Raw genomic sequence first — 72,089 nt, 5'->3', positions numbered from 1 at the left:
CAAGCGAAATAAAAGTGCTAAACCAACTTTCGAAGCAAAAAGAGAACCAGGTGATAAAAGTATTTATCAGAGAAACACTTTTAGTTGAAGTTTGAAATATGTGATTGCTAAAATGGCTACATTTGGTACTATGACTTCTTTGGTTGTTGAAATAACTGAGCGTGCACGACCAAAATTCATGAATCATCCCTTCATCTCTATGGAAAATGATCTGAAAATTGCATTTTCATCAGTGCCCTATGGATTATTGCATATTGAAGACATTAGGGTTTACATGCACTATCCCATTGAGGAATTGGGAAGCTCTAATATGCTGAATCTTTACAACAATCAACTATTTGATAAGAGTTTGATATTGAAACCAGAATTTCAAGGATTGGAAGACAAGGGTTTCACATAGTTTATTAGGTTTTTGATGTTCTATGAATAGAAATGGATTCGGTACATATTAAGTAGAATGCACAACAAATTCATATGGTTGGATAAGACCCACAAGATCACCAAGACAATTATTCAAGTTGTAATAGGATTATGTCCATCGAGAGAGATGCCATATTTGAAGGCTATAAAGAATGACATTGTTACTAATGTAATTGGGTTGAAAAAATGGGCAATGCCAATAAATGACATCCTCAAGCATGACATTAGGTTTTCATCAATGGTCATTGGTTATAAGATTTACTATTTCAGCAGAGAAAGTTTTGTCTCTAATATTTCTATATATGTTGCCTATGAAATGATGGGAGAGAATAAGAAATATGATCTTTGTGATTTTCTCCAAAGTGAGATTATTAAGAATCTGAAGAAGACAAAGGGAAATAAGAAGCATCTGTTCAAATACGGAACCTTGATTCTATGCATATTCTTCTACTTCATGAGTGACACCTTCTAGGAGTTGGGCAAGTGTAGTGGGTATTTGATAGACCAGTAGGTGTGCAAATCTAAGAATACCTATACAATTCCATTGACTCTAAGGTCTAGAATAAGAATTTATGGGGATATTTCAAGAATCTCTAGAAGGAATTGCAAGAGAGTGAAAAGATCTGTAAGTCTATAGTAGAAAAATATCAAGACAAAATTTGTTTTATGGTAGATACTGATCAGTGTTTGATGGAAGCAGTAGAGCCCCAGATGGTATGGATTATGCCTATGGGTTATGAAGTTGAAGAATAGATTTTGGAATTATATGCACAACATCTATTGAGTAAATCGGTGGACCATAATGAGGAGAGGTTTGGAACATACAAAGAGAAGAGCTTAAAATTGCATCAATAGTTCAAGAAACTGGTGATCCAAAAGAATGTGATGAAGGAGGTAGAGGCTCTTGTAGAGAGCATGGGGATATCAAAGGAAGCTGTCCAAAAAGAAAGAGAGGAGAATATCCTTTCTGAGGAGAAAACTATTAAGGTGGATAAGGAGACTAAACCAGAAGCACCTAAGCCTAATCCAAGGAAAACTAGAAGCACAACTCCCTCCTTTGGTCTTAAAAAACCTACAAGCAAGCCCAATTCATCAGTCAAGCCAGTCAGTGGTAGTGAGAAGAGGAAATAGGTCAAGTTTGTGACTATAGATGATAAAGAAACTGAGTCAGATGAAGCTATAAAGGAGGTGAAGGCTAAAGATGCTAAAGCCACCAAAGTTACCAAAGAGAAACCATCCAGTGGAGCCAAATATGGTAAGAAATCTAAGCCATCTAAAATTGATGAGGCATTAAAGAAAGGAAAAATTGAACTTAAACCTCTTATGTCTTTGAATGAGATTGTTAATGAGGTTGTGAAGAATGGCAACTTAAAGCCATTATCAGAATGGTATAAAATTTTTAATGAATTTGGAAAAAGAACTTTAGAACAAGCAATTGTACAATAATTGAATGTATATAGTAAAGCTCTGATTGAATTAATGACAGTCATACCCAAGAGCTTGTATGAAATTTTGGATGCTAGGAGACAAAAGATAAATAAGGAAGACGAGAGATTGAAGGAATATGTATTAGTCAACTTATGTTGTTATTTCTAAGGAAGAGATAGAAAGATTACTTAAGTTAGCAAAGAATGAGTTTAGGAGTAAGTACAGAGTAAATAAAAATATGTTTGGAAAAATTGATGAGGTTGTAAAAGATAGAGGAAATTTTGACAAAAGTTTTGTTGGAGAACCGGTATGAAGTTAATCAGGTAAAAGGGCAAGAAGATACTAATCTAGAAGAGTAAAATATGCCATCACAAGCTAAGAAAACAATGGATGATACTTTTGTTCCAGAAGTTCAGACAATTGAGCACGTAGAAGTTAATGTGCAATAAGAAGTTAGAGATGAAGATGCAATTGACAAGGGTGAAGAGGATGAAGGTAAGGACAAGGTTAAGAATCCTCCGGTTGATGCAGTTAACCCTCCATTTCTTGAGAAGGAAGCAAATATTGAGAAGAATGTTGAAAAGGACAAGGTGGAGGTTGTAGTATCAAAAATTGCATAGCCCTTTGCAATTTCACCTATGCTTTTGTGATCGCTTTAGTGTCCATTCCTCTAGCATTTAGGTAGGCTCATTTCAGCCCTTGCAACAACCTTTTCCCTCTCAGGATGCTTAGGACATCTTTTGATAGCTATCCTTCAGTTTCTTTTTCATATTAGCCACATGTTTCTCTTCCCCCTTGTCATTTTTGAGCGTGATTCATTTGGTCAATAACGCACCACATGGACGTTAGCATGTTGCACATTAGTCTCACAACATCTGGACATTTAAATGTTTGTTTTGAGTGTGCCTTTCCACTTTTAACTTGTAAATGTTAGTGAAAACAACTCAAAATATTTGAAACGGCTCGCCAGCCTTCTTTGCCCTCCTCTACTCTCATTTTAAATCCATCTTTTCTCTCCATTCAAGATCTCTAGATTTTGGATATGTTATCTCTTGTTCTCTTGTCTCTCATAGATTTCTCTTTCTCTCTGTTGATATTGATACAACAGTCTTTAGTTTTCTACAACACTCTCAAACTCTCACAATAATATTTTGCAACTCCTGGTAATATCTTTCTATCATTCTATCTATCCTGTCTTTGAGCATCTTGGGATTTATCACATCCCTTATCTATTTGATCATTTTATCATTCTAGCTATTTATCTTTTGATCTGTCTATCTATCTAGGTTGTCTGTACAGGTGGAAACACCAAAATGGGGGTCTTGCTGATGTAGACTCCAAAAACACAACCCCCAACATTTTCCCTCTTGCTTGTGTGCAGGTTCATGATCGAAGAAAGGAGATTATCTTTATGGAGGCTTCAATCATGGATTGGATTTAAGCTTCCTTCAGCTTTCATTTACCTTTTCTTAACTATTAGTATTCTATCCCTTTTATTTTATTTATCACAATATTATTAAATTAGTTATATTATTGTATTTGTGTCCACTGTACAATCTCTCCACTCTATCCGTATAGGATGATAGCACACTGCATTGGTGCCCCAACTTTATGAATTTGTACCTAAAGACAGAGGCTTCACAAAGTTGTCTAGTTTTTTTGTTCCTATCCCTTGGCTCACCCTTAGTGCTAGTTTGAGTAAGGTAGTGGCAGATAGATTTGTTCTCTAGGATTTATCATCTTAGAGGTAACAAATTTCCTCCTCTTCATTTTGGTAAACCCAACATGAATGCCTAATGTGTTGGTATTATGGATGTGTTGCATTAGTTTTGTCGTTGATGTCAACACTTATCTACACTTAGCCTTCTAGAGATCTTTGGTTATGTTGAACCGGCACATTATGTTCACTGACAAGTTCAGTGACTTATGCATTGTCACCGATATATTGTTCACCGACACTAAGGATGACTTGTTATCATCTGGAGATCACTTTTTTATGCCGAAGATATGGTTTGGACACTTGATTTTGGTATTCTAGTTATTGGTCTAATCGGGTTGACATATTTGTTGTTATCGACAAATTGGTCTAGGTATGGACCGACACACATTATGGAGATGATTTAATCAATTGGTATTGTTGTAATTACATTGAGCCAACATGATGCATCACATCTTGAATTATTTGTAAATGATTTAATTATAATATTCTTAGTGAGCCGACCCACACATTAGGTCCTAGGTTTTGGTATATATGTAAGATCTCATTTGTGAGATAAAGATATGTAGAGAAAAAAGAAGGTATATGGTTATGGTATTGTAACATGGTATGTGCGAATATTGAAGATTATATGAGCAGACCATAGAGAAGGTTCAAGGAAGGTTTGAAGGTGATTATCAAAGCTTAACCGGTACTAAATCCAGCATTGGAGATGCTACTTTGATCAATATATCATTATTGGATTTAATCATCCAATTGTAGTCAGTGTGACTCCTATTTTGTGATTGAGCAGTGAGCTCTAGGCGGTTGGACTTTCTGCATGTGTAGACCCCATTTGTACACATATACTAACTATAGTAGAATCATCTGATTGTGGGTAAGGTTTCCCATTGTGGTTTTTCCCCTTACAGGGCTTCCACCTACAAATCTTTGTGTTATGTGTTGTGGATGTTGTTTCTCTTTCTGTTTCATGCATTAAGTTTCACCGGTATTAATATTAACTATTAATCTGCTAACTGACATTAAGTTTGGTTTACCAGTATTATGTATCAAGTTTAACTAAGTTATATTTGGGTTGAAATTAATAGACAACTAATTCACCCCCCCCCCTCTCAATTGCCTCTAGGTCCTAACAATTGGTATCAAAGCGAAGTCCTCTTTTTGCAGAAGTTTAACAACTTGAGGAGAATCTATGGCAACTAACCTTTTCAGGAAGGATAGTCTGAAACTTGATGGAACTAACTATGGTATATGGAATATCAGAATGGAGACACATCTGAATTGCATTGGGAGATACATATGGGATGTTACATGAAATAGCTATGTTGATCCTACACCGAGTCAACCTAATCCACCTACATTGGGTAAGGATCAAGAGAATGATTGCAAAGAAAGAGAAGCACTTTTGAGCACCTTGTTAGATTAGTAAATCATGGGATTATTAGACCGATCTACTGTTAAAGCTATTTGGGATAAATTGGAGACATTGAATGAAGGAGATACCACTATCAAAATTGCAAAACTGGAATGCTTTCGGGTCAAGTATGAAAATTTGAAAATGGAAGAAGATGAAAGAATTTTTGCTTTTATGGAAAGGGTTAATGAAATTGTTTTGGAAATACAATATTGTGGAGGTTCCTTAAGTGAAGATAAAATTGTTTCTAAATTTTTGAGAGCATTGGCACCGACATACAAAATTAAAGTAATTTCTATTAATGAGTTGTGAACTATGCCTAATACATCAATATCTAGAGCTACCTTGGTTGGAAAACTTTCAACATTTGAGCTTGAGGAATTTGGTCCTGTTGCTACAATTAAGACAAATTTAGCCTTCAAAGAATCATCATCTGCATCATCATCTTCATCATTTAATACATCTGATTGGAAAACACTTTATAAAAGAGAACTTGAAGACATCAGGAGGGAAAATGAAGAACTAGAAGAACTTGAAGCACTATTTGCAAGGAAAATGCCTAAAGGTCCTTTTGGAAGTAAGTATGCAGATAAAGCACCATTTAAATGTTTTAACTACAATAAAGTTGGTCATATGGCATCTAAATATCCTGATAGATATCCAAGATTGAGAGAAGAAGCTAAAAGAACATATAAGCCTAACCCTGAATATTAGAGATACAAATTTAAGAAAAATAGAGACAAATCATGTTACTATGCTAATGAACGAGTTACTGATGATTCTGATGAAGAACATGAAGACAATGGATGGGATTTGTTGCAATAACATAAAATCAACTGGAACCTACTGTTCCACTAGTAGAGTAGGCCCTGGTAGCTAAAATTGAAGAAAAGGATGAATGGATTATAGATTCTAGATGTTCACATCATATGACTAGTGATAAAAGTAAATTCTTATCTTTTCAGGAGTACAATGGAGGTCTAGTAAGATTTGGAGATGACAAAGCTTGTTTGATCAAAGGAAAAGGCACTATACCTTTTGATGGTAAGCACAACACTGAAAATGTTTATTATGTTGAAGGTTTGAAGCATGATCTTTTGAGTGTTGGTCAATTAGTTGAAAAGGGATTTCAGTTACAATTCAGGAACGGTAAATGCAAAATCATGAACAAAACTGGTTTGGAAATTGCAACAGATAATCAGACTAGAGGTAATATCTTTCATTTGAATAACAATGAAAAGACATGCTTGATTGCACACATTGATGAAAGTTGATTATGGCACAAAAGACTCTGTCATGTGAATTTTGATTGCATTATAAATATTAGTTCATCTAAGGCAGTAAGGGATTTACCTAAGATTGTAAAACCTCATAATCCGGTATGTAAGGAATGTCAAATGGGAAAGCAAGTTAGAACAACCTTTAAGAGTATTTATGAGAAAACCAATAATGTTCTTGATTTAATTCATATTGATTTGTGTGGTCCGGCAAGAGCAAGAAGTCTACAGGGAGATAGATACTTTATGCTAATCATTGATGATTATCTTATAATGTGTTGGGTTACTTTTCTCAAGGAGAAATCAGAAGATTTTGGGAAATTCAAATTATTCAAGGCACTTGTAGAGAATGAAACTGGTAAGAAAATCAAATGTTTAAGATTAGATCAAGGAGGTGAATTTACATCTAAGGAGTTCAATACATTTTGTAAAGTGAATGAAATTAGAAGACAACTATCAGCACCTTGGACACCTCAAAAAAATGAAGTTGTGGAAAGCAAGAATATAACTATTCTGGATGCAGCTAGAAGCATGATATCAAAAGAAAATATACATCATGTGTATTGGAGAGAAGAAGTGAATACAATGGTTTACACTTTCAACAGAGTTCACATCAAAGGTGAAACTGGTAAGACACCCTATGAATTATGGTTTGGTAATATTCCTACTCTTAAGTACTTCAGAATATTTGGAAGCAAATGTTACATTAGGAGAGATGAGTATATTGGTAAATTTGATCCTAGAAGTGATGAAGGTATATTTCTTGGTTATTCATCTAAGAGCAAAGCATATAGATGTTTTAATAAAAGATTACAGAAAATCATTGAGAGTGCAAATGTGAAGATAGATGAAAAATTTAGAGGAAATTAAGGGTCTATGGATTTTGAATTGACAGTTGAGATAATCACAAATGAACCTTTATAGAGTGCACCGGTATTGAATGTTGATCCAGTCACACCGGCATCATCAAAGAATTCCATAGTGACTCAAGAACAATAGCAAGTGAACACACCCAACACTAGTACATTTGGGCCTAATTTCTGATGGCTAATTATCGGATTTGCGATGACACAACCTTGGACTTCTGACCAAATTTACTGTCAAAAACTCATCGTCGGGCTTCTCGATGATGCCATTTGTGTTGATAGTCCAACGGTGTTATGAACTCCTCCGACGGCGGCTATATTTGCACCCCTAGCCACAAATTTCGGTGGATTTTTGTCGGATTTCCAATGGATGGTATGTTTTCTCCTCGATGAATGTCCGACACGGGAGTGACGTCGGATATACAACATCCTTGTTGGATGTTTCATTAGTTGTCATCAGAATTCTGATGGTGAGAGATGATGTGGGTCAAACGGCTTTGCCATCGATGAATGAAAGCATTGAACGAGTTCTACTTTTAAAAATTGCATAAAACATTTATTATTTATTTGATTCAGTGTTATTTGCAAAAAATGATTATCAATGATGTTTCCTTTCTCCAAGAATTGTCTCGGATCTTTCCGTCAGATAATATGTAACATTGAATGACTAAATATTTTCTTTACAAATGCTTATTTTATTTAATTATTATCTAAGAATGAATTAAAATTTATATTTGTACGGAAGCAGAACATACAAGCTGAAGAGTCATGTGCAAGAAAATTTCATAAAAGAAAGCAAGCATGTATTATCTTGAATAACATGGAAACAAGCTCATCAACTGCCTAGAAGAGAGCAATTGGAGAAAAGCAGAGGAAAGTGTTAAAGGGTGATAAATAGATAGAGAGTATGCAATACAAACAAACAATGTCTAGAGTGTCTGATGTGACATCTCTAATTTATGTCTGGAGGGACTAACTGGTTCTGGAGTTCCTGCGAAACCTATTTGGCCACGCTTGGAGGAAATAAATGTGTTCATGCAAGGAGCACCTTTTTTATATAATGAGAATGATGCTTTTTCACTGAAGGATATTTGGAAGTCAATATCCAAAAATTTCTATAGTGTGGAACCAGAGTTGGTGGACTCGAAGTAATTTTCAGCTTTTAGAAGACCAAGAGGTTATGTACACAATCTCCCAATAGAAGGGTGATTTCAAGCATTACATCTCCCCCCCATGACTATTCAGGAAGCACTTCCTTAGATAAAGGACTATTGGACTCCATGGGATCAAAGAAAAAAATTGAAGCATAGACTCTAGATGATGTGGTGGTGTCCTTTGTGAAGAACTCTGCACTATAATTGAAAATTCATGAGGGAAACTGCAAGATAGTGAAGAGAAATACAATCTTGAAAAGTGGGAATAATGGATCTTGGTTTGGGTGGGGCCAAGTTAGGTGGCTCCTCTAGAGGTTGACGAGATAGAAATCATATTAAGATTTGAAAAAGATCACACTCATGGAACTTCACGTGCGACTGATCGATTGCGATGTATGGGTAATGTAATCCAAATAGATACAGTTGCAAACCATTTATCTATCTTGATTAAAGACTTTTATCCTAATGGCATTAAATGAAAGTTCTTTCTCTTCTATTTGGTATTGGTAGAGAAGAGGTTGCTTTGCATCGACCTGACTTGCCAATAGGTGGTAGGTTAGGTCGATAGGTGGCAGGTCAGGTTGATGCAAAGCAACCTCTTCTCCACCAATACCAGATAGAAGAGAAAGTACTTTAATTTAATACCATCAGGATAAAAGGATTTAATCAAGATAGATAAATGGTATGCAACCGTATCTATTTCGAATGCATTACCCAAACATAGCAATTGATCAGTCGCACATGAAGTTCCATGAGTGTGATCTTTTTCAAATCCTTATATGATTTCTATCTTGTCAACCTCTAGAAGGTTAAGGTCATTGGTGGGCTATGGGCATGGGTGGAAATATAGGAATTTAGAGAGCACAAAGGAATGAAGGTTAAGGTCATTGGTTGGCATGGGCATTGGAGAAGGGGCACACAACATGTGTCCAACTTGGGGTATAGTGTACACTCGGGAGTGTCCTGGCTAGGGTTGTGTTTATTTCATGCCTTGAAGGCATGTGGGGTTCTATGTAAGAACCGTATTTATTTCATGTCGTGAAGGCATGTGGGGTTCTGTGTAAGAACCATGTTTATTTCATGTCATGAAGGCATGTGGGGTTCTATGTAAGAACTGTGTTTATTTCATGTCGTGAAGGCATGTGGGGTTCTATGTAAGAACCTATCCTCCTGGAGTGCTTACTTGCCATAAAAGATCCTAGACCTATGACTATTCCTTTGAATTCTAGATAATATGGTTGGTTTTGTGTAAGAATCGGTTTCCTCTGTGGCGTGCCATAGCCATAAAGGACCCAAGGCCACTGAATCTTCTTGGAGTGAGAATGACTATTCCAGGTGCTCAAGATTAAGATAAGTATTGGAAAACCTTGATTGTATAAGATATTGAGAATTCTTTATATATGATTGCCAATAATATGGTTGAATTAAGTGGCTATGTTATTCCATTTATTATGTTATTAATTTACTTTATAATTATTATCATTACATATAATTTAATGATATTTACCTTTAATTAATGAACTTCAAATTAAAATTTAATCTATTAATTCCGCTGCAAACAATTAATTATGTTTAGTTGAAAAGTGGCATTACATTTGGTTAAAGACCAATTATAGGTTCATGATTAGATAAAGGAGATTATCTTGTTGGAGGCTTCAATCGTGGATTGGATTTAAGCTTCCTTTAACCTTCCTTTACCTTCTTTTAACTGTTAGCATTCTATCCCTTTTATTTTATTTATAATAACATTGTTAATTTAGTTATATTATTGCATTTGCATTTGTTATATAGTCTCTGCACTCTGTCCCTATAGGATGATAGCGCATTGTGATGGTGTCCCATCTCTGCGCATTCATCCAAAAGATAGAGGCTTCATAGATTTGTCTAGAGATCTTCTCTATGACATAATCATCTAGTTCTATTGTTCCTATCTTCTGGATCACCCTTAGCGCCAGTTTGAGTGAGGTAGCAGTAGATAGATTTTTCTCTAGGATTTGTCATCTTAGAGGTAACAAATTTACTCCTATACAAAGATTAAGGTTGAAGTTAAGATTGAGGCAAAATACATTGTAGAGGCAAAATACATTGTAGATACAATGAAGGGAAAGAAAGTCATCGATGATCAAGAGTTTATTCAACATCCGATTAACCTCGCTTCTCTGTCTCCAATCTAAAAGCTTCAATTAGCATCATTCACTCAACCAAAGGCCAATGAGGATCTTCTAAAGTCTCATACTGAGGATAGTATGCTGCTAACCCTAGCAACCGATATTTTGGAAAACTTGATATGCTCATTTCAAAAGGATACTTCAAACACTCCATCCAGGCAGTTAAAAAGTTTAATCAATTTTGTAAATACACATTTTGAGTCCTTTGAGAAGTTTGTTGAGGAGAACATCTGAAATGAATTCAATGCAAAGAGGCTCCAAGATTTGAAAAAGATGATTACCAAAGACAAAGTCACTTTAGATGTTTGTGTAAAGAGTATGCAAGATGCATTGTCTGAAGGTGGCAACTTGTACAAATCATGCTTATCACAATCCAAGTTCATTGCAGATATTGAGAATAAGCAGGAAGGTACATGATGATGAGATAGAACAAATATCTCAGTCAGTTGATCCTTTGTCAGTATTATTGAGCAGTCATGAAAATCAAGTAATATCACTGCTTGAAAATCAGAAGTCTGAGCCATGACCAAGAGAAAATAATTGGTAGATTTGGAGAATTTAGGAGTCTCAATATTCCTAAGTTGGATACAATGTTGAGTGCTCTTAGAGATACTCAAGATGCTCTGGAAAACAATGATACAAAAGATCTTAAGACAACAAAAGACAAAGCTTACCTTTTTAGTAGTTTGATAACAATTTTGGAGAGCTTGAAGAAGGGTTGGGACATTCACTTGGATACAGTAAATAATTCCTATGCAGACATCTTCAAATTTTTGTGAGTATGTAAGGATTGTGTGTACATATGTGTATAACAATTTTGGCTTGAATTTTTGGTTTTTGGGACCCTACCTTTGCCATTGATGTCAAAGGGAAAGTGTATAGCAGTGAAAATGTTGATCTTAGGGGGAGTATTGATTTTTGGAGTCTGACAGTCAGATTTTTGGTTGCTATGTATATATTTTGGTTTTGGTTTGACATTTAGTCATTTTTCACTAAGTGTTGCAATGAATGCCAAAGGGGGAGATTGTTGGAAAGAGACATTGTATTGTTGTTTGGATGTTATCATTGATGGCAACTTGAGTTAGATATCCAATATCCGGTTCATGATTCATTCATTTCGAAAGAGAGTCTGAGGTCTGATGAGCTTTGATAAAATAGAATAGGTCATTCGATAATGTACAGTATTTTGGTTGGAAAATCATTTGTGTTGGATATTTTTTGTTGTGGATCTCGAAGAAGCATTATGGATGTGTAATATGTCTTATTTCAAGTTTATGGCATCTAGTGTTGAGTTTGGTGTGAGTTGGAAGATCTAGTAGACAAGTTTCTCATTAGAACAATGTTCATCAGCGGTAATGTGTGGATATTCATTGCGCAGATCTTGTAGATCAATTTTGGTGATTGTTTGTGTGCTTGAGTATGTTAAGAAGACATATGTGAAGTGTGTGGAAAATTTATTTTGGTCCACATGGTTATTTTTGGATCGGATCGAGCCAACTTGGGTAGCACGTTTTATTTACATGTTATGTATTTTTGGGCTAACATGAAATAAATCTAATTTGATGTTGCAGATATATAAAAGCATATGCTTTGATAATTTTGTAAATTGGTATTTATGTGTGAAGTATGTATGAGTGATTGTGTGAAGTTTCAAGTGCGTGATTAGAAGATTTCAGCTTCAGAATACAACAAAATATCATAATAGAGTAGTGTTGCAGAGAAGAGTATTTTGTGCTTAACCAAAACTATTTTTGGCATTTGTAGATGTTGTTTTTCAGTTTAGACATTCCAATTATTATTTGTAATCTTTTGTAAGGTAGTGAGCCTTCCGGGGTCATAGCTCTTATTATAATTTGAGCAGCGAGCTCTAAGAAGTGTTCTTGAATGCATGCACATTGCTCTCACGTAATATTATTATACTTCTCACAAGGTATATTAATATTGTGGGTCTCAATTCTACCGTGGTTTTTCCCTTAACTTGGTTTCCACATAAAAATATTGGTGCTATGATGTTGTGGTTATTTTCTTTGTGCTTTTGCACTCCACTTTTGTTCATTTATATTAAGTGGTTAAAAGGACAGATTAAGAATGTTAAAAATTCTAGAACACTGATTCACCCCCCCAACTCTCAATTTTCCTTGATTCCAACAAACATCATATAGAACCCTAACTTCAAATAAAATTAAACACTAAACTACAAATTGAATCCTTAACTATTAAGCTAATCAAATTCTATAATTAATTGAACCCTAACCCTAAAGCAAATCATACCATAAACATAAAATAAAATTTAAGCCAAAACCTAAACCTAACTAAACAAATAACCAAATCAAACCCTAAATCTAACACTTAACGTATAAAACCCTATTACTAAACCAAATGAAAAAGTAACATTAACACAATGATGAACCCTAACTTGAAACAAAATTAAACACTAAACTAAATTGAACCCTAACCCTGACTATACCAAATCAAACCCTAATCCTAAATTGAAACATTCGCTAACCTTAACACTAAATTAATTTGAACCCAATAATTGATCCTTAACCCTAACTACACCAAAATAAAACCTAACCCTAAATGAATTCATTTACTAACTCTTATAATAAACCTAATAAAAATTAACAAAAACAAAAATTAAGCAAAATTACTTTGTGACAAGGGCCTAAATAAAATTAACTCAAACCAAAATAAACTAAACCGAATCAAACCTATCCCTAAATTGAATCATAAACTAACTCTTACGATTAACCTAATCTTGATTATAACTTTAAACCAAATCAAGCCCTAAGCCTAATTGAAAACCAAATTGAACCCTATTCGTTATTGAATTAGGCCTACTATTTTGAACCAAATCAAATCCTAACCCTAATAGTAAACCAAAATGACCTCTAATCCTTATTGAATTAGGCCTACCATTTTGATCCCAATCCTAACTATAATTATAAATATAGAATTGAACCAAATGGAATCCTAAATCTAAGACTATACAAATCCAAAACCTATAACTATACAACAATATATAATTTGAAATTAATTTATACCATGTCTTCCAATTCATGTTGCGACTGCTACTAGCTTATATATATTTAATAATATATATAGAATACTTGCTGAGAGATATCATTCTCGAGGCACCTATTGCACTTTAATGTTTATAAATCAATAAAAAAAAAGGTGGCTCTAGAAGGATATCACTCTACTTATTCTATGTATATTATCAAATATATATAAGCTAGTATAATTTTTGAAATATTTTTTGTTCTCAAGTAGACTAGTTTAAAGTTTCATTAATTCAAAACTAAAATCACTACCATGAAATTTAATGTTGCTGTAATGCTAGCATAATATTGTAGGAATTAGATTAAGTTTAATTCAAGGTTATGTTGATGTTTTGATTTCTTTACTATTTACAAATTGTTCTCTTTGATTGAGATTTCAAAAGTAATTTTAGATTTAATTTTAATTTTGATTTTATTATCATATACATATTAAAAAAACGTAACTGTGGATTCGTGTGATCTAAAGCTTATCAATATGTTTGACTCGTAATTTAAAAAAAAAAAGAAGAAAAAGTTAAGAAAGTTTAAAACAATTAATGTTAATAAATTTTTGCCTAGAGTTTAGAAAATTTAATTGTCATTTTCATTTTTTAATTTTTTTATATTAATCAAAGTGGAATTACAAATAATAGTAGCTACCAGAAGTAGCTAAAGTAGAATACTTCACAATACAAATTGAATACAATAATCCAAAAAGGAGCAACAATAATAACAAGCAATTAATAGAGAAAGGCATCAAATTACACAAGCTAATATAAGGAATTACATAGCTTGAAAATTTTATAAAATTTCCATTTCATAGTTGTTCTAAAGTTCTTCACTTTGCTCTTGAATTTGACAAAGTTGAGTCATATATAACACATTTCTCTTGGCAATCTATGGGATCTATGCAAACAAGAAAGCCACCTGAAAATAATTTCTTGAGAACATGGTAGAACACATGACTTTCAAAATATGTCTTAAAATAACTTGTCTAAAATAATCATCAATGATATCATTATGCATACTAAAGCCAAGAAGAGCTTCTTTGTAGTTCATCTTGCTATGAAAAGTATCATTTTATTTTGAAGACAACATTCTATTTTTTTTCACTAATGGAAAATCCCAAAATATGTACCTCATACTTTCAATGCAAAAACAAAAGGGGTGGGTTTTTGGTTGAAATTTAATGAATCTTAATCTATTTCCAACATGTAGCTTATGATGTATAATTTTCTAAGCCAACAATTGAGTCTCATCATCAGTTTTGGATTGTCATATTTGTGCACTCACTTTGGTGCACTTTCTAGCACTAAATTTACATTTGTGAGGAATAATCCTTGAGGAAGGTAGTGAATGTAGATAGATTTTCTTAAGTGGAAAATTCTAGAAATGCAAAGTAGCAAGCCATTTCTAATCTTTAAAAAAATTGTAGTCTCTTAGAGTACAAATTTTAAAGGATGTATAAGAAATTCTCTATACTCCATATTCAACCTAAACCAATCTTTAATATTTAGCCATGAAACTTGTTCAACAACATTAAAGTACCAAATTTACTCAAATTAACAAATAGATTTCTTATATAAATGATAAGAATGCTTAGGAAAATAAATATCCAGTAGTTGATTATGGTAATTGACAAGTTTGCTCCACCAAATTGATGATAAGGCAAACCTAAAACCATGTTGAAGGAAAAAGCATTTCCATTGAAGAAATTGACAATCTTGTTGAGAAGCCTTCTAAATGCATTGTAAGAGAAAGGAGGCCTTGATTTTAAAAAAGGACCAATGATAATTTTATCAAACCACTTGATAGCTTACAATTTCTTAATAGTAAGAGCATGAAAATTTGGTTATAGACTAGTATTTTTTGAAAGCGCATAGTGGTGAAAACTTGATTTTTATTGATTCAAGCATTATGTGTTTAAATAGGCAATACAAAACTAAACCTGTTACATAACTACATCACATAAACCATCTAAGTAGTTGTTTATTGGTTTAACCTAAAAGTAAACCTTCTAAATAATGTAATACATCAACATTCCCTCCATATTACATTACTTCGAACAAGAGTCGAACATTGAAAGGGTTTTGAACCCAACCCTTCTGGACACTTTGATGAAGCACCTTCACCAATTTTCCTTGCTCACCCAAGAAACACCAAACTGGATGCATTAGTGGATCTCTTGACTATAGGACTTGCAACTATTTGCACAACATTAAACAAAACATAAAAGGTTCCCACCCTCTATGCACAATGAGACGCATTTCCTCTAAAATTCCACATCTCTTTCGAGTGTTCCTAATGCATCCTTTAGTGTTACACATGAGACATGTTTTCTCTTAAAGTCCACATCTCCTTCCAAGTCTGTCTAACGCCTTATCAAGTGTTGTGGAAACAATCCCTCCTCTATTGCACAAATCACCAACCAAAAGTCTGTACATGAGACACCTTTCCTTCAAAAGTTTGCATCCACTTTGAGTCTATCCAATGTTTCCTCAAGTTCTCTACAAATCACCGATCAAATATGAATCACAAGAAAACTTGTCCCCCATTTCTCCTTGAAGGGACAAACATTATGTCAAGCCCCCTCTTTTCTTCAAGGACACACATGTGAAAGGATACTTCTCATTTTGTGAATCATCTCTAAGTGAGAAGCTAGCTTGGGATGATAAAAATCCTCCTGCATCCATTGCGTCTAACCTTTGATTTGATTTTTTGCACTTAATTTACCAAATATGGTATATGAGTCTTTGAATATTTGAAACCCCTATTACACATAGCATAAATGACCACAAAAATAAAAAATAATATTTGTGATATGTATGACTATGATCAAAAGAAATATAGTGAGAATCAAATTTGAATAATAATAATATACTCTTACAATGAAATCCTTATAATAGAAATGAAAAATAAATCTCTTCACCTTTAAAGTGACTACACTCTTATTTCTCCAAAAATATTCAAACAAATTGAAAGCTTTATAATCATGAAAAACATTATAACTCCTTATACCTCCTTAATAGACCCATAAAAAAATAACATACATCAATATTCTTGTGTAGAAGAAACTCATACATACCTCTAGAAATGTATCTCCCAATTTACATGTGCCTTATACCAATGAGTCACGCGACTCTTATCAACACTATTAATTTTAAATACTTTAGAAAATAAGGCATTCATAAATAATTAATTTATGATTTACACTATATAATAATAATACATGTAGCAAGTTCCTCCACACGAGTATCTAAAGTCTCATTTTTCCACGAGTCTCTATTTTAATCATTTATTCATACTAGAAAAATTCAATGTTGATCCATTGTGCCATAAATTTATTATGGTAGGTGGATAGTTATTATAGGGTGTGATAAAAAATTATGTGACCAATGTAGATACCTAAAATTGACCATTCACATTTGATCAATTTGTCCATCTTATTTGTCTATCCTTATCATCCCGTTAATTAAATAATTTATAATTTTTTAATTAATTATTGATTTGTAAAGGTGAAAAATGGATTTTCACAAGTTTATGCATGTAAAAAAGGAACTAGACCTATTTATCACACATTAAATTAAAGGAGAGGGTGAAGCTACTTGCCCAGTCATAAATATGATTGAAAAGAACTGAGCACAAGAGAGATTCATATCTCCTTTATTTGAGTTGAAAATGAGCTATGAAAAGATGTAAATTAAATTCTAGATCTAACCTGATAAAGACATAAAAATTGGTCACATAAATTAACATGAATAGGTAGTTTCAGATTTGATATGAAACCATAAACATAGATCTAGAATAAGGAAATTGAGGAGAACCCGTGTCTAGAATCTGGATCTGGAAGTGTGAGACAAGGATGTTTTGGGCCACCTTGTCCTCAAAATATCAGATGCAAACGAAAAATATTTTTTCAAGATTAGAATATAGTCAAATGATCTCCTAAATACTTACCAAAAATTTGTTGAACAAAGGTGTGTATGGCAACCTTGTCCTCTGATTTTTGCTCCTACAAAAGATGGATCTAATTGTCTAATGTCTACTCGACATGATCATGCAATTGTAGCTTTTGAACCTATAACCTACAAAAAAAAAGAAGATAAATTGTGTTGTTGATATGGGTTTGGCTAGGTCAAACCTTGGGTTTGGAATTGACCTTATAATTGAAATTGAAATTGAAATGAAATGGAAGTGCAAGGTATGCCTTTTAAGAGAAGAGGCTAGATCTAAATTGAAATGTAATACCTTGATGAATCTTACCTTGAAGTCTTCATGCAAAGGTTGATGTTATCATGTAGGAATGAAATATTTCTTCATAATGTCTTGATGATGGATGCCATCTCAAATTCTTGAAAACCAAATACTTGACCTCTCCTTCATTGCCTTGATAATGCTTAATTGTTTTCTCACTTGAAATGAATCTTTCTCTTGAGAAATTGAATTGGAGAGATGTAAGATGGATATTGATGGATGTTAAAATAAGGGGTAAGGACTGATTTTATACATATCCTCATCAAACATGTTTGAATTTTCAAGATAGGCCAACATAAGAAGGAAACTCCTGCTCAAATTTTACGATTGTTGTTAGGTCCAAAATTGAGCCCCTATAAGTAGGACAAGGGAAAAAGGACAAAGGTATCGATGAAATCCTTGTCCAAGGACAAGGGAATCTAGGATGTCCTTGTCCAACCTATCAAGGATAAATTTAAGACCATTGAACTATATGACCATGAAGATTGAGATTTAAAGTTGGTGCGAGTAGAATCAAACATGGTCAAAAGCACAAAAGGTCTGAATCCTAAAGTGAGGCTTAAGTGAGGATGAAATTGTATAGGGATACAATTTATGATGATACACGATTATTCTTCCATTTTCCTAGTATACTTTCCTAGGTGAATTACTTTAATTAATTTATCAATCTAGATATATATTAGCCTACTTTATCATTTAAATTAAATAAATCCCCTTGTTTATTCAATTTAATTCATTTTAGCCTTTTCCTCCAAATAAAAATGAAATTGATTTTAATTTTATACTCATTATCTCTCCAAATATTAATTTCTCCTGACTTTCCCACTTGCATCCTAATCACTTTTCACATATACCCATTTAGCCTCCCCTAATCATTTGCACATTCCTAATAATGTGATTAGGAGGGGGGTCAACCTTTGTCATAGAGGATGAACACCCAAGAGGACAAAAATGACACAGAGGATACCAGAAAAGATGGTAGTGAAATGGAAACGGATGAGTTTGGAGGTGAGGAAAGTTGGAAAGATGAGGACGTGGGAGCAGAGGAAGATGAAGCTGAGGACGTGTCCGACCAAGATAGTCCAATTCATAGTGCTAGCTTAGGAAATGTCAATGGCCAACCTATGGTGGAGAAGGATGAGAAGGTTAATGAGGAAAAATAAATGGATTCTGAGAGGGAGAAGAATAAGGAACCCGAGAAGGAAACGACTAAGTAAGGATAAGGAGGGTGTTGGAGAAGGGTTATTCCTGGATAACCTCAAAAACCTTACCGAGGCTAGATTGGGTTTTGATAGATGGACATATGAATTTTTGAAGAATATGGAAAAAAATGGTAAGTAGATGGATGAGAAAAGGAAGGAAGATGATAGGAACCAGAAGAAATGAAAGGACATGGAGGAAAAAGCTAAGAAGATGGAAGCTCAAATTGACTATCTAGAAGAAGGTAAAGTGGCAATGAAAAACCTGCTGGGAATAATTCCAAACATCTTGACTGTTGTTACAAAGAACCTAGAGGAAATCTCTAAGGTCCTTGAAAGTTCTAGCTCTCCCAAACCGGTGGTGGACCTCGACATTGATGAAGATGCTATCGAGACTAGGATCGGGGATTCTACTCTTGATGGAGAAGCAAAGAGAACTAGGGTGAGCTTGAAGAAAGTTGTTGTGGTGTCTGCTAAGGAAATCCCTAATCTTAGGGATAATATCGAAGAGTTGTATGGGATTAGCAGTAACTTGGCTAATGTCCAAAAAAACATAAAATAGTTCCTTTTCAGTGCTTTTTCTGGTTTGGCTGGTTGTTGCTAGTTTTTTGGGGCTTTTCTGCTAGTTTTTTCTAGTTGCTATGCTATTTTTTCTTATGTATGTTCCTTTTAGTTTCTTAATGCTATTCTCTTGTAAGGACATTTCGTAAAAGGGTTTCGGGGCCCCTTCAAAACCTGCTTTTACCTTAATCAAAAATGTTTGTCGTAAATGATCTCCAAACTTTCCTAATTACCCTTGAAGGATACCAACTTTAGGGAAGGTAACGACATCTGTCCCTTCCCACTTGTCTCCTCTAAGGAATTTAAAATTCATTTATTCTCATTTCCCATGTACTTGGAGTATTGGGAAAAGAAATGCCTTTATGACAAGATCTTTCCTATACTCCATGTGTACCTTTTCCCAGCCACTTGTCCTCACCTCCTCTCTCAAGTTTCCACCTGGCAACCTCTCACACATTGTGAGATTAAGTCACCCCCCACCATAAATATTCATTTGCCAATCTCAACCATCCATTTTTTTATGATAAATCATATTTATCCAACCCTTAGCCTTTTTCACCTCTATCTCACTCCTTTTTTACTTAAGATCCATTATGTTGTCGATTTTTTTAGTGAGCACACATTGGAATTAAACATCTTGGGAAGTCATTGCAACAATAGGTTTAACATAGATTAATTTCATTAAATTTTATGCTTTTTTTTGACATATTTTACCTTATCTTGAAAGTTTGTTGGATTTTTGTGTTCATTTGATTTTATTGCTAAATCATTCACATTTGGAGCATAAATTTCATCAGACACAAACATGATAGTAGAACACTCATCTAACAGTAAAAATTGTTATCAACAAGGTTGCACCCTAGATAAGCTATTAACTTAGCCACATGTTAACACATGGGATGACACAAAGAGATACATCAATCATGATATTGCATATAGAAAAAAATTAAGGATTTGTATAAAATCACAAAGACACATCAATCATGAGGTTGCACATAGAAAAATGATACATTGAGAAGGAAAATACCTCTATCATGATATTGCATATAGAAAAAAAGTAAGGATTTGTATAAAAATCACAAAGACACATCAATCATGAGGTTTCACATAGAAAGATGATACATTGAAAAGGAAAATAGCTCTATTTCTTTGATAAAGTATTGTAATGGAAATAGATATATGACAATGTCTTAGAAAGTGAAAAATACATCCTACTTCAGTCACAAATGACTGTTAAGAGTTACAAAATAATATCTCTATTGAAAGAGATTTTAAATAGTTACCACTACTAAAAGAGATTCTAAATAGCTACTATATTAGTAAAGAAAAAGTAATAGCTAAGAGGAAATCCACCCTAGGTGTACTCTTCTATTGTCCAACAACTTCTTATGATTAAGCCACATGTTCAAAGAAAAATTGACCAGTGTTTCTTGGCTGGATCAGTAATTTTTCTTCTCTTGGCATTAGAAAAGGTCTTTATCTTCACTTGATTGTTGAAGATTCTTTTGTGTGGCACGGAGTCATAATGAAGATTGAATTTTCTCCCTTTAAAACTACCATGATAACTCCTATATCTATTCTCCACTTGCCTATTACTTAGCCAAATTTCTATGACTATTTCTTCCCTTCTTTAACTCCACCAAGCTCTATAATATAGTGTTTATTGATGAGGTAGTTTGACTTCTTCAACTAAAGAAATTGAAAAAATTCATTAAGGATCTAAAAACTAAATCCACCATCATTCCTCTTAATTGTTTGTTATTTGAATATAGAACCATGCTTCCTATTGTTGGCATTCTTGATGTTTATGTTGTGATTGCCATTGATGGACACACACTTGCATTGAGATCTCCTTTATATGTATGAGCTAGAGCACAACCAGTATTTGTTCCAACCGGTATGTTGTATAATAGTCTTTAGACTATTGGCGTTTTGTAGAATGTGTTTCCCGGTCTGAAGCGACATGTTGACCCCAAGCGGTTCGTGGATCCCAAGTAGTACAAGGGATTAATGGGGCAAAACACATTTTTACCAGTCTTCATTTTTGACAAACCGGCAACTGACATTTTGCTTGAACCGGTATGTTGTATGAACCGGTAATACTCTATGATGAGTTACCAACCGACATTTTTGTGATGAGTTACCATCCACCGGTTGTTTGATGGTGCCGACACTTTAACGGTTCTTTTTGTGTCGTGGTACCAAGTATGTCTAGGTTCATTGAACCTAGGAAATTGTTATGTAATCCTATTGGACCGACATGAAATCAGATTCCTTTATAAAGACATCATGTCTAGGGTTTTAGGTTGTTGGTGTGGTTGTAGCAAAAGTTTATGTTGTTGATAGGGTTTAAGGTGGTTGAGGAGTTGGAGAGAATATGAATGTGTAGAAGACTGAAGTAATGCTAGAGTGCATTAGGAATGAGCTATCAAGGATCTAACCGAGCAGTCTGTGCTATTAGCTAGATCAAACACTTGTTGATTACTCACATCTTTGACAAGTCTGTAGCCCTTAACCGGGTAGGCCCAAAAGCCTTTTGTAAATCCTCTAACAAGGTGGTTCACATCTATGGATCTAAAATCCTCTAGCAAGGTAGTCTTTAATCAGACTTATCTCCTAATAGAGATTGAGATTCTTTACAGGATCTATTTTGGTAAAGAACATTGTAAGACCTTAATCAGTCTAACCTTAATTGGTTTGGTTTCTATTATGCAGGTAGTTACTTGTGAGTTCCATCTCACCGTAGTTTTTCCCATTTGGGTTTCCATGTCAAAATCTCTTGTGTTATGGTGTTTGTGCTTCTATGGGTGAATGCATTATTTGCTATTTGGTTTGCATGTGTGCTAACCGGTTTGTCTGCTAAACTGTTTTACCGGTTTACTGTTTGTCTTGCAAAGTGTTTAAGTGCAAATATTTTTGGCATACTAATTCACCTCCACCTCTTAGTATTCATCACCTATTTATGGTAAAAATGGAAACAACAATATTGAAAGACTTAATAGATTCAACCACAAAACCCTAGCCTAACAACAACAAAGATCCACCATAACATATGAAGATTACCTAAGACAATGCAAATAAAATGAAATAAAAAAGATTATACCATCACATGTCCAATAGGGTTTGGATCTCCATTCTTCCTATCTCCATTGATCTTTCTTGATATATTTTCTCTCAGATTTTATGTGTGCACAAGAGCTCAACAAAGAACGAAAATGTGGTTGCAAGTAGGCTTGATCGCATATGAAAGTTCGAATGCTAGAATTCTTGAAGAGCTTGATAATGAAGGAAGCATCTCCTTATATAGAAGACACTTTAGGAAATGGAGGGATAAGATTAAGAGGTGTAAAAGATAAATGGTCGGCTAAGATTAGAGGGTAGGTAAAAGAAATAAGAAAATAAGGAGAGGGAAGGTAGTGTAGGAATTAAGAGATGAATGGTATGTGTCATGGGTAGAAAAAGTTAATGAATTAATTAAATAAATAAAGATTTAATTAATTAATAGAGGAAGTGGAATTAATTAAATAAATAAAAGTATTTATTTAATTTAGGGGAAGGATAATTTAAATAAATAAAATTATTTATTTAAATGAGAAATAAGGCTAAAAGCGGATAAACGAATTAATTAAATAAATAAATATTCATTTAATTAATAGAAGAATTAGGCTAAAATAATTAAATAAATAAAAATATTTATTTAATTAGACAGGACAATTTTAGGTGTCTACATTTTGCCCCTCTTTGAGACAATGCAACTTGTCGCGTTGTTTCAAAGAAGATAAGATGAACTAATACAAAGTTGCCCCGATATGGGATTGATATGCCCCCTCGAGAGATTGGATGAAAATGTCTAAAAATATCACAGGCAATCTCTCGATAAGAAAGAAAGGCTAGAAAGGACTGACAAGATAGGATAGAGTGACAGAGTCACGGGATAAAGAAGACTGACTCAGGAGACTATGACTAGAGTAGTCTATAAGATAGACTACGAGGGAAAACATCCTCATTTTCATCCACACACCTAAGAGATCAGAGTGTAGAGAGAGAAAAGAGCAGTCAACAATGATGGCATTGGTGCATAGATTCGATCGTGTTCACCGATATCAGAGGCCAATAGATGTAGGAGAGCCAGTGAGTACCACAAAACCTTCTTGTACTTTGTTGCATTAATTGTTGTCATAAATGCATGTTGGGTAGGGAAATAAATGTGCATTAGGTATGTCTATAAAAATTTCAAGCGGGTCAAAAGACAAGGAAGGCGCATCTACATTGGTAATAGGCACGTTTGGGTAGGTTAGGCACATTTGTGTTTGTGCCAAGAGCATCTATGATTTCAGTAGCATCTATGTCAGATGCGAGTGCATCTTTAAAATATGCAAGCGTGTTTGTGTCATGAATGCAATTTATGTCTTCAAGATCGAATCGACAGTTCTGTGATATATGTTGTCGATTGGATAAGCTGCTGAGAGGATACACTCAAGCATGTCCTCTAGGGAAGACTAGGATAACAGATAGGGCTGGGATTGACAACTCTGTGATAGAACATACGTTGCCAATCAAGAAACTACTCAAGAGGATACACTCAAGCAGAGACCCTAGAATAGGATAGATTGAGGCACTTTGTGATGAACAAGGAGTACCAAAAAAATTGATAATTTTGTGATAGGAAATACGTTGCCAATTGGATAAGCTACTCAAGAGGATACACTCAAGTAGGTGCCCTAAAAGATAGGATAAAAGCAACACTTTGTGATGAAGAGGGAATGCTACTAGGATAGAGTGCAATATGATAGATATAAGCACTAGGATAAAAAGAAACACTTTGTGATGAACAAGGAGTACCACTAGGATAGAGTGTCATATGATAAATATAAGCACTAGGATAAAAAGCAACACTTTGTGATGAATAGGGAGAACCACTAGGATTGACACAGTTGATTTTCTTGACTACAGGAGGACTTACCTATGCTGGAGTCATAGGAGAGATTCCCTTTGACTCAGAGTTTGCAAGTAGAGCTGACATTCAAGGATAGAGCAACAGTTGAGGATATGGGCCTGCGATACATTATGTATGTGCCTGAGTTTCGGGCGAACATGGGATTGCTGACTGCATTAGCTGAGAGATGGCACTCAGACATGTACATTTCATTTGCCGATAGGTGAGATGACAGTCACCTTGGAGGATGTATATAGGATACTAAGGATACAGATCATTGGGGATTTGGTTCCTTATGATCAAGATGGAGATAGGGATGCACTAAGACAAGTGTTTCAGGATCTTGGACTAGAGATGAGGGTTGTACATGTGGCGTGGGACACCATGACAGTGACATGATTGGCACTACCGATTGTGTTGGTAGGAGTTATTAGTGGGTTCCTATGTCCAGATAGGGCAACACAAGGGTTGGTTGTGGGATGGGGGAGAAAACTAGAGACATTGGTAATAGAGCACACCAAGTTTGCATGGGGGCCGTGTCTGCTGGCACATGTGTACTATGAGAAACATCAGTTTGTGTATCATGGATCAGCAGGATTGGGATGTGGAGTGACATTACTGCAGGTGTGGTCATATGAGCTTTTGTCGGTTACACATCCAATACACTTTAGAGGCAAGGGACATGGGCGCAACTATGTACATCTTTATGATATGATTACTTCTCAGCCATAGATTGGGAGGCTAGAGTATTGGCGTAGGGTGATTGATGAGATAGATAGTGTAGTATGGAGGCCTTACCGGGATTGTGAGGAGTGGGAGGATGATGTAGTGGAGCTTCCATATGTATTCAGTTGCAGGTATCTGATATGGAGGACACCATATGTGATTGAGTGATAGTTGATTGACAGAGTATGCATGCAGTTTGGTAGGATATAGCGGATGCCATGAGGTTCTGGGATGTATGCACGGACAGTGAGGGATCAGGTGCATTTAGGGCCATTGCTTTCTTGTGATCAGGCTGTGACACAGCTTCTAGTGATGGTTCCCATGCCTTGGGACATATGGGCAGATGTGGAGGATGCACGTATGGATGCAGAGTATAGTGCATATTGGTCAGAGCATCCATTTCCATGGTTGACGGATCCAGGGGAGCCAATAGACGGAGACGGTGGAGGTGATGGTGATGATAGTGGGGATGTGGAGGTAGAGGCCGATGGTGGAGGCAGGGCGCAATGGTAGAGAGGAGTGTGTCTCAGAGGAGAGAGGGTGGAGAGGAGAGACAGATGCATGTAGTGAGGGGTAGAGGTGGATTTCCGTTACAGGTGCTAGCAACACAGGTTCCTAGGCAGGTACAGGGATAGGGATAGGGACAGGAGCAGCCATAGGGACAAGGTGAGGGAAGAGAGGAGGAAGATGAGATACTATCCTTGATGGAGATCTATCAGGGATAGGAAGATGAGATCCATGATCTAGAGAGGGATATGGCTAGGCTCAGGAGACAGTTGAGGGACACTGAGTGGGAGAGGGATCAAGCTATTCAGTGCTATACAGAGGCTAAAACAACACTAAGGGCAAGGAGATAGGTAGTAGAGGATACAGGGGCTAGATATGCCTATGTTCTCTGGGTAGGGGAGGAGATAGCCTACTAGAGAGACCTGTACTATGGAGTGGTGCCACCAGATCAGTGGGCTAGGAGCTTTGGGAGACCATCACAGACAACGACGACCACTGGAGGGAAAGACAAGAGACAAACATCTAGTGGTGGGGTCATGGGTCCTTCACCACCACCAGATAGAGAAGGCAAGAGAGATGATACCGGGGTGGGTCCTTCTAGGGCTCAGACTCCATTGAGACCAACTGGCTCTGAGGGAGGGAGTTCATCATAGCCTTAGAGGGCTCCCTATGTATCAGTTTTGTACCATTTTGTATGATGACACCTTCGGGTGATTGTAGCCATATGTATTTTGACATCATTGTATCATGACACTTATGATTTTGATATATATATGAGATGATTCAACTTTGTGGCAGCTATATGCATGTGTACCTATGTGATGTGTGTTTCTCTATGATGCATGTTTCTATATGATGTTTATTATATGGATGCAAATATGTACATGATGAAATGCAATATTTTTGTCTTTTATGTTTTATATGTTATGCAAATGCAAATGTGAATGTATGAAATGCAGATGAATATGATAATGCAAATAACTATTTACATGATGAGAATGTAAAATGGGCTAACATGTGTTGTGTGCAGGATGTGATGCAATTGTGATGTCTACATGTATGTATGAAATGGGATGCTAATATGTGGTAATGCAGGTGTAGACTACATGAAATACAAATGTTTTTGGCATGTCATTATACTCAGTCATGTGATAGTGGGCTACACGGACTCAAGAAGGATGACAAAAATCAATCAAGAAAGGGAGATGGAAAATGGAAGATATGGAAGTGAAAGAGCTTCTTTTGCTTTATCATCATTGAGCTTTATTATGGCAAATAGGTTATGACAATCCAGATATAAGTTTGACCCAGAAAGTCATTGTACCCATTTGCATGGAGATCAGACAGTCACAAAAAAAGAATGCCCCAGTTCATACTAGACTCACAATGTCCTCATATCCTTGGACAAGTCAAAGCATTACTAAAAAAAATCCACAGACAACAAAGAAAAATAGGTGACGATACCCCATCCTCGCCTTTCTAGTCAAAGACATCCTGGAGATAAAATCTCTAGTCAGAGACATCCCAGAAAAGCTAAAAGACATGTCACCAAAAGATAAAATCAAAAGAAAACCAAGACTCGACACCAATATTCATTGTAGTCCTCAAGTTTAGTGTCTCTTATCACTTTTATAAGTTGTTTTGATTGTGGTCACACTATTTACTTTCACAAAAGGATAGATAGCACTGAACCATAATGTTGTATGAGTCTGTTGTTGTTAGGTCCCAGAGGTAACTGAGAGGGGGGGGGGGTGAATCAGTTGTCCAATAAATACAAACCAAAACTAACTTAACCAAACTTAATGCTTAATGTTGGTAAACCAAACTTTAATTCTGGTAGACAGTTTTATCAATTAATTGCAGTACCGGTAAAGTTTAATGCATGAAACAAAAAGGCAATAACATCCAACATCCACAACACATAAGACAAATATTTGTACTTGGAAACCCTATAAGGGGAAAAACCACTGTGGGAAACCTTACCCACAATCAGATGATACTACTGCAAATAGTATGTGTGTACAATATGCAGTCCGCACATGCAGAAAGGCCAACTACCTAGAGCTCACTTCTCAATCACAAAATGGGAGTCACACTGACTACAATTGGATGGTTAAATCTAATGATAATGTATTGCTCAAAATAGCATCTTCATATCCTGGATTCAGTACCAATTAAGCTCTGATTTGCCTTCTTCAAACCTTCCTTCAATCTTGAATGATATCTGCATGTATAGCTCTGGTTATATTCACATATACCTTATTATATTCCTCTTCCTCTATCCTTATTACAATCTCACAAATGAGATCTTACATTTATACCAAAACATAAGACCAAATGAGTATGTTGGCTCACTAAAAGATATTACAATAAAATCAATTACAAATGAATCAATATGTGATGCATCATGTCGGCTCAATACATTTAAAACAATGACAAATCATCTTCATGACGTGTCGTGCTGATTTGGAATAGATATGCTTGCCGGTCCATAACCTAGACCTATTTTCTGGTAACAACAAATATGAAAACCCGATTAGATTGATGAAAAAATCACCAAAACAAAGTGTCCAAACAATGTCTTCAACATAACCAAATGATCTCCAAGTCATTCCAAGTACTGGTGAACAATATAACCTGCCAGTGAACCAGATAACGGTGACTGTGTATAAGGCACTGAACATGTCGATGAACATAACCAAAGATCTCCAAGTGTTTCTCAAGTGTTGACATCAATGATAAAACCATATCAACATATCCAAAATACCAGCAGTCCTCAAGTTTAGTGTCTCTTATCACTTTTATAAGTCTTTTTGATTGTGGTCACAATATTTACTTTCACAAAAGGATAGATATCACTTAACCATAATGTTGTCTGGGTCTGTTGAAAGATTTGATTTGTTGAAGCCCATTGTTGCTATGTCTCATCTGAAAGTGACTGAATCCATGAAATTGATACTTTATTATAGAGAAAATGAAACTTTATTGCGGATTAGCGATGCAAGTGTTTCTTTATTGTGGATTGTGCACGGATAGACTGAAGAAAGTTGGAAGAAACTGTACTCCTTGAAACATGTGATTCTCTCAGTTCCACACCCATCACTAGACATAGGATTTTCCTTAGCCACATATAGGAGCTGATTTATTATGGATGGAAAGGGGTGAAAAGGAAGGATTATCATGAATGGCTAACCAATATTAGGTAGATCAATAACAAGCAATGATGGGAATGGATAAGTTTATTATTGATGGATAGGCTGTGAGTGTGTGCAAAGTGAAGGATGAGATCGAATCTTGAAGGAGGGAGGAGCAATGTCTCTACACATGGTGCCGGTAACCCGGTTTTCACCTTGGTACTTGCCCAAGGTGCCATTGAAGTGGTTTTCACCATTGGATGAAATGTTTTTCTGTTTTCCAATTTCTTTTGTGTCCTAAGGCACTTGTTTGCCAGGTTTTCACCAAATAACGATTTTTTATTTATTTATTTAGTTTTTGTATTTTTGAGTTTTTTGATTATTTTGTATTTTTGAATTTTGGATACTCTGAAGAGTTGTGTGTAAACCTTGTGAAGGTGCATGTTTTTGATAGGATCCTCCAAATGTTCTCCCTCTGTGGTTGAGAGCTGATATGTACCAGATCCATAGGTTGTTGTGATGATGTAAGGACCAAGCCAATTTGGTTCAAACTTGCCCTTCTTCTCTCTGTCTTGCTGATTTTTAGGATTTTCTTTGAGAACTAAGTCACCTACCTCAAATGTGCGAGGCTTTATGTTGTGATTGTAACTATGACTCATCCATTGTTGATAAGCCTTGAGATGATTAAAAGCAGTTTGTCTTCGTTCATCCAATAGTTCTAGTTCTTGTAAGCAAGAAACCATGTAGGCTTCATCACTGATAATGTTTTGCAAAGAGACTCTTAAAGATGGTAACTCGACCTCAATAGGCAAGATAGCTTTAGCACCATAGACAAGTGAATAAGGTGTGGCTCTTGTAGGTGTGTGAGCACTTGTGTGATAAGCCCAAAGTGCCAGATTAAGTTGGATATGCCAATGTGGCCAGCGTCATCGACTATCTTTTTGAGGATTTTAAGAATAGTTTTATTAGATGCCTCAGCTTGACCATTACCTTGGGGGTAATAGGGAGTGGAGAAATGAAGGGTAATATGGAAGCGATCACAAAGTTCATGAACATTCTGGTTTTTGAAGGGTCATTCGTTATTAGTGATGATGGAGAGAGGAATACCATACTGACAAATGATATAGTTGAGAATGAATGTAGCAATTTGTTTTCCAGTGACTTGTGTAAGAGGCACGACTTTAATCCATTTTGTGAAATACTCTGTGCCAGTGATAATGAATTTGTGGCCATTGGAAGAAGGAGGGTGAATCTTGCCTATGAGATCGAGTCCCCACTGACAAAAGGGCCAAGGAGTCGCAATCGGTTGAAGTTCTTGTGCTGGCACATGAATAAGGTCTCCATGAATTTAATATTGCTTAAATTTCTTGACAAATTGATATGAGTGTTTTTCCATATTGGGCTAGTAATATCCAGTCCAAATAAGTTTCTTGGCTAAGGTAGGACCACTAGAATGTGGGCCACATATTCCTTCATGAACTTCACGTAATGCAATCTAAGATTCGTCCCTTTCTAAACATATAAGGAGAGTGCAATCTAGACCTCAATGGTATAGGATATTGGCTAAAATGACGTATTGGGAAGATTGGTGAATGAAAGTGTGACGTTGGTTGTTGGATAAGTCTAGAGGAAGGGTGTTGTTACGAAGGTATGTAAAAATGGAATTGTATAAATGGGAATCAAGACCAATGACACATATCATCTCAGTAGGAGTGATCTCATATGATGGAACCAAAAGGTTATCCACCAAGAACTCATAGTGGGTTTCATTCTACAGTAGATTGATCAATGAAGCAATAGTAGCCATGACTTTTGCGACTCAATTTTGCTCTCTTGGTATCTACTCAAAGGTTATCTTCATGATTGCTTGAAGTCATCTACCATTTTCTTGTAAGGCATTAATTTTTTATCCTTTGTTTGGTAGTCATTGGTTGCTTGATGAATTACAAGTTGAGAGTCCCCCAAAACATGAAGTTCCTGGATCTTCTACGGAACTGCAATCCATAATCCTGTTGTTAATCCCTCGTATTCTGATATGTTATTAGTGCAAGGAAATGACAATCGGTATGATTTTGGAATGGAATCCCCTTGAGGTGTGATAAAGAGGATGCCAGCTTGTGCACCATGCTAGATGTATGAGCTGTCAAAGTACAATTGCCAAGGCTTTGTGTGTGATACTGTCAAGATGGATTCATTTAGAAACTCTGAAGTTAAAGGAGTATCATCTATCATGGGTGCATCTACTAACTGATCTACGATAGCTTGTCCCTTTATTTATTTATTGTCCATATATTTAATGTTGAATTCACTCAATAACATCATCCATTTGGCTAGTCTGCCAGTAAGTGTCGCCTTATTGAGAAGATATTTCAATGGATCAATCCTTGCAACCAACTTAGTTTTATGAGTTAGCATGTAATGTCGTAATTTCTACAAAGCAAAAACCATAGCCAGACATGCATGCTCAATTGGTGTTTAGTTTAGCTCATAACCAACCAAAGTATGACTGATGTAATATACTGCCTTTTCTTTGCCCTCAACATCTTGTTGCGCTGAGTGCCCCCAGTGTTGTTGGTGTAGCTGATATGTAGAGTAATAGGAGTTATTCTAGGACTGGTAGCATCAAGACTAGTAGATTTAGAAGATAATCTTTGAGTATCTGAAAAACTTGTTGATAGTTATCATCCCATTTGAATTTTATGTTTTTGTGTAGCAAGTGCTAAAAAGGATGACATTTATCTACAAGTTGTGCTATGAACCGTCGTATGGACTGGAGTCTTCCTTGTAAAGATCAAAGTTGACTAATATTTCTTGGTGGTAGCATTTCTAGGATTGCTTTGACTTTCCCTGGATTGACTTCAATTCCTCTTTTTGAAACAATGAATCCCAGGAGCTTCCCGGAGGTTACTCCAAAGACACATTTCTTGGGGTTTAGTCTTACTTTGTATTTTTCCAACCGATCAAAAATGACTAAAAGGATGTCCAAATGTGTATCTCTGTCTATTGATTTTCCCAAGAGGTCATCAACATAATCTTTTATAGTTACGAGCATGAGATCATGAAAGAAAGTAGTCATGGCTTGTTGGTATGTAGTGCCTATATTATTTAGCTCAAAGGGTATGACGTTCCAGCAGAAAGTTCCCCAAGGACAAGTAAATGTTGTTTTGTGTTGATCCTCAAATGTGATTTTTATTTGATTGGAGCGAGAGAATCCATCCATCAAAGATAACATTGCATGACCTGTTGTGAGATCTATGATCAGGTCGATATTTGGCAATGGAAATTCATCCTTAGGACAAGCTTTGTTGATGTCTCTGAAATCTGTGCATATTCTGATGCTACGATCCAGCTGACTGACTGGTACCAAGTTGGAGATCCATACAGGATAATCAATTGGGCATATGAATCCAACATCCAACAATTTTTCAAGCTCTGCCTTGACTAATAATGCCACTTGTGGATGCATCTTTCTTAATTTTTGTTTCACTAGCTTTGCCCCTAATTTAACTGTCAAATGATGCATTACTAAATTTGGATCCAGTCCAGACATATAGGCATATGACCTTGCAAAATTAATTTGTCACTCTGTGAAGAAACTTATGAACTTTGGTCTTTCTCTCTCTGTTAGAGATTGTGCTAGGAATATGTTATGTGGAATCACTTTTGTACCAATGTTTGTTTTGATGGTCCCCTCTACTAATATGGATGATTTTTATTTATAAGATGCCAGGAGAATGTCGAGCCCTCCATCTTTGGGCTCCTTAGAGAGTTTTCACCCTCAGATACGTCCTATCTTTTTACTTTTTTGGGGTCAGACAATGCCATAATGTGGTTTTCACTGTAAAACCCGTGATTTGCTTTTATTTTTACATTTTTGCGACTGGAAGGCACAACACCCTCACCAAAATATTCCACGTTGTTGAGTTCTATAGTGTATCTTGCCTTATGGTCTCCAAGCGGAAGATCATCTTGTATGCCTAAATAGTTGATAAAGGCTTCATCATTTTGGAATGTGGCAAATTCTACAAGTCCTTCATGGTCTCAATCAATAAGTTGGTGGTGAATAAGGGGAAGGCCTTCAATGTTTTTGAAGTCAGCTGGTGTTAGGGTGCAGATATAGTTATATTTAGGTATGTCGAGGTAGTTGTTGAGGTCATCGTTGGAACTCTCCTAATCTGTCTCGATTGTGAACGAGTCTAAATTGTCATTACTAAAAGCGCATTTTAGAACAGGTGTCCTCATTCTTCATGATTTCATCCTAGAACCTAGAGACAAAGACTGTGTGGGATCCTCAGGGGTTGTTTCTTGACCAACTCTGAATTTTCTATGAAATTCCTTTTCTTCTATGGGTTCATCTAGTTCTCAGAATGTCTTGGTGAGTTCATAGTCACTAGAGGATTTTTCTGAACCTCATTCCCATCCATTAGAGTCAGTGGAATAACGGATCTCTTTTTGATCATTGGAAATCATGATTTGCAATGCTTCTTCTGATTTGTGAGTGTTTACCTTGCAAGAGATGAAACCAAGCCCTTTTGAGCGCTGATTTTTAAATGTCAATTCTGGTTGCCAAGGTTGAGTGATACCTTCTTTTCTTAAGCCAAGAGGAATTTTACCATCATACCCAAACTTTTGTAAGATCTTGAATCCTTTGCCATATTTTTCACATGGTATGTTGATGTGATCTTGTGTACTGTCTTCAAGGTCTTTGTAAAGTATTTTGTATAAGTCTTCTTCTTCCATTTCACCCCACTTTTGGAATATAGTAGGATCCCATTTTATTGTAATGATAGATACCCATTTAGAAGGATGTGGTCATCCATATTCTTTTGGTGAACTCATAACTTGTCGTAAGCACATGGTTTGATTTAGAGTGTATTCACCCAAGCCTTTGTCCTGATATTTCCCTTTAAGCTCACCTTTCTTTGATGTTGAAGGTTTTAATGATTCAGGGTCAATATATGCAGAAGATGGGATAGCTTCTCTATTAATTGGAATTATTGTCTCGTCTTTTAGCCTCAAGTTATTGTAGTATATAAATGGATTAGGATCACCATGAACTATTACTTCAACTCCATTATGAGGAAACTAAATGCATTGATGGCATGTAGATAGGACTTCTCACATCTCATGAATCCACGGACGTCCTAGCAATATGTTGTATGTGAGATCCAGGTCTAGGACTTGACAAACCACATCCTTTGTAACTAGCCCAACCCTGAGAGGTAAAGTGATTGTTGCCTTAGATGAATGCTCTTTGTCATCATATACCTTGATGGTAAGTTTGCTTGTAGCATTCACATCTTTATCTAAATATCCCAATTGTATTATTGTGTTCAAAGTACATATATTGAGACCAGCTCCTCCATCTATCATGACTCTTTTTATTTGATGTCTGTGTATGAAGGCTTCAATGTGTAAAGGTGCATTATGTGGCTGACTCATAGAGGCATCATCAACTTCAGTGAATGTAAGCAAGTGTGGAATGGAAAGGTATCCCACCATGGCTTGAAACTGGTCCACATTCAGATCAATGGGGATAGTAGTGTCGGTCAAAGTTTTGTCAAGAATGGCTTTATGTGTGGGGGATATGTGTATAAGCTCAAGGATGGAGATAAGTGTGGGCATCCTCCCTAACTATTCTACTAGATTGTACTTAGATTTGGTTGATGAGGAAGTGGTGGTTTTAGTTGCAGCACCTTTCAAAGTGACCTTACCTCGACGAGTTGTGACATTACATTCAGAGGTAGATTCAGAAGAAGGCCCAATACCTTTTAGGACAACTTTGGGTCTTTGGGCAGAATTTTTAGGCGTTTTGTCCTTTATGATAATGGTAGAGACATAATTGTCCATCAAAATGTGATTAACAGTTGAATCATAGCTATAGGATGCTCTAGTATAGTTAGTCTTCTCATTTGTGGCTTTGGATTTTCCCTTGTCATGTTTTGGGAATGGTTCCTTAAACATCTCATGTTCTTGATTGGATGAATATCCTCCGATCTCAATGTCACCTCTATTAATAAGATCTTGTATTATGTTCTTCAGCCGACAACAATTTCCTATTTTATGTCCCTTACTCTTGTGATACTCACAGTACTTGTTGTCATTCCACCAATTTGGTTTGACTTTTGGCTCATACGGAGGATTGTCTGGAATTGTTATTATCTTGTTTGCCACTAGCTTCTTGAAAGCTGACTCAAGTGGTTCTCCCAATGGGGTGTATTTCCTTCATGGTTTGGAAGTTGTTTGAGTATTCACTTGGTTGTTTGTAGAACTTGATCCAAAAAGAATGATTTTGGGTCTTACTGTGCTAGCATCAACAACACCATCATTTACTGTGTTCTTGTTTTTGTTCCAAAATCTTGGCTTGTCTTTTCCTTTAAAGTCCTCTTTGTTTTCTTTGAATATCTTAATTACTCATTCAATTAGGACCTTCTCTGTTGCTAAGCCTTTCTCAATGACGTCCTTGAAAGTGGACAAACAAGCTTTCATTAGATCATAACCAATTTCTATGTGGACATTCTATGTGAGCATCTCTACCATTTGTTTTTGTGGAATTTCACAAGAGCATCTGCTTGCTAAATTCCTCCATCATTGTATGAATGATGAAAATGACTCTCCATCCTTTTGCTTGCTGTTGCACAAAGTGGTGTCTGATATATTCGTCTCTATGTTGTATGAGAAATGTTGAATAAAAGCTTATGCTAGATCACCCCATGACTTGATTCCAGGTGGAAGTTGAGAGAATCATTCCATATCTTGATCACCTAAGCTTTGTGGGAACAATCTCATCAAGTATGTCTCTTCTAATGCTACCTCAATGCAAGCTATCAAAAATTGTCTTATATGTGCCTTATGGTCTCCTTTTCCTCTGTATTTATCAAACTTAGGTGTTACAAAATGTATAGGGAAAGGAGGAATTGGATTTATTTTATAAAATGGATAGGGACATATATCTCTCATTATATAAGTTGGTTTTGATGTATTTATGTCCTCCATTTTATTTTGTAAGTCCTTAATTTTCTATTCCAAATTGTTCTTAGGTGGAGATCGACTTCTTGGACCATATCCCATGCCTGAGCCACCGGGTGGAGGAGGAGCATACTGCATATATGGATGGTATTGATCATAGACATGTTCATATAGAGGAGGTCTATAATGATATTGCATATAGGGACCACTTGGTATAGAGTCATAATGAGGAATGAAATATTTTCTTTGTCCATGTATATCATATTCTATAGGCATGTCATGAGTTTTTTCTAGTGTGTTGCCCCCAAATTTGACGCGGGGTTTCCTTGTGTCCAAATTTTGAGCATGCCTTTGGATATCCAATTTATTTTGAGGTTGGTCCTTAGCATTGGTATGCAATTGAGTGTATTTATCTGCATAAGACTTCCATAATGGTCCGCGTAGACAGAGTTCATGAGAAGCTCTTTCATGAATATCATAAGCTTGATCATGTGTGTTTGGGACCTCTAGTTTTTGAAACAAGGATCATGGTGACTCGGGCACGAAATGTGGTCTTCTAGTACCTCCACTATTAGGCCTCCTTTGATCCATGTTGAGTTGAGTTTCTTGCATAGGTCGATTTTCCACTATTTGAGACATGTCAAAATCATGAGATATCTTGGCTCCACTTTGTGCCATCACTTGCAGGATTTATTGTCTATCTCTTCTCATGATTTCCTCAACCAATCTATTAAAATGGGGATCCATGATGGAGTCTTCCACTTCTACTGAATGTATGGAAAATTTCTCTGTATTATCATTGTGTGTTTCATTGTTGTTCGTATTATCCATGTTCTCAACATTTTGAGTGTTTCTATAAGTGTCCATGTCAGGTAATGTGGTATGATCAGAATTGCAGAAGATATCATTGTCATACTCATAAGCACTCATGTTTGTGGACCCTTGAACCTCTTTAGCTTCCCTCCTAGATTTTTGGGAATGGGTTTCAACCATGAACTAGGTCTTAACTAAGATGTGTGAGACTAGATGAAAATGGAAAGAGTATGGAAGACCAAGAGTTGGATGGAATGTAAATGAATCTAAGGTGTACTTGCAATGTCCAAAGTGTAAGACCAAGTATGTATGTAGTAGAGTAGGTGTGACTTGCAAAGAGATGATAGTTTCTCTTGATGAGGTAAGTTGGCCTTGACTCTAAGTAAGACCAAATGAGACCCAAAGGTGATAGACCTTGATGAGGGACCACTTAGCAAAATGTTGTTGTATGTAGTGTGTTGACAAAGTATGATGCGGACAAGCAAGTGACCTTTTGACTCGAGTTTAGACAAATGTGAATGTAATGCAAGGTGTAAAGCAATGATGAACTTTCTAAGACCCAAAAATAGGTTGAATGCTAGATGAAAACCCAGAGAAATAACCAGGAAGCTCAAGAATTCTAAAACTGATTACTCTTGTTTGCTTGACTGTAAGTTTTTCCAATTCTAAACACAGACGTGCCTGCATACTTCACAGATGTGGTATAATGACACAGATGTTTTTGAAAACTACACAGATGTGCTTCTCAGATTTTGTAAATGTAGTTTTTCTTATGATGATACAGACATATTTCTGTCCTACACAGACGTAGTTAAATGACACAGACGTTGTTGAACACTGCATAGACACGTTTCTGAGATTTTATAAATGCAATTTTTCTTATGATGACACAGACGTGTTTCTGTCCTACACAAACACAGTTAAATGACATAGACATTGTTGAATACTACACAGACACATTTCTAGAAACTAAGTGCAATTTTTTCCAATGTGTAAAGTTGTTGTGACCAAATCTGAATTTTTGACTGTTTTTCATGACAAGAGGACACAATGTTGATGAGGACTCAATGTTTGGAAGTGTTTAGACTCAAAATTAATCCAAAGAAAGTGTGTTGTTTGATGTATAAGTGTTTTGCATACACTTGAAAACACAAAAGACACAATGTTTTGATGTTTTGTCTTGAATGTTTAAAAGAAGACAAGCACAATTCTTATGGTTGGCTAGGACAATAGTTGTTGATCCCACATGGGGTTTTCCTTGAGGCTACGCTATTAAGAGAAGATACTTAGATGCTTGACCTCACTGGCTCCACCCTCGACTCTCACTTCTTCAGGGAAGCCAAGCATCCATCCCCATGAAAACTCCCCATGGTGAACTTTGTATCTCTACTAAGAACCGTATGTGTGTGGGCCGCTCCAGAGGTCCGACCTCCTGCCCCAACAGCTACAAGGATTTTGGCTTTCTAAAACAAAAAGGTGCTAGTAAGGGCATCCGCTCGTGTGCCCATACATGCAACACTTTCAACTCTATAAATACAAAAGGCTCCCAACCGATAGGGGTTACGCCCTATAACTAATCAAACAAATTTGATCAAATGGGTTTATGGGGAGACATAGTGTCAGTAGGTGGAGAAATACTTCAACCTAATAGAAAGCCAAAAATCCTACTTTTAGGGCATCAAAAGTTGAATATATTTATTGTCTGCAATGGTGAAATTAGATGTATGATATAGTAATATTTCTTGACTTAGAAAAATAAGAAAAGAGTATATTTTTTAAATGAAATTATCCCTTCACTTTTCTTGTATAATGATTTTTAAATACATGATGGGCCTTTTGTTAGTGTAGACTATTCTTTCTTCTAAGATATTTCTTCTCATGCATCTCTCTTATTTAGAGATAAGTTTTCTTAGGTTTGTCATTTTTGTCTCTCGTGCTTGCATGGAGTTACATGCCACTTTTCAAGGTGGGAAGATTGACCAAGTGTCAATGTTCTTCTAGAAGATCTTGATTCTTGCATGGTATGAGAGCCTTGTTTTAATTAAATGGTGGTCTAGTGTGTTTCTTTATTTATTTAGGAAATATTTTATGCATTCAAGTATATATTTCGTGTGTTTTTGTTTTATGTCCCTTTGAACAAAGGATATTATTTGATCAAGAAAGGAGGCCAATTTTTGGTTGTTTGCATAAAGAGGAAGGGATATATAGAAATAAGGGGTTTCAATTTGTAGAAGCCATGATTGGGAGGCATTCTACTCTTCATGTGGTAGCTGACCATGATTGAATCATATTACTGTTGTTTGTTGGCTTGGAATCTATAGATTGAGTCCATCAATTGGTATTTTTCATTGCATGTTCGTAGGCCAATCATGATTTGCTTGTAGAATGTGACAATCTCTTATAGGCTATTTTAGGGTCTTCCTTGAAAGAGTATTTTTTGGTGCATGAACTTGCTGCTGATGTGTGAAGATTTCTTACTACTTATCAAATTGCCATTAGTTTTTATATTCAAAGTCATACTATATACTCTAGTCGATTAACACTACCGAATCATGCAGTCGGTATACACAGAGAAGTCGGTATGCACAGTCTAGTCGGTTACAGAGGAAAGCAGTCACAAAACGCAGTATACACCGAGCTGTCTACTGAGTATCTTTTTATGTCTACTGAGCAGCAAAGATGACACACCAAGTTGATATACACCGAGTGAAACATGTTACTAGATTCATTGAACCTGGACATGCATATGAAAAAGTGTTACAAGATCGAGGCACATCTAACTGTTATCACATTAGAAATTGCACCAGAAGATTGTGTATGATTTTGAGATCAATCTAACCAATGAAATATTTTGTATAGTTATTCATTCAAGGAATCATGTTTGTAAGATCGAAGCAATGAATTGGATCACCGTCTTAAGAGATCTATTTATACAGCATGAGTTAAGGGTGTGTACATGAGTGTAAGAAGACTGTTATAGAGACACAGAGGTCATCGAGAAGGTTTTCAGAGAACAGTCGAAGAACAGAGTAAACAAACGGGTTTACCGAGTTACTATATGGGTTACAGAGGTATGCTATAAGCAAGGTAATCTATACTGAGCACATAGAATCTGCTATAACATTTCAGATGTAAAGTTGCATATATTTGTAATGATTTTATTGTAATATTGTGAAGTTGTAAGAGAAACCTTTAACAGGGTAAAAGACTCTAATCAAGTCTATAAATTGTAAAGCCTCTAACTAGGTGTAGTATTTAGATTAAATGTTGTAAAATCCTTTAGCAAGGTAGATCTAACAGATCTTGTTACTTCTAACAGGGTAAGCTATCAGAAATAGCTAATATGTAGCTCTAACTGAGCACTCTTTATTATTGCAGTAGTGAAGTTGTGGTTGCTATCCCCACCACAGTTTTCTCTCTAACCAAGAGTTTCTGCGTAACCAAAATATATGTGTTATGGAGTGAATCATGTATGATTGTTATCTATTCGTTTTAACTTTATTTTATGTTATTGCACTATTCTGTTTATGCATAACAGTAAAGTTATTATTTAAGAAAAGTTTTGGAGTACTGATTCACCCCTCCCCTCTCAATACATTAGCTTTCCATATTGGGCCTAACAATTGGTATCAGAGCTTGAATCTTGGAAAAGGGTTTAACTGCCTAAAGAGAAAGATCTTATCAATGGAAGGCTACAAACAATCTCAGAGGATTGTATATCTGCAAGAAGAGCTGGATCATGCTAATCAAGTGATTGCAGACATGCAAAGGCAAATGCAAAAATCTCTGAAAGTAAGAAGAAGATTATCTAATGGTTTGCAGGACTCTCAAGAGTTAGTGGAACAAATTAAGACATCATCTGAGAACAGTATATTTGAAGAGACTGAAGAAATGATTGGAGTATTGAAAGAAAAGAACAAAGCACTGGCTGATCAACTAAAAGCAATGAAAAGAGAACATGAACATTTCAACACACAAATGACTAAAAATCTAGATGCATTAAGGACAGCTAAGGATAAAGCAAGAGATCTAGAAAGAGAGAAACAACAACTTGAAGTCTTAGTATTTGATAAAAATGGTGAAATCATATGGTTGATTGGGATTCAACAAAATATGGCAGATCAACTAGGTTATGCACATTATGAAGCAATTCTGAAGAACGATGAAAATCAAGCATTGAAATTTGAAGTATCAAGGTTGACCGATGAACTTGAAACAAAGAAGAAATCCAAAGAAACATTGAAGAAGAGTTATGAAGCATCAAAGATGTTGGATGAGCAATTGAATACAAGAAGACCCAACAAAGATGCAAGACTCGGTTACAAAGGAAAAGACTCTACCGAGAAAGGAATTCATACTACCGAGAGAGAAGAATCATCAAAGCAAGCTGGAAACAGGAATAACATCAAAAGAAAGAAGCCTATTTGCTACTACTGTGGAAATCAAGGTCACACTGCCAACATATGTCAAATCAGAAAAGGTAAGCAACCAAATATCACTAAGTCCAATGGTTATTGTTACAATTGCAATAAATATGGCCACACATTTAACCAATGTAGGACAAAGTCTGTTAACAATGATTAGAAGGCAAAATTCAAAGGGTTTTGTAGAAACTGCAATATATATGGACATAGTACCGAGAAGTGTTGGTTTAAGCAAAAGAACTACATGTGGTCTACACACCGAGCAAACACTAGAGGTTACCGAACTCACACAGATCCTTATCGACAATATGCAGCAGTACCATGGGATTACAATACAAGGATATGGTGTGAATGTTGTGGAAGATATGGACATATTAGTGCTAACTATTTTATAAGGTTTGGAATGAACAACCAAAGATCATGGAGAAATCCTGGTATGGCATGTTTTCATTGTCACAAAGTTGGACACTTGGCTAGAGATTGCAGAGATCAACTTAGAAAAGACATTGAAGAAATAAAAGGCAAATTACAGATGATTTGGAAAAAGAAGGAAATTATGTCAAATGAAGAATGCACCTTACCTACCGAGTTAGGTGCACCTATTCCAAATTAATCAGTAAAGGTATTAAGGGACTGCATTCTCTGAAGGTTAAAATCATAATAGTTCCTATTCTATTATGTACTAAATTCAAAATCTACATAGTTAAGATGCATTAGTAAGTTTGAAATTCTATCAAAGTCTTTGAAGTACAGGAAACCTATCAAGTCGGTGAATACAGGAAGCCTGCCAAGTCGATAAATGAAGGAAATTTGGTTACTCGGTTAAAACAAAAAAAAAGGAGAGTAAATCAATTAAAGGTGAACTGAGTGCATTTAATGTTTTTGACCTAACCTGCACAGAGCCCGATAAGGTATTTTGTGTACTTAAAAGCATTTTCGCGGTTATTTTCATTCACCAAGTTTTTGAAAGAGTAGAGCAGAGCGATTCCAAGGCGATCAAACCTCATTCAAAGTGAATTCAAGGTATTTACATCAATCTCATCGCACTATTAAGCTAGCTTACCAATCTTATCAAATTGTTATTATCTGCTGAGTGTGAAGCATCTGTCGTTTGAAATTCTGAAACCCTAAGGACTCCTTACTAGTTTTTACCTGAAATCCTAAATGGTGCCCAAGATCCAAGATCCCATTATTGTTAAGAATGTAGAGAAGCCCTCACTAAAATACTCTTTGACTCCTAAAGTCGCCTCTGAACCGGATGACAAAACTGCCTTTTCACTCATCCCGAATCGAGTCTTGTTAGTCGAAGATGTTAGATTCTTCACCAAATGATGTGTTGAAGAACTCGGTCATGTTGAAATAAGAGACACCTATGATGAACTATGTACCGATGGTGTATTAAACAGCAAGTATGAGCACATCAGAATCAAAGGATTGACTGAAGCCCTAACCTATCCTCGTGTGTTCAAGCCCCAATGGGTCAAGTTTGTTTTGAGCAGAGTTCATGATGATTTCGTGTGGCTAGAAGAGCAACCATTTAAAATCACCAAGGAAATCATTCATGTGATCACCAGTTATCCTATCTATGATCATGCACAAGCTCAAAAGATGATATCACAGAAGGAATTGATCAGTTTAACTGGAGAAGAATCTGATTACAAAGGACTAAAACTGAACAATGTCACTGATGCAGAACTTAAGTTTTCCATTAGAGTAATTGGTTACTGTTTCTTCCAATCAGTAAGGGAAAACAGTGTACCCTGTGCAGCAGTTGACTTAGCTTATAAAATTGTGAAAAAGGGAATGAAAGTTGACTTATGTGAAGTGTTATTGAAGAACCTGTTTGAGAATCTGAACACAATAAGGAAGCCGAAGAAGAACAACTCAGAAAACACACTAAAGTTTGGTTCACTTCTTGTATGCATGTTTTTCTACTTTGAAAAATTCTTTCCATCAGTCGGTAAAGTAGTTTGGGAGCTACACTAACCAATCATCCATCAGATTAATAACTTTATCAAAAAACTAGGTGATAATTTCAATGACATAATGGATGATTATTTCAGTAAATTTTAGGGGAAGATGCACAATAGGTACCGAATTCCACCCCAGCTAGTGGAGAAATATAAAGATGATATATGCTTTGAGGTAGACACTGACTACTGTTATGTGATTGCTGTGGAATCGAGGACTCAATCTTTGCCACCTATGGGTTATGAGATTGACTTTGACATCACACAACAACAAATTAATGCATTTCTTACATTACCAAGGCATGCTACCGAGCTGATGTATGAAACCTATGAATAAGTGAAGGGAAAAGTAAAAATGAGCATTGTAGTACCCAAAACTACAAGGAAAGCAACAAAGATGATAAAGGTTTTAATGGAGAAATTTGGAGAAGATTCTTCCTCCACACCTGTCAAAGGCACTCTTTCCATCATTGAAGAGGAATCAGAAGCTCAAGAGGCAGCTATAACACTGAGCACTGAACTGCCTAAGGGTAAAGTGTCAAAAAGAAAGAAATAGGACACTTAAGAGACCCTACCGACTCCTCCAACAAAAAGACCTAACACTAGAGCATCAGCTGCATCACCGAGTAAGAAACAAAAGAGTGTTACTACTCCCAAGGTAACCAAGACCTACAAGAAATCTACTCGGAGAATCATTTTGGCAAAAGAGTCTAGTGATACAGAATCTGAAGATGCAAACAAATTCCAGATTGTCAAGAGCAAGAAGGTAAATATACATAGTGTTGAAAACTTCTGTGCCAATCTGAAAGAATATGGTGGATTTGGTTCATTTAGACATGTCAAGTATGAAACTAGAAATAATGATGAGAAGAGACAAATTGAAGAAGTTGTCATCTGCACACTTCTAAAGTTCCGGTTAGCTCCATTGGAACTAGTAAAGTCACTTCCAAATGAACTTTACTTACATATTGATAATAGGTGGAAGTATGCAATGGACTCAGAAAAACAAATCAGAGAAAGAAGTCTAGTCCATCTATTTTCTGATATGTCAGTAGCAGAAATAAAGGAACATTTGACAACCTACAATTCAAAATTTCTTATCAAACAGAGAGCCTTAAAACTGATGAATGGGCTATATATTGACGTAGAAAATGAGACAAAAGCAAAATGATAGGAAATATTCAAAATAAAGGATGCCGGTGAACAATCTATAGTTGAAATCGTTGATGTCACCGAGCATGATCCTGATGTCACCGAGCACGGTCCTAATGTTACCAAACAAGACCCAGCTGACACTATTCAAATAGATGAAGATGTCATGGATATAGAGGAACCAGAGTAGGAAATGATAGAAGGCACTACATATGCAAAACTTGTATCTAGTGAATCTGTATTAGAACAAGTTCAGCCCTATCCACTGATCACTCAACCTGTCTCTACTGAAGCTCCTCAGGATACAACACAAGGCACCGAAGGTCACAAGTCTACAACAGGAGAAGATACTACTCTAGAATAGACCTCTCAAGAACCTTCGAGCACTGAAAATGTAGTAGTTGAGACACCCAGTACTGAGACACCAAAAGACACCATAGCAGCTACAGGAACCAACCAAAGTGTTGCCTCTACCGAGCAACCTACTGAGGGTCAGCAAGCCTCTCAAGCTATTGTCTTGGTCCAACCAACCAAAGGTAAAGAGAAGAAGGTGAAAAAGCATAGTTTCAAAGTTGATTTATCTAAACCAGTAGTGTTACCCAATGTGGATATATCAAAAATAAAGGGGCAAGCACTCATTGATTTTGGTGAACTATGCAAAGCAAAGGCCGAATAAGAAAAACAGATGGCCATACAAAAAAAGAATAAAATACTTCAGAAGGTGAAGACACTGCTATCAGATATGCTACCTACAGCTACAGTGTCAACCGATGCAGCCATCCACATTCGACTGGATGAACTCCTTAATCAAATAGAAACATTCAGAGTTGATGCATCTAAGTATTTGAGCAAGCTAAAAGACAAGGAGCTTACTACAAAATTGATAGAAGAGGTACAGAAAGCTCTAGCTATTGGCAAAGTCAAACTTGTCAAATTCATTGCTGAGTTGTCCCCTCAACTCAAGCACATTCTTTATTTATTTTAGAAACTCTATACATTTTCTATATTCATTAAAGACATTAAGAATAAAATTGATGCAACTGAGAAAGAGATCACCGATCTCTCAAATAAATTGACCCCAGAGCCCAATTCAGTTCAGAATTTTTATACCAAGCTTCAATAGCTCATGGCTCAACAATTGGAACTAAGAAATGAAGAACATAAGATCAGGATGGATATAATGACACTCCAGACATTATTCCTTCCTCATCTTTCATCAGTTCAAGAACAGATTAACCAAGCCACATGCATATCTACTACACAAGAGGGAAGCACTCTTGATGGCTTAATATCACTATTGGCTGATATTCAAGCACAAAATTCTTTAATGGAAAGTGTAAAGGATGCACTCTCTGTCACTCTCACTGATGCCCAAAAAAAGTACAAATCCATTTTTGACCAGTTACCACCCCCAGATGGAAATTAAAGTTTTTGATGTTTGTCAAAAAGGGGGAGTGATACTATATATTTGGGGAGTAATACAGCTTTGGTGATACAGTTTTGATATAGTATTCAGAGTATTGTATACAGGGGGAGTATACCGAGTAGAGTATGTAGAGTATCCAAGAAGAGCACACAAGCACAGAACCGAGCATGCAAAATTAGAGTTATGTACAGTATAATGATAAGGGGAGTATAACTGAATATATTATTTCATTGACTATTGTATATACTGTCAAGTATAGTCATTTTGCAAAGTATATAGATTTTTTGAGTTATGACGTTGAAAGTAGTTTTTGTCAAACATCTCAACTAATGTCAAAAGGGGAGATTGTTACTACTTATCAAATTGCCATTAGTTTTTATATTCAAAGTCATACTATATACTCTAGTCAGTTAACACTACCGAATCATGCAGTCGGTATATACAGAGAAGTCGGTATGCACAATCTAGTCGGTTACAGAGGAAAGCAGTCACAAAACACAATATACACCGAGCTGTCTACCGAGTATCTTTTTATGTCTACCGAGCAGCAAAGATGACACACCGAGTGAAACGTGTTACCAGATTTATTGAACCTGGACATGCATATGAAAAAGTTTTGCAAGATCAAGACACATCTAACCGTTATCACATTGGAAATTGCACCAGAAGATTGTGTATGATTTTGAGATCAATCTAACCAATGAAATATTTTGTATAGTTATTCATTCGAGGAATCATGTTTGTAAGATCGAAGCAATGAATTGGATCACTGTCTTAAGAGATCTATTTATACAGTATGAGTTAAGGGTGTGTACATGAGTGCAAGAAGACTGTTACAGAGACATAGAGGTCACCGAGAAGGTTTTCAGAGAATAGTCGAAGAACAGAGTAAACAGAAGGGTTTACCGAGTTACTATATGGGTTACCAAGGTATGCTATAAGCAAGGTAATCTATACTGAGCACATAGAATCTGCTATAACATTTCAGATGTAAAGTTGCAGATATTTGTAATGATTTTATTGTAATATTGTGAAGTTGTAAGAGAAACCTTTAACAAGGTAAAAGACTCTAATCAAGTCTATAAATTGTAAAGCCTCTAACCAGGTGCATCATTTGGATTAAATGTTGAAAAATCCTTTAGCAAGGTAGATCTAACAGATCTTGTTACTCCTAACAGGGTAAGCTATCAGAAATAGCTAATATGTAGCTCTAACCGAGCACTCTTTATTATTGCAGTAGTGAAGTTGTGGGTGCCATCCCACCGCAGTTTTTCTCTCTAACCAAGAGTTTCTGCGTAACCAAAATATATGTGTTATGAAGTGAATCATGTATGATTGTTATCTATTTGTTTTAACTTTATTTTATGTTACTGCACTATTCTGTTTATGCATAACAGTAAAGTTATTATTCAAGAAAAGTTTAAAGTTTTGGAGTACTGATTGACCCCTCCCCTCTCAGTACATTAGCTTTCCATATTGAGCCTAACAGTGACCATCTCTTATAGGCTATTTTAGGGTCTTCCTTGAAAGATTATTTTTTGGTGCATGAACTTGCTGCTGATGTCTGAAGATTTCTCCTTGCATGCACAACCTATAAACATGTCAATCTTTTGAGTGTGAAGGTGGTGTGTGGTGCAACTAGAAATAAATATTATTTCATAGCACGCTAATTTCAAAATCTAATTCTAAGATGTAATAAAATTAATCTTCCTTTATGCTGTCACTGGACTAAATTCATTGCTTTAACAGGAGGACTTGTCGATAAACTCAAAAACCCACGTATTCACCCTAAAATAATACACTCTGACTGAAACATAGGCGTTAATTTCCCTCCAAGTCACGAATGAAGTTTTATTACCATCTCTCGTAACTTGAACCAGAAGCCTGAGTGCCAAGTTTAGTGCTTAAGAAATGGGGAAATGTAGATATCAATTTTTAGAAAACATGCCTGTTCTTGCTTTAATGACAAATCTAAGGCCAGAACGCTTTTTCCTTGGATTGACGATGGACTGTGAGATAATCCTAATCCTGGAATTCATGCATCTAATTTTATTGGTTATTGTGGTGGCCGCAGACTTTGTCGAAATTAGTTTACTTCCGTGAAAAGCAGCACCTTAACAATAATAATTTCACTTTTGTAGATTGCTCTTAACATCTATTTAAGTTACACTTACCACTGAATTCGTCGTCAATATCCCTCTCTTCCCAACTTAGTCATTCAAAGTTTAGTGCTCTCAGATTTTCTTGTATTATACTGTAAAAAGGTCAGTGCTTTCATACTGGAAAATATGGCGCTGTATATGTTCATCTATGCGTTTGTTCTTCTTGTGTTCTCATCCAGTATGCCCGGTGTATGTTCTATCAGACTCTTGGGTAGCCTGAACCAGAATACACAAAATATATTTAATGTTCTTAGCTATGGTGCGAAAGCTGACGGACAAACAGATGATAGCACGGTAAGTGGAAAGTTTCAAATGAATTAAAGTTTACCCAAAACTGATGAAATTTTCCTTTATCATTACTCTTCTTTGGTTAATTTGTGTTTTTGTGAAATGAAGGCATTTCTTCAAGCTTGGAATGCTGCCTGTTCTTCAACTGGATCATCAGTTGTATATGTACCACAGATGACGTTTCTGATCAATCCAGTTACCTTTGAGGGGGCATGCCACAGTGACAAGATTACAGTGCAGGTGAAGTATCTAATTCTGAATTTCTATTGACTTCTTGAAAAGAGTGAAAAAACACCACCAAAAGACTTCACAACTGATAACAATTGCAAAGGGATTTAGCTAGAAATTCGTAGATACTATTTCTGATGTGCTGTAGTTCTGAGCAGGTAGCTGGGAAGCTTATTGCTTCAACAGATAATAGCTTGTGGAGCGCTAGCTGCAAAAAATATTGGCTGCAATTCAGGAATGTGATTGGCTTAACAGTTGAAGGTGGAGGAATTTTAGATGGACGAGGAACTTCTTGGTGGACAGAGGTGAATGGAAAGGTATTACATTTTTTTGCTTTTATGAGTCATTTTGTTCGCCCAAGGATTCTTGCTTATAAAATTGATCTTCAATAAGTCATTTTCTATAGCTGACAAATCAGATTGGACCCACGGTACTACTTCTACCTCTTCTGTACTATTACTAATTGTTGAGGTTGAAGGTGTGACTATTAACGCTCCAGGTGACAGTCCTAATACTGATGGAATTCATGTGGGACAGTCTTCCAATGTTCAAATTAGAAACATCATTGTAGGAACAGGTGACTTTGTTAACTCATACAATGAATGATTAATTTTAGTTGGTGGCTCTGGATGAATTAAATTGATTTTAATCAATTACTTATTTATTGATGGAATTCTTAATAAAGTAAGTTCACTATTTATTTTCAGGAGACGACTGTATTTCTATTGGACCAGGATCCTTCAATGTTGACATTGAAGGAGTTACTTGTGGGCCAGGGCATGGAATCAAGTAGCATTCATAAATATAGTTTTTTCTTTCAATAAATTGATATGTTAGACAACAATGTTAGGTACTGAAAGAATTTTGGTTTTGTGTTGTATGTAATGAAGTATTGGAAGTCTTGGTGAAGATAACACCCTTGCTACTGTAAGGAACGTAACAGTCAGTGGAGTAAGGATCAATCGTCCAATAGAAATACAAAATACATCAATCTTCAATTAAATACAAAATTAAATACATTCATTTTCTAACATTCCAAAATGTAAAAATGGACAACGTACAAAATCCCGTTATAATTGACCAATATTATTCTCCATATGGAATTCCTACAAAGGTATACATTATCTAATATTACTACAACAGTTGCAATTAATGATGACAAATATTTTATGTTTGTTGTTGTTATACTTTTGCAGGGTAATTCTGGTGTGAAGATCAGTAATGTGCTATACAAGAACATAACTGGAACATCGGCTACAAATGCTGCAATTGCTTTTGAATGCCTTGTGAAGGAATCAAAGTAGACCATATAAAGTTGAGATATACCGAGTGAAAAATGCACACGTGACCGCAGTTGATGTTGGGGCAGTCATATACATCTAATATTTACTAGTTCGCAGTCATAGCAGTAGTTACATTACTCTATAGAATTTTTTAATTTTTTACATTAATAAAGATTTCTTTTAGAGGAATTGATTTTTGTATATGGGTTCTTTTGTGTTACAATATTTTGATATACAAGAGAAATAAGATTATTATTGATTCTTTGATTCTTAGACTGGATAATATTTAAGTAGCTTGATCTATTTGTTCATATAAATGAAACTATTTAATTCTTTTTTTCCTACATCAATATGAAATATATGCTTAATGTCAAAAACCACACTAAAATTCCTTAAAAGAGTATATTAAATAAATATCACGCATGTAAGAATGCTCTAGATTCAAATGACAATCAATTTACAAGAAATGAACATTAATTCTAATATAATTTCTGAAATATTTTTTCTTCTCAAGTAGACTAGTTTAAACTTTCATTGATTAGAAACTAAAATCATTACCATGAAATTCAATGCTGCTGTAATGCTAGCATAATATTTTAACAATTGGATTAAGTTTCCACGATCACTTTAGTGTTTACAAATTGATCTCTTTGATTGAGATCTCAAAAGTAATTTTAGGTTTAATTTTAATTTCAATTTTATTATTGTATACTTGTAAAAAACTTAATTATGAATTAATGCTATCCACAGCTTATCAATATGTTTTACTTGTAATTTAAAAAAAATTGAAGAAAAAGTTAAGAAAGTTTCAAACAATTAATGTTAATAAATTTTTTCCTAGAGTTTAGACAGTTTAATTTTAATTTTAATTTATTTTTATATTGAATCAAAGTGGGATTACAAATAATAGTAGCTGAAGCAGAATAATTCACAACACAAATGTAATACAATAAACCAACAAGGAGCAGCAATAATAGCAAGAAATTAAGAGAGAAAGACATCAAATTACATAGGCCAATAGAAAGCACTACATATAAAAGTCATTACATAGCTTGAAAATTTAACAAAATTTCTATATCGTAGTTTTTCTAAAGTTCTTCACTTTGATCTTGAATTTGACAAATCTGAGTCATGTATAACAAGGTATGAGATATATGAAAACAAGAAATCCACCTGAAAATATTTAGAGTAAACCATTGAAATACCATTTTATTGAAAATAATTTCTTGAGAACATAGTAGAACACCCGACTTTCCAAATATGTCTTAAAATAACTTGTTTAATAGAATAATCAATGGTATCATTACACAAACTAAAACCAAGAACAACCGCTTTCCAGTTAGCTTGTTATGAAAACTAGCAAAAAATATTTTGAAGACAACATTCCATTTTTTTTTTCATTTTATTTATATATTATTTTATTAAAGTTTCTTTTATCATTTCTATTTACCATTTACTATGCACAAATCAAGATCTTTTAGAAGAACATTGACACTTGGTCAATCTTCCCACCTTGAAAAGTGGCATGTAACTCCATGCAAGCAAGAGAGACAAAAATGATACACCTAAGAAAACTTATATCTAGATAAGAGATATGCATGAGAAGAAATATCCTAGAAGAAAGAATATTCTACACTAACAAAAGGCCCATCATGTATATAAAAATCCTTATACAAGAAAAGTGAAGGGACAATTTCATTTAAAAAATATAATCTTTTCTTATTTTTCTAAGTCAAGAAATATTACTATATCATACTTCTAATTTAACCATTGCAGACAATAAATATATTCAACTTTTGATGCCCTAAAAGTAGGATTTTTGGCCTTCTATTAGGTTGAAGTATTTCTTCGCCTTAGGATGAACTTATTCTCAAGTTAGTAACTTCTCCTTTGGATTTGACTCATCATAAACTATTACAAACATAGATGATAATATGTCTTGAGGAAGAGAATGGTATTAAAAATAATGCAAATTTCACTTCAGCATTTTCTTCTTATTTTGAAGTTGTGTTGCTTAAATGTTAAACAATAATGAATAATAAAAACTGAAATGGAATAAAATTCAAGCAGATTATATTATAAAAAATTAGGTTACATCTTGAATTAAAAAGTTTGTACAAGCTTAAGTTGTCAATTGGTAGTCTTAAGACTTTTTAAAATTGTTTGTTATTTTATAGGTCAATGTCTATTAAGTTTGGATTTTATCATACTTTTAAAAGAATTAATGGGATATATCATTCATATGGCATAACTATATATAAATATTACATTGGTTGTTATGGTTGTTGAGCAGTTTTATTTTTATAATAGTTATTGGCAACTGCTTCTATTTTCTCCTGGGCACTCAGACAAACCATTATGTTGAGGCAAATGTGGCCTACATTGGGCTTAAGATGGCTATCTGTGGAGGATTCAAGAAAGTTTGGCTGGAAAGTCATTTGCTAAATCTAATCAACTGTTTGATTAAAAAGACTACCCCTAGTTGGACGATTAATCATTTAATGCAGGAGTCCTTTGATATGATTGCCAAATTTCAGGCAATTCAAATTTCGCATGGTTTGAGGAAGGGTACCAGGCCTGCAAACCACATGACAAATATCAACGTAGCTAGAGATGATGAAAAGTGGTGGTGGGAAGGGGAATACTTTCCATTTCATTTGAGTGAACTAGAGAGGGAGGACGCTGAAAATCTCTCTCCTATAGAACATTAATTATGACAGTTTTTCACATGTGTAAAGCTATTCAATAAAAGAAGTAGTTTTTCTTGTGGGTCTGGTTTGTTATTGGTTGTTGGAAAATTTACAGAGGCATCAATCTTATGGGGAGAGACAAGAATAGAATTTAGCCATCCTCGTGTGACCTTTGGGAGAAAAATGAAGAGGTTTAGAGGGAAGTCGTGGATTTGAGTATGGAACCATTTGTTAGAAAACTCCATGGCCAAAACCACAAGCTCATGGATTTTTTTGTTAGAAACTATAATAATGGGGTTCTAAGCGTGTATGGGGTGGAGTTCAGGGTTGATGAACCCTTCATTCCTGAGATAACTAGGCTTAGCATGGAGGGTAAAAAATTCTACAAGGAGAGAAAAAAATCGGAAGAAGTCCTCTCAATTTTCTATGACAAAAAGAGTGAAAGAAGCAGAGTCAAGAAGAACCTAGATGGAGGCTGCAATTGAATGGATCTTCCAAAGCTCTGGGTGGACATGGTGGGGTTTATTATGAGGTACATAACCCTTAATTGTCGCTATGCTAGTATTTTTCCTTATCATTTCACTACTCTGAATAACTTTAGGCATGATAAAATAATTGCAATTCCGTTTTATTTATTGTCATCTCTCGAGCATTCCATTCATAAGCATTTTGAGAATGAGGAACACCTCGTTCTGCATGAGGGGTTAATCCTCCTGATTATGGAGTATGCTAAGGATCGTGAGGTTAAACCCTCTCTTGTTTTGAGAAACTCTAACTCCTTAGCAAGCCAGGAGGTGCATGATATTTCAGACAAGGAGTTTGGTGAGGTAGAGGGCATAATTTCTATGGAATGGAAGGACATCCATGTTTCAGATGGAGAAATGCTTCTGATGGGTTTTTGGTGAAATTAATTTCTTGAAACAAGGGATCAAGGATATTGTTGACTCTTTCACTAAGAATATGACACCTGATAAAACTAATAAACTCCTGAAGTTGTCCCAAAAAAATGTGGAAGATATTAAGGTCATGAAGATAGAGCATGAGTCTAGGATTGACAGGTTGGAAAATGAAATCCATGATTTAAAGGGTAAACTCAAGGGTTTGGTGGAGGTTAGTAAGGAGGCAATGTATAACATTGTCGAAGGCCTCAAAAGAGTGAACGAGGAAATCACCTTGTAGAAAGCTCATATGACTAGATGTAACCTATCCTCAGACATTAACTTGGACAAGAAATACCAGGATGTGCAGGCATCTATGGGGCCCTCTACCAGGACCAGGAGCAAAAAAATAGGAAAGAGGCAGTTCGAGGTTCATCATGGAAGAACTCCAAGAGATCAATAACAAAGTGATCCAGAAGAATGCTTGTTTTTAGCTAGTGTTTTTTGTTTCCAATGTGTTTTTTGTGGTTTGACTCTCTAGGGTGCATCCCCCGTTTGTGTTGTTATTTAGCAACTGGTTAGACTTTGGTTAACTATGTTTATTTTTTGGATGGATTTGGGTTTTGGATTCCTGTAAAACACGTTTATCTTAATAAAAAATTGCTTCAATTTTCTCTAGTATAAATGTTGTTCCCTATTTATCAAATAAATAATTCAAAATTCACCTTTATTTCATCATCATAATCCTCCTATTTCTCTTGAGATAAATAACTCCCACATTAAGAGTGATATCATCATCAACATCACCAATTAATTTTTAATTTTTAGTTTGACTAGGGGCACAATCTTCTTTGTCTTTCTATTGCTTGTGTATCCTTTCTTTCTTATGTATGTTGTCTCTTTCTTTTTCATCTATAACATAATTAATTAGTTAATTAAATATATAAATTATTGTAATTTATTTATTAATATTAAAAGGGTATATATTTGGGATTAAAGAGTGATGTTTGGGTATGCTCAAATTTAGGTGTCTACACATGTAAATGGCAATGCACTGATATATTAATATGGTTAAAAGTTATTTATAGATAGAAAATACCTAAAAGTGCTGTAAATAGGGGATTTATTTCATTTATAAGATTCAAGTTATAAATTAATTAGGAGGAATTATGTGCATTAAAATAATTTTGAAGATATACTTGGTGATAATTATAATCTTATTGTAGAGAATTTGAGTATTTAAGATATATATCTTTGTAGGCGAGTATAATATTGTGGACTCTTTATTATATTTAAAACATTATTTTAATGAAGCATGTTATTTCTAAATGATTCAACAAAGGAAATGATTTAGTCCTTCATTTCATATTACATCTTTCTTTTTTTATATAATTAAACTACTAGATAGGGCGAATCCCCTTCATTTTATATGAAATAAAATATATATTATCAAAGAGTTCCAGATGAAAATGCAATATTCCCTACAATACCGATTGATCTAATTATGCTCATTCAGAGAAATCATCTAACACTATCTACAAACTCAAAGAGTCCTTCACGAAATTACAAAATTTCCCTAAGCCCCAAATACTACTCAAACTCAAATTATCCTAGCCAGAATACATATTCAACTAAGGCTAAGAAAGAAACTATGTCAAAATACAGGCGCAAGATAATTTCAAGGTAATGGGTCACAAATTGGCCGAAGTCCACGTATTGAAAAAACGCGGAGTTAGAAACAAGGGCCCGTTTTTTCTTTGGGCCCCCGAGGCAAAAAGAAACTGGGGCCCGAGGTGAAACTAAACGAGCCCCTATTTTATTCTCAAATGGGGACCCGCTTGAAAATGAAATGGGGCCCATTTTTTATAAATCCAATTTTACACATTTTTTCGGGTGCATTTTGTCATTTTGGACAATAATGTTAATTTTAGGAACGACAAAACGGTGGCCCCTTTTCTGGAAGTTGATTCCACAACCCACCACATGCCTCGGGATTAGGTCTGAGATAGGTCTGGGATGGTCACACCTGAGACATGGACCTACAAATTCAAATCTCCATGAGTGAAAGCATAAATATGAACTTCTAAAATAGTTTACGTGTCTCTAATTAGAGCATTTTTATACAAAATTAAAACCCATTTCAGATTATACTATCTAGATTCTAAATATGTAATTATTTTGAAAAAATTGATTATTTTAACTTATTTTCATTTAATTTATACTAAATCAAGTCCATAATTTTGAAATATTAACTAATTTTGTTAATTTAATAACTTTTTTATTTTAATGAATTCTGAAAAAAAAAAATTATATGTCATAAATCTACACAAAATTATTTTCTATTTAAAAAAAAGTAAAAAAAAATGTGAAGTTTATGTCAAATTATGTGGGTCGTACACGTTAAATTTTTAAAAAGATAATTACGGTCATTAAAAATTTAATTAAAAAAAATATTTAAAAAAGAAATACAAAAAAATATGCTCATCAATCTTTAGTGTGTTACAAATCATTTCCCAAAATGGTTTGAGAAAATAATTTTAATTGTGTGAAAAAGTGTGGGTCGTACACATGCATGGTATGGTCCTAAAACAACCATTTTTAAAACATAGTTTTTAGAACTCCATTCAAAATGTTATTTTTTATTATGTGGGTATTAAAATAAATTACATATCTGGAAAGTAGACTCAGAGGGCTATCTTTTATATTCCTGACAGTTTCCAAGATTCAATATCCATGTGTTTCAAAATTTAAGCTCAAATGAGACAAAACCTGATAATCAGGGAAAACACTTCCACTTTTTGGCCGAAACGTAGACTCATCTTCTTGCATTGACCCCGCAGGGGAACGCTACATTCTTTTCTAACCTTCAAAATCACATTCCACATCTTCATCATCTACAGGGCCTTCTCTTTCCATGGTGATTCCTTCAATCTGCTGCTTCGAGCGTTCCATATGGATGAATTTTGAAATCTAGTCTGATGCTTTGTTGGCAACTACATTTGTCCAATTTGAAAGAAGCTTTAGGCTTCTAATTTCTTTCTCCTAGTGGTCTTGATAATCCATTTCATCATCCAAAAGGATTATTGGCAATTTTGGGATTTCCTCTCCCTATTTATCAAAATCTTTAGGTAGAGGAATTAAAAAAATCCTCAATACATCCTCTAAATTGCCTAGAAACTGAGCTTTGAAATTGGCTTTGGAAATATTTCTAGACATTTCCTTACATAAACCCCTATCTAGTGCTAAAGACAAAAACATTGACGAAATGTCTATATTTACCCAATAACTATGGTCTGCCATTACAAACTCCTCACCCAAAACATATTAAATTGCATATACTACTAATAGGTGCTTATATATAAGAATTGTCTTTATCCTCTTATTTTTAATTTCCCCTAAAAGAGCCATTTGCCTCTTCTTAGCAAGCAGTCGAATCGGAGTCTCCATTGGGCTAATAGTTCTCGCCTATTAAGACGATCACGATATTTATTTGTAGCTATGTGTTTCTCGAAGTTTTGCCAATCCTTTTCTATAGTTTATTTTAATTCAAATCCATCTTGAGGACTTGACATTAATTCTGGATTGCCAATCTATCATCCTATAGCCTTGTGATCATGATTTTGGTTGATTAAGTTTAGAGGAGCCAACTCACTTAATGATTATTTCGAGTTGCATTTAGCTATCTTATCCCCTTGTTATTTAAGTCCATCTCCTCTTATCACCAAAATGGGTTAACCGAGAACTTTTCCTATCTCACTTTAATCCATTAATTCAAGTTGAGCCTAAACCTCTTGGCCACTGACTAAATGATTTAGGCATTTTATGATCGTGGATTTATTAAATTAATTTACCTTTATCAACCATCCCATCACTGTCAATACCTTTACCCATTGATTTTGTAGTCCTGTCTAATGTTGATGTTAATCTTCAAATTCAAAATTACCTCAAAACTGATTAAAACGGCTAATCATAAATGAAAATTCAATTTCAAACTTTCATTGATTCTTGTTATAATGGGTAGGAAAGAATGATAAGAAATTTATAAGGCATTTTTTAATATATCAATTGGTCGGAATTAATTATTGCTGGCTGCATTTTTTGCTAGTATGTTCAATTCACAGTTCTCTTCCTTGTAGATATGAGAAATTCTTCAATCTTCCAGTTTCGCAATTAGCTATTGTATTACGATTAAACATTTAGCCATCAACCAATTTGGTAGTCTATTATTTTGAATTGCATTAACTACAACCTGGGAATTTCCTTCTAGGAGAATTTTCTTTGCTCCAATTCTCAGACCCATTTGTAAGCCTAGCAAAGTCACTCTTATCTCTGATATGTTATTAGTTATCATCCTATAGATTCTAAATCCTGGGAAATTATAATCCCTTCCTCATTTCTAGCAATAAACCATATTCCCCCTTCACCTGAGTTACCTCCTACTGCCCCATGAAAATTGATTTCAACCCACCCTGCTTGTAGAGGGGACCATTTAGTGTTTTCTCTAATAGCTTTGAACGTCTTGATTCTCCCATTTTGATAATTTTTGGGAATAGATAAACCATTGAATTTTTTAATCATAACATCATCCCATGAGCTGAAAATGATTCCATTATTCATTTTATCTTTTGCTTCTATTTATACCAATTCCATCACCTGGTCCTCCATTTTGTGTGTTAATATTTGAACTGGAATTTGTTTATCTTAAAAAATTATCCTATTTATTTCTTTACAAATTTCCTAGATTACAACTGAGGGAATAACCTGCCATAGACTTCCGAAGAGATATTTTTTTCTCATTCCATTCCAAATTTGAAACCAATTAATCAAATGTTGGGATTTGGGACAGTAGAAATTTAACTTATCCAAAAAAGAATTCTAACATTTCCTTGAGTATGAGCAATCTAGAAGTAAGTGATCTATAGTTTCCCCACTATCTTTGCAAAGAACACATCTTCTTGCTCCCTGAAATTCCATTCTTTCCAAGTGATCCTAGGTGCATCTTTCCTTGAATTGCTAGCCAAGAAAGGACCCCAGCTTTAGGGAGCCAACATTTTCCCCATAGTAACTTCCATGGCCATTCTTCTTTAAAAATAGACATCTCTTTAATTATATAACCTAAATTTACATTATAAGATCCTGAGTTTAAACCAAGCAATCTTATCCTATTCGGTTCAATGGGAGGGATCACCCATCTCTGTTTTTCAGAGGTCTGAAAGGGTTTTTTTTTTGTAATCTTGGGGCTTGTAAATTATACAATGACTTCCATTTCCAAATCGTCATACCATTTTTTTCAATTACCTCCCGATAATGTTTCATTCGTACTCCCCATTTCAATTAAGTTTCTCTCCTTGTGTCCGCCAGATGCAGAAAAATTCCTAAATATTTATAATTATTCAAAGAGTCTACCCAAAAGGAGGCCTGTTCTCCATTTCCTATCTCCAATGTTACATGTCTTGTTATGATGTCCCTACTTTCTGAAATGTAGTTCCAAACTATTGAGCCCCTAAGGGGATCACTACTCTTCATAATTTTCATCGGATTGTTGGTGTTAAGGTACTTCCTTCTTAGTATGTTAACCCATTTCTAATCACTCTTCAAATATAGATTGCATACAATCTTTTCTCCCATTTCTAAGTTCATTAATAACAACTGTCTTGACACCAACAATTTTTGGCTTGCAAATCTTTTCCCAAGCCAACAAAGGTATTTTATTTTTATCATTGATTCCATTATAGAATAATCTTCTCATAATCTTATTCATTCCGGCCTCAATTATTTTTGGAATTTTTAAACACGACATAGAATAAATAAGAAGTGCAGAGAGAACTAATTTAATAATTTGTAATCATCCTACAGAAGAATGTCATTTTCCTTTCCAGGAGATCATCTTCTCTACATATCTTGAACCAAAATTCTCCCAATATTCCATTTTATTCATTCCTTGAAAAAAAGGGGTACCTAAGAATTTGCCCAAAAAATTTAGCCACTTTGAGGTTTAAAATGTTGGCTAAATCCCTTTGAAGACTCGATTAAGTATTGAGAAAAAACACCTTTGATTAGCTCCAATCAATTTGTTGACCCGATGCATCACAATATCTTTTGAGAAGGGATTTCATTCTTCTTTCTTTTCTTCTATTTGATTGAGCAAACAACATAGTATCATCTGCAAATTGTTGATGACTCACCGGGTTCAAGCCTACAGCTACTTTAATTCCATACCTTGCCTCCTCTCTAATCTTATTTATACGTCTTCCCAGGGCTTCAGCCAGAATTATAAAGATAAAATGAGAAATTGGATCTCCTTGCCTTATGCCTCTATTGCAACCAAAGAAACCATGAGCCCATCCATTCATCAGTACTGAGAAAGTCGGAAATGAGATGCAGCTATCAATCAACATTATCCATTCCATTCGAAATGCAATTTTTCGTAGAATCTCTTTCAGGATCTCTATATATCGAATCATAAGATTTCATAATATCTAATTTGATGATCATTCATGATTGCTTTGATATCCTTGCTGAATGAATCACTTCATGGGCTATTATTATACCTTCCACAATCGATCTCCTAGGAGCAAAGGTACTTTGTTGTTCTAATATCAAAAGATTTAAAACTCTTTTGAGTCTATTTGCAATAACTTTTGAGATTATTTTATATATTGTATTGCATAGGGCTATCGATCTAAAGTCTCTCATTTGATTGGCCATCTTCTTCTTTGGGATCAAAACTAGAAAAGTATGATTCATTGATCTCAAGACTATCTTCTTTTTCGTTGACTCCTCCAGCACCTTATGTCTATCATTTCCTATTGTTTCTTAGAAAAGTTGCAAGAAACTACCTGAAAAGCCATCCAGAATAGGTGCCTTATTAGGATTCATTTGAAATACTGCATTTTTGACTTCCTTGGTTGTTATTTTCTTGAAAAGTTCATGGTTCTAATGGTCCGAGATAATTTTATGAATTGCTTCTAGAAATTCCCTTATTTCTTATGTATTCAAAGGTAGACCTTTATTCAAGATTTCTTCAAAGAAACATGTTGCCTCCTGATTGACTTCCTCCACAGATTGCATCCTGGAACCATCTGCTTTAATAATTATCGTGATTCTTCTCCTTTCCTTCTTAGCTAGAGAGGCCCTATGGAAGAATTTTGTATTTCTAACTCTCTCTTGAAGCCAAACCTCATCAAACTTCTGTCTCCAAAAGCAATTCTCTCTTGCAGTTATTTTTAAAAAATTTGCCTTTAATATTTTTTCTCTTTCATATTCCTCTGATCCCATTCCTTCCTTAATAATTTTCTCATTGAGAGTTGCTAGTTCTTTTTCTACTCTCTTTTTTTCCTAGAAAAGATTCTTAAAATGGCTTTGATTATATTCCTTCAATTTCAGCTTAACATACTTTAACTTACTATTGAGTTGAAACATGTGTCAATGTTCTTTACAGTTGGTCTCCTTCCACCATTTCGCAATTAGATTTTCAAAATTTGGTTCTCTGAGCCACATGTTTTCAAATTTGAATTGGATTCCAGTTGGAACGTTGTTTTGAACTAAAGTCAATTGGACTGGGAAATGGTCAGAGCCAATGAGAGGGAGGATGGAGACTTCATAAAACTATATTAGATCTTCATAATCATCTTGATCAAATGGTGCTCTTCCTTCTAAAGATCTATTTTCTTCCATTTAACTCTTATTTCTTTCTTTGATATCTTCAAGATTTATCATTTGAGATATTGGTTTTCTCCCTCTTCAAAACATATACGCCTTCAGAAGTTCTTGTAAAAAAAACAAAAATATAAATAATTTCTTTATGTTTCATCTATATATCTTCTCTTATCTTCAAATAACATGTAGAATATTGATTCTAATGGAAGTGTAGTTTATTCAAAAATTAGTTAGTCATTAGGGAAAAAAATGTATTTAGTCTATCATGTGACATGGATTTCAAAAGTAAAAGAAGCGGAGTCAAGAAGAACCTAGATGGAGGCTACAATCGAATGGATATTCCAAAGCTCTAGGTGGACATGGCGGGGTTTATTATGAGGTACATAACCCTCGATTGTCACTATGCTAGTATTTTTCCTTATCATTTCACTATTCTGAATCACTTTAGGCATGATAAAATAATTTCAATTCCGTTTTATTTATTGTCATCTCTTGATCATTCCATTCATAAGCATTTTGAGAATGAGGAACACCACGGTCTGCATGAGGGGTTAATCCTCCTGATTATGGAGTACGCTAAGGATCATGAGGTTAAACCCTCTCTTGTTCTGAGAAACTCTAACTCCTTAGCAAGCCAAGAGGTGCATGATATTTCAGACATGGAGTTTGGTGAGGCAGAGGGCAAACTTGCTATGGAATGGAAGGACATCCATGTTTCAGATGATTCAAAATATAAGCCCTTGGAAGATGAGGGTCCCCCACAGAAGCCTACACCTGGCACAAATAGTACCAGGGAAAATCCACCTAGATGGGTTGCAAAAAAGTTGAAATCCCCTATTTCTCATCCCCAAGATGTGGGCCTGCAAAATCTTAATAAGCAAAAGATTCGAAAAAAGGTGGAGATTCAAGGAAAAGGGGGAAATTAAATTAAGCTTGATATTCCCCTTAGTGTGGACCCAAATGAGATTAAATGTAACAAAATAGATGTTTACAAGCTCCCGAGCAATTCATTTGCTAACAAGGAGAAATGCTTCTGATGGGTTTTTGGTTATATTAATTTCTTGAAACAAGGGATCAAGGATATTGTTGACTCTTTCACTAAGAATCCAACACCTGATAAAACTGATAAACTCCTGATGTTGTCCCAAAAAAATGTGGAAGATATTAAGGTCATGAAGATAGAGCATGAGTCTAGGATTGACAGGTTGGAGAATGAAATCCATGATTTAAAGGGTAAAGTCAAGGGCTTGGTGGAGGTTTGTAAGGAGGCAATGTATAACATTGTCGAAGGCCTCAAAAGAGTGAACGAGAAAAACACCTTGTAGAAAGCTCATATGACCAGATCTAACCTATCCTCAGAAATCAATTTGGACAAGACATACCAAGATGTGCAGACATCTATGGGGCCCTCTACCAGGACCAGGAGTGAAAAAACAAGAAAGAGGCAGTTCGAGGTTCATCATGGAAGAACTCCAAGAGATCAATAACAGAGTGATCCAGAAGAATGCTTGTTTTTAGCTAGTGTTTTTTGTTTCTAGTGTGTTTTTTGTGGTTTGACTCTTGGGGTGTGTCCCCCATTTCTATTGTTGTTTAGCAACTGGTTAGACTTTGGTTAACTATGTTTATTTTTTGGATGGATTTGGGTTTTGGATTCCTGTAAAACTCGTTTATCTTAATAAAAAATTGCTTCGATTTTCTCTAGTATAAATGTCGTTCCCTATTTATCAAATAAATAATTCAAAATTCACTTTTATTTCATCATCATAATCCTCATATTTGTCTTGAGATAAATAACTCCCACATTAAGAATTATATCATCATCAACATCACCAATTAATTTTTAATTTTTAGTTTGGCTAATCCCCTTCATTTTATATGAAATAAAATATATATTATCAAAGAGTTCCAGATGAAAATGCAATATTCCCTACAATACTGATTGATCTAATTATGCTCATTCAGAGAAATCATCTAACACTACCTACAAATTCAAAGAGTCCTTCATGAAATTATAAAATTTCCCTAAGCCCAAAATAATACTCAAACTGACATTTAAAATTCTATAAAAATTAATGACTATCTACTATTTTCCAGTCCTTTAGGTCACCTCCATACATCAAATTATCCTAGCCAAAATACATATTCAACTAAGGCTAAGAAAGAAACTATGTCAAAATACAGGCGCAGGGTAATTTCAAGGTAATGGGTCACAAATTGGCGGAAGTCCACACGTTGAAAAAACACACTGTTAGAAACGGGGGCCTATTTTATCTTCAGGCCCCCGAGGCAAAAAGAAACTAGGGCCCGAGGTGAAACTAAATGGGCCCCTATTTTATTCTCAAACGGGGACCCACTTGAAAAAAAAATGGGGTCCCGTTTTTAAAAAATGGGCCCCCTTTTATAAATCCAATTTTACCCATTTTTTTCGAGTGCATTTTGTCATTTTTGGACAATAATGTTAATTTTAGGAACATCAAAATGGGGGCCCCTTTTCTGGAAGTTGATTCGACAATCCACCACATGCCTTGGGATTAGCTTTGAGATAGGTCTGGGCTGGTCACACCTGAAATATGGACCTACAAATTCAAATCTCGATCAGTGAAAGCATAAATATGAACTTCTGAAATAGTTTACGTGCCTCTAATTAGAGAATTTTTATACAAAATTAAAACCCATTTCATCTTATATTGTCTAGATTCAAAATATGTAATTATTTTGAAAAAATTGATTATTTTAACTTATTTTCATTTAATTTATACTAAATCGGGTCCATAATTTTGAAATATTAACTAATTTTGTTAATTTAATAACTTTTTTATTTTAATGAATCTTGAAAAAAAAAATTATATGTCATCAATCTACACAAAATTATTTTCTATTTAAAAAATAAAAAAATAAAAAAATGTGAACTTTACGTCAAATTATGTGTGTCATACACGTTAAATTTTAAAAAGATAATTACGGTCATTAAAAATTTAATTAAAAAAAATATTTAAAAAAGAAATACAAAAAAATATGTTGATCAATCTTTAGTGTGTTACAAATCATTTCCCAAAATGGTTTGAGAAAATAATTTTAATTGTGTGAAAAAGTGTGGGTCGTACACATGCATGGTATGCATGGTATGGTCCTAAAACAACCATTTTTAAAACATAGTTTTTAGAACTCCATTCAAAATGTTATTTTTTATTATGTGGGTATTAAAATAAATTACATATTTGGAAAGTAGACTCAGAGGGCTATCTTTTATATTCCTGACAGTTTCCAAGATTCAATATCCATGTGTTTCAAAATTTAAGCTCAAATGAGACAAAACCTGATAATCGGGGAAAACACTTCCACTTTTTGGCCAAAACGTAGACTCATCTTCTTGCACTGACCCTGCAGGGGAACGCTACATTCTTTTCTAACCTTCAGAATCACATTCCACATCTTCATCATGTACAGGGCCTTCTCTTTCCATGGTGATTCCTTCAATCTACTGCTCCAAGTGTTCCGTCTGGACGAATTTTGAAATCCAGTCTGATGCTTTGTTGACAACCACATTTGTCCAATTTGAAAGAAACTTTAGGCTTCTAATTTATTTCTTCTAGTGGTCCTGATAATCCATTTCATCATCCAAAAGGATTATTAGCAATTTTGGGATTCCGTCTCCCTGTTTATCAAAATCTTTAGGTAGAGGAATTGAAAAAAACCTCAATACATCCTCTAAATTGCCCAGAAACTGAGCTTTGAAATTGGCTTTGGAAAGATTTCTAGACATTTCTTGACATAAACCCCTATCTAGTGCTAAAGCCAAAAACATTGACGAAATGTCTATATTTACCCAATACCTATGGTCTGCCATTACAAACTCCTCACCCAAAACAAATTTAATTGCATATACTACTAATAGGTGCTTATATATAAGAATTGTCTTTAGCCTCTTATTTTTAATTTCTCCTAAAAGAGCCATTTGCTTCTTCTTAGCAAGCAGTCGAATCGGAGTCTCCATTGGGCTAATAGTTCTCGCCTATTAAGACGATCATGATATTTATTTGTAGCTATGTGTTTCTTGAAGTTTTGCCAATCCTTTTCTATAGCTTGTTTTAATTCAAATCCATCCTGAGGACTCGACATTAATTCTGGATTGCCAATCTGTCATCCTATAGCCTTGTGATCATGATTTTGGTTGATTAAGTTTTGAGGAGCCAACTCACTTAATGATTATTTCGAGTTGCATTTAGCCATCTTATTCCCTCATTATTTAACACCATCTCCTCTTACCACCAAAATGGGTTAACCAAGAACTTTTCCTATCCCACTTTAATCCATTAATTCAAGTTGAGCCTAAACTGCTTGGCCACTGACTAAATGATTTAGGCATTTTATGATCATGGATTTATTAAATTAATGCACCTTTATCAACCATCCCATCACTGTCAATACCTTTACCCATTGATCTTGTAGTCCCGTCTAATATTAATGTAAAGCTTCAAATTCAAAATTACCTCAAAACTTATTAAAACGGCTAATCAATTAATGAGATTTCAATTTTAAACTTTCATTGATTCTTGTTATAATGGGTAGGAAAGAATGATAAGAAATTTATAAGGCATTTTTTAATATATCAATTGGTAGGAATTAATTATTGCTGGCTGCATTTTTTGCTAGTATGTTCAATTCACAGTTCTCTTACTTGTAGATATGAGAAATTCTTAAATCTTCCAGTTTCGTAATTATTTATTGTATTACGATTAAACATTTATCCATCAACCAATTTGGTAGTCTATTATTCTAAATTGCATTAACTACAACCTGGGAATCTCCTTCTAGGTGAATTTTCTTTGCTCCAATTCTTAGACCCATTTGTAAGCCTAGCAAAGTCACTCTTATCTCTGATATGTTATTAGTTATCACTCCTATAGATTCTAAATCCTGGGCAATTATAATCCCTTCATCATTTCTAGCAATAAACCATATTCCTCCTTCACCTGAGTTACCTCCTACTGCCCCATCAAGATTGATTTTAACCCACCCTGCTTGTAGAGGGGACCATTTAGTGTTTTCTCTACTAGCTTTTAACGTCTCGATTCTCCCATTTTGATAATTTTTTGGGAATAGATAAATCATTGAATTTTTTAATCATAACATCATCCCATGAGCTGAAAATGATTCCCTTATTTATTTTATCTTTTGCTTCTATTTATACCAATTCCATCACCTGGTCCTCCATTTTGTGTGTTAATATTTGCATTGGAATTTGCTTATCTTATAAAATTATCCTATTTATTTCCTTACAAATTTCCTAGATTACAACTGAGGGAGTAACCTGTCATAGACTTCCGAAGAGACATTTTTTTCTCATTCCATTCCAAATTTGAAACCAATTAATCAAATGTTGAGATTTGGGACAGTAGAAATTTAACTTATCCAAAAAAGAATTCTAACATTTCCTTGAGTATGAGCAATCTAGAAGTAAGTGATGTACAATTTCCTCACTATCTTTGCAAAGAACACATCTTCTTGCTCCCTGAAATTCCATTCTTTCCAAGTGATCTTGGGTGCATCTTTCCTTGAATTGCTAGCCAAGAAAGGACCCCAGCTTTGGGGAGCCAACGTTTTCCCCATAGTAACTTCCATGGCCATTCTTCTTTAAAAATAGACATCTCTTTAATTATATAACCTAAATTTACATTATAAGATCCCGAGTTTAAACCAAGCAATCTTATCCTATTCGGTTCAATGGAAGGGATCACCCATCTCTGTGTTTTAGAGGTCTGAAAGCGTTTTTTTTTTTTTGTAATCTTGGGGCTTTTAGATTATACAACGACTACCATTTCCAAATAATCATACTATTTTTTTGTATTACCTCCCGATAATCTTTCATTCGTATTCCCCATTTCAATTAAGCTTCTCTCCTTGTGTCAGTCAGATGCAGAAAAATTCCTAAATATTTATAATTATTCCAAGAGTCTACCCAAAAGGAGGCTTATCTCCATTTCCTATCTCCAATGTTACATGTCTTTTTATGACGTCCCTACTTTCTGAAATGTAGTTCCAAACTATTGAGCCCCTAAGGGGATTACTACTCTTCATAATTTTCATTAGATTGTTGGTGTTAAGGTACTTCCTTCTTAGTATTTTAACCCATTTCTAATCACTCTTCAAATATAGATTGTATACAATCTTTTCTCCCATTTCTCAGTTCATTAATATCAACTGTCTCGACAAACCTGCTCCACCAACATTTTTTATCTTGCAAATCTTTTTCAAAGCCAACAAAGGTATTTTATTTTTATCATTGATTCCATTCTAGAAGAATCTTCTCATAATCTTATTCATTCCGGCCTCAATTATTTTTGGAATTTTTAAACACGACATAGAATAAATAAGAAGTGCAGAGAGAACTGATTTAATAATTAGTAATCTTCATGCAGAAGAAAGTCATTTTCCTTTCCAGGAGCTCATCTTCTCTACATATATCTTGAACCAAAATTCTCCCAATATTCCATTTTATTCATTCCTTGAAAAAAAGGGGTACCTAAGAATTTGCCCAAAAAATTTAGCCACTTTGAGGTTTAAAATGTTGGCCAAATCCCTTTGAAGACTCGATTAAGTATTGAGAAAAAACACCTTTGATTAGCTCCAATTAATTTGTTGACCCGATGCATCACAATATCTATTGAGAAGGGATTTGATTCTTCTTTCTTCTCTTCTATTTGATTGACCAAATAACATAGTATCATCTTCAAATTGTTGATGAGTCACCGGATTCAAGCCTACAGCTACTTTAATTCCATACCTTTCTACCTCCTGTCTAATCTTATTTATACGTCTTCCAAGGGCTTCATCCAGAATTATAAAGATAAAATGAGAAATTGGATCTCGTTTCCTTATGCCTCTATTGCAACCAAAGAAACCATGAGCCCCTCCATTCATCAATACTGAGAAAGTCGGAAATGAGATGCAACTATTAATCCACATTATCCATTCCATTCGAAATGTAATTTTCCATAGAATCTCTTTCAGGATCTCTATATATCGAATCATAAGATTTCATAATATCTAATTTGATGATCATTCATGATTGCTTTGATATCCTTGCTGAGTGAATCGCTTCATGGGCTATTATTATACCTTCCACAATCAATCTCCCAGGAGCAAAGGCACTTTGTTCTTCTAATATCAAAAGATTTAAAATTCTTTTGAGTCTATTTGCAATAACTTTTGAGATTATTTTATATATGGTATTGCATAGGGCTATCGATCTAAAGTCGCTCATTGGATTGACCATCTTCTTCTTTGGGATCAAAACTAGAAAAGTATGATTCATTGATCTCAAGACTATCTTCTTTTTCCTTGACTCCTCCAGCACCTTATGTCTATCATTTCATATTGTTGCTTAGAAAAGTTGCAAGAAACTACCCGAAAAGCCATCCAGAATAGGTGCCTTATTAGGGTTCATCTGAAATACTGCATTTTTGACTTCCTTGGTTGTTATTTTCTTGAAAAGTTCATGGTTCTAATGGTCCGAGATAATTTTACGAATTGCTTCTAGAAATTCCCTCATTTCTTATGTATTCAAAGGTAGACCTTTATTCAAGATTTCTTCACAGAAACATGTTCCCTCCTGATTGACTTCCTCCACAAATTGCGTCCTGGAACAATTTCCCTCCAAGTCACGAATGAAGTTTTTTCACCATCTCTCGTAACTTGAACCAGAAGCCTGAGTGCCAAGTTTAGTGCTTAAGAAATGGAGAAATGTAGATAACAATTTTTAGAAAACATGCCTGTTCTTGCTTTAATGACAAATCTAAGGCCAGAACGCTTTTTCCTTGAATTGACGATGGACTGTGAGATAATCCTAATCCTGGAAATCATGCATCTAATTTTTTTGGTTATTGTGGTGGCCGCAGACTTTGTCGAAATTAGTTTACTTCTGTGAAAAGCAGCAGCTTAACAATAATAATTTCATTTTTGTAGATTGCTCTTAACATCTATTTAAGTTACACTTACCACTGAATTCGTCGTCAATATCCCTCTCTTCCCAACTTAGTCATTCAAAGTTTAGTGCTCTCAGATTTTCTTGTATTATACTGTAAAAATTTCAGTGCTTTCATACTGGAACATATGGCGCTGTATATGTTCATCTATGCGTTTGTTCTTCTTGTGTTCTCATCCAGTATGCCCGGTGTATGTTCTATCAGACTCTTGGGTAGCCTGAACCAGAATACACAAAATATATTTAATGTTCTTAGCTACGATGCAAAAGCTGACGGACAAACAGATGATAGCACGGTAAGTGGAAAGTTTCAAATGAATTAAAGTTTACCCAAAACTGATGAAATTTTCCTTTATCATTACTCTTCTTTGGTTAATTTGTGTTTTTGTGAAATAAGGCATTTCTTCAAGCTTGGAATGCTGCCTGTTCTTCAACTGGATCATCAGTTGTATATGTACCACAGATGACGTTTCTTATCAATCCAGTTACCTTTGAGGGGCCATGCCACAGTGACAAGATTACAGTGCAGGTGAAGTATCTAATTCTGAATTTCTATTGACTTTTTGAAAAGAGTGAAAAAACACCACCAAAAGACTTCACAACTGATAACAATTGCAAAGGGATTTAGCTAGAAATTCGTAGATACTATTTCTGATGTGCTGTAGTTCTGAGCAGGTAGCTGGGAAGCTTATTGCTTCAACAGATAATAGCTTGTGGAGCGATAACAGCAAAAATTATTGGCTGCAATTCAGGAATATGATTGGCTTAACAGTTGAAGGAGGAGGAATTTTAGATGGACGAGGAGCTTCTTGGTGGACAGAGGTTAATGGAAAGGTATTACAATTTTTTGCTTTTATGAGTCATTTTGTTCGCCCAAGGATTCTTGCTTATAAAATTGATCTTCAATAAGTCATTTTCTATAGCTGACCATGATTTATATGTTTTGCATGAGCAGAAGACAAATCAGATTGGACCCACGGTACTACTTCTACCTCTTCTGTACTATTACTAATTGTTTAAAAAATCTATAGCACCTGATTAATTTGGAACCAATTAAATTATAAGAATTTGTAGTATCTAATGAAGCTGTTTTCCTTGGTAAACAGACATTGAGATTTACAGGCACCGTGAATACCATAGTTAGAAAGATCACTTCAATCAACAGCAAACAGTTTCATATAAACTTCGATAACTGCAATTATGTTGAGGTTGAAGGTGTGACTATTAACGCTCCAGGTGACAGTCCTAATACTGATGGAATTCATGTGGGACAGTCTTCCAATGTTCAAATTAGAAACATCATTGTAGGAACAGGTGACTTTGTTCACTCATACAATGAATGATTAATTTTAGTTGGTGGCTCTGGATGAATTAAATTGATTTTAATCAATTACTTATTTATTGGTGGAATTCTTAATAAAGTAAGTTCACTGTTTATTTTCAGGAGACGACTGTATTTCTATTGGACCAGGATCCTTCAATGTTGACATTGAAGGAGTTACATGTGGGCCAGGGCATGGAATCAGGTAGCATTCATAAATATAGTTTTTTCTTTCAATAAATTGATATGTTAGAAAACAATGTTGGGTACTGAAAGAATTTTGGTTTTGTGTTGTATGTATTGAAGTATTGGAAGTCTTGGTGAAGATAACACCCTTGCGACTGTAAGGAACGTAACAGTAAGTGGAGTTTCATTTCATGACACATAGAATGGAGTAAGGATCAAAACCTGGCAGGGAGGGAACGGTTTTGCAACTGATATAACATTCCAAAATGTAAAAATGGACAACGTACAAAATCCTGTTATAATTGACCAATATTATTCTCCATATGGAATTTCTACAAAGGTATACATTATCTAATATTACTTATACAGTTGCAATTAATGATGACAAATATTTTATGTTTGTTGTCGTTATACTTTTGCAGGGTAATTCTGGTGTGAAGATCAGTAATGTGCTATACAAGAACATAACTGGAACATCGGCTACAAATGCTGCAATTGCTTTTGAATGCAGCCAAAGTGTGCCTTGTGAAGGAATCAAAGTAGACCATATAAAGTTGAGCTATAACGATGGAAAAGCAGATGCTCAATTTTTGTGTAAAAATGCACACGTGACCGCAGTTGATGTTGGGGCTGTAAGCCCAACCCCCTGCCTCTAATATTTACTAGTTCGGAGTCATAGCAGCAGTTACATTACTGTGTAGAATTTTTTAATTTTTTACATTAATAAAGATCTCTTTTAGAGGAATCGATCTTTATATATTGGTTCTTTTGTGTCACAATATTTTGATACGCCAGAGGAATAAAATCATTATTGATTCTTTGATTCTTAGACTGGATAATATTTAAGTAGCTTGATCTATTTGTTCATATAAATGAAACTATTTAATTCTTTTTTTCCTACATCAATATGAAATATATGCTTAATGCCAAAAACCGCACTAAATTTTTTTAAAAGAGTATATTAAATAAATATCACGCATGTAAGAATGCTCTAGATTCAAATGACAATCAAAATTACAAGAAATGAACATTAATTCTAATATAATTTCTGAAATATTATTTGTTTTCAAGTAGACTACTTTAAACTTTCATTGATTTGAAAGTAAAATCATTACCATGAAATTCAATGCTGCTGTAATGCTAGCATAATATTGTAACAATTGGATTAAGTTTCGACGATCACTTTAGTGTTTACAAATTGATCTCTTTGATTGAGATTTCAAAAGTAATTTTAGCTTTAATTTTAATTTCGATTTTATTATCGTATACTTAGTAAAAAACTTAACTATGAATTCATGCTATCCACAGCTTATCAATATGTTTTGCTCGTAATTTAAAAAAAATTGAAAAAAAAGTTAAGAATGTTTCAAACAATTAATGTTAATAAACGCAACGAACTGTAGAAAATTTTATTTCTGCCTACATGGTTTGCAGGATATGCACTTGTGTAGATTTCTGCGAATTCTACTGAAATATATTAAATGTAAGGCGTCTTTGGGAAGCGAAATCACAAAGCATATCGCCATTTCGCACAAAATTAGGGTTTTAGAGAAGGAGCACCCCGAAACTGCGCATCCTTCCTGCCTGTGCCAAAACGGCAACTTTGGAATCGGGTATGGACTTCCATGAAGGCATAAACAGAATGGGAAATTGTGTAATTTCAATAGTTGTATGCAAATGCTGAAGCTTGAACAAGGGATACAAATTATTTTTGAAGGAATGCGGCTTCGTGAAATGCCATGATATACACAAAGTGAACTTGTTGGAAAGGATGAATTATATTGCTGTTGTTGACGCATGAGTTGCAGACCCTAGGCTTCCACGATTTTGTTCACACCACTCTCTTCATGCTTC

At 34.9% G+C, this 72,089-nt stretch overlaps 2 pseudogenes; both read left to right on the top strand.

Annotated features, from left to right (window-relative positions):
• Positions 1-19,131: 19,131 nt before the first annotated feature.
• LOC131050630 (polygalacturonase-like) lies at positions 19,132-49,538 on the top strand (annotated as a pseudogene).
• Positions 49,539-68,856: 19,318 nt separating this feature from the next.
• Positions 68,857-72,089, top strand: part of LOC131859361 (exopolygalacturonase-like) — a 3,428-nt pseudogene continuing 195 nt past the window's right edge.

Source organism: Cryptomeria japonica, chromosome 10 (genome assembly GCF_030272615.1).
Source record: "Cryptomeria japonica chromosome 10, Sugi_1.0, whole genome shotgun sequence".
Taxonomy (NCBI): Eukaryota; Viridiplantae; Streptophyta; class Pinopsida; order Cupressales; family Cupressaceae; genus Cryptomeria; species Cryptomeria japonica.
The sequence above is the reverse complement of the archived record's forward strand: the minus strand, read 5'-3'. Positions and strand labels throughout refer to the sequence as shown.